Source organism: Lytechinus variegatus, chromosome 11 (genome assembly GCF_018143015.1).
Source record: "Lytechinus variegatus isolate NC3 chromosome 11, Lvar_3.0, whole genome shotgun sequence".
NCBI lineage: Eukaryota > Metazoa > Echinodermata > Echinoidea > Temnopleuroida > Toxopneustidae > Lytechinus > Lytechinus variegatus.
In genome coordinates, this window is record NC_054750.1 from 22,058,916 (window position 1) to 22,131,004 (window position 72,089).

General features: G+C 36.9%; 1 protein-coding gene across 1 annotated transcript; it reads right to left on the reverse strand.

The window, feature by feature from the left end:
* Nucleotides 1-811: 811 nt before the first annotated feature.
* LOC121424303 (beta-3 adrenergic receptor-like) lies at nucleotides 812-27,026 on the reverse strand. Its single transcript, XM_041619933.1, has 6 exons — nucleotides 26,780-27,026; nucleotides 11,577-11,860; nucleotides 10,066-10,368; nucleotides 9,421-9,544; nucleotides 7,712-8,128; nucleotides 812-1,622 (listed from the first exon to the last, which is right to left on the reverse strand). The coding sequence occupies exons 2-6, from the start codon at nucleotides 11,771-11,773 to the stop codon at nucleotides 1,194-1,196; spliced, it is 1,470 nt and encodes a 489-aa protein (XP_041475867.1). The 5' UTR covers nucleotides 11,774-11,860; nucleotides 26,780-27,026; the 3' UTR covers nucleotides 812-1,193.
* Between the last annotated feature and the right edge of the window lie 45,063 nt (nucleotides 27,027-72,089).

A 72,089-nucleotide genomic window follows, 5' to 3' on the forward strand; every position in this document is an offset into this window, starting at 1 on the left:
TTGTTAGAAAATACGTTTTTAGACAGTATCCAATTAATTTATCACGTATATATGCATTTTAGCGCTCACTCTTGTGATTTCTTTTCTCCCATTTCTCATTGTGCATAATACGTTTAGGGCCTTTGGCAGCCATTTTGAATATCAAAATACAACATTCACCACATACATGGCATATTAATAATATATTTCATTAATATTTATGTTTATAGTCAGTATTCCACCTGTTTAATATTCATAATAAGCATTTTAGTGATCACTCTTGTGCATTTTTGGCCCCCATTTCCATTGTACGCAATTCTGTTTGGGCCAATGGCGGCTATTTTAGATATAAAAATACAGCAATGTTCCCATATATGACATTATAAATGATATATCTCGTTAGTTATGATGATTTGCATATATTACTTCGTTCATACATCGCGATTTTTTTGCAGTTTAGTGCTCGTTTTTGTGAAAATTAGTTTTCCCCATTCGTATTGTACATAATAAAGTATACAATGACCTATGGCGGCCATTTTGAATATCAGGAAAATAAATATTTTGTTCGAAATTATTCTTTCAGAGATTATTTTACTCCTGCCATACAATTTCATGCATTTCACAGCCAATGTGCGGACAATTTTATGATTTTCATGGGTAATTTGCATATTTTGGCGGCCATATTGGATTTTGCCAATTTGCGGAAAATGCTCAAGGTTACACGAGTGGCATCATTCAGATTCGTAATCAGCACCCTCGAATTGACAAGAAACCGTAAAAAAATATTGTATATATAAAAAAACAAGGTTATGCCTCTTCTATCCTGGACTATGACGTGAATAATCCAAACATGCCATTTTTCTACCTGAACATGCTGAAAGAGGGGAAAAACACCTTCCCGAATGATTTGGTTTGGTTCTGATAGGTGGCTAACGAATAGAGGTATAGGCCCACATTGAATGAAAAAGTAGGATATTTTATAAATATATTTCGTGAATCTAAAGATGTTAATCCTTAGGCTCATTCAAGAATTAAGCATGTTGGAGTAGACACCTGATAAGAACAACAGAGTTTTATCATTTTTTTACGTGTCTTTGAATTATCTTCAAAATGAAATATTCAAGGTATTGCAAAGATCCGTTTATAGATAAGATGAATACTCAATAAGAGAAGCTATACAGCATGTCCAAATTTGAGTCACATTATTTATGCTTTTATGAGTGCACGTTGTTATTACGGAGGTATATATACCCATGTGGGTTCGCTCCGTTAGATCGTTTCAAAGAGTCCGCGTTATTGATAGAACGCATAGAGAACTGAGTCATTTGCGTTGAAGACAGGCTGGAACCGCGGTCACGCGTCGACGTGAGGCGGTAATTTCGCAGCTGTAGCCGCGGTGACGGCATGCGACTGCAACATAAGGTGCATGCGTTCTTGATGATTTTCCTGAAGCTTCGTGACATGAGAGCGTAGACCAGGGGGTTGAAAGCGCTGTTGGACATGGCGAGGAGATGAAAGGCAATGGAGAGGAGGCTGTTGACCGTGTCGTCGATTTCCACGTGAAGACCGAGTATCAGTAAAACCATCAGAGGTCCCCACAGGACGGCATAGGTTACAACTAAGATGCCCAGAAGAACCATCACCTATTTAAAGATAGGGGGGGGGGAGAGAATAGTAAATCAATCATTAGAAAAAACAAATAATGCAATAATCAACGTAATTCATACCTTTCATATGAATATGTAATATTGAAGGACCAAACACATATCTCCGTGGTTCTTCAAAGTTAAAAAAGACACATGTATCGCTCACAGCAAATCATTACTGATTGGATCTACTGCAACAAGTTTGACGCTGTTTGTGCATAAACAGGGTAAGTGACAGAGATTTACGAGTTGGTTTGTGTAACAAATCAGACGTTTCCCCGAACTGACATTTATTCATGATTTTAATAGGAACTTGAATTTCTTTATGTCAATTATTCTATTAGATATGCGTTAATTGAACTTTAGATGGTCCCGGATTTGATCAGATTTTTGTCAGACTGTATTGTCTTCAATAAATATTTTACATACTGTACATCCACAGTAGATATGAAACAATCCATGATGCAATTTCGCCTTTCAGTCAGCTTCCTCCTTGTGTTTGTTTCCTTTTCTATCCCCTTTCTATAACAGTGACATCCTACTTTGAATAGAGTTGGAGTACCATGGACGCAATAATACCTCTCATGATTATTAATCACAAAATACGGGGCTCAAATCTCAATGCAATACTTATGACCTTAGACAAGATTTAATTCAACCACTGAATCTCCATTTTAATGACTACACGTATATTAATATTTTTTCGTTTGAACCTTGCAGCACGCTGTTTGTTATACGAAATCCCGTAGTTTGTTAAATAGGTTAACTACACGCCTAATTCATTGGAAACTAAATAGTGAAATGAAACTTAATAGTGAAATCAAACGGTAAAATTGATTTTGTAACAGCGTTGTATAAAGTTTCAAACAGCGATTTTACTCAATAGAAGTGTGACATCTGGGGCCTGTCTTAGAAAGAGGTACGATTGATCCAATCAGTTGCAACTGTAGACGGCCAGCTAATTCAACATAATATAAAATGCATGTTTATTAAAAAAAATCTAGATATGAATGTATATCCATAAATTCGTTGATTTCTTGAGATTTTAGTGTGCTCCCCTTTGTTTAGAAAGGACATTTTACAAATTTCCTGTAGAACAAATTATGACACTGATGGAGTTCCATAGAGTTAAGATTGATTGGATCGATCGTAACTCTTTGTAAGACGGAACACTGTAATATATCTATATACAACAAGCATTCATCCTTTCTTGACAGTCTACTCAATATCCCACATCGCCATCCACGAACATCTTAATGAAACACCCTCAGGAAATATTTCGCTGGTTGCACCATTAATGTACCTCAGTGTTGATAAATATATAGTGCCGCGAACACATTTCGGCTTCTTCGTTCTGTCCGACCGCATGAAATTGACTTAGCTACTCTATCCGAATGTTAAGAAATTGAATTACGGGATCTCAACTAGATCAGACGGAAGTTACAAAGAAACTGTGATTTCCTATAATGATTTGAAGGACTAAATCCAACATTATTGTATTAAGGTTAGAATGTGTCCGGCTGTAGGATGGTGAACTATTCGGGTGACAGTACTAAAGGTCATGGAAGGGATGGACAAAAAGGGGCAAGAATGGTAGGCCTAGTGAGAGAAAAAGTGGGGGCAGTTGTGATCAAAACGAAAATACAGACTTTTTTTTAAAGAAAGAAATGCGTCATGAATATAAAGAGGATAAACGTGCGAAAATGATTTTGACGGGAAAGTCCAAAATGTGATGACGTTTGATCTTTTTGTTTTTTGGTTGCTTGTTAGAAATAATTTCGCGAAAAAACGGGCCCCCCTTTGGGCCCCTCCCGCGAGAACTTCTGGATCCGCCATTGATGACATCAATATTATACTATTGCAGTATTTCTCGAGAATACTTTATATCTAAAGTCAGTGACTGAAAAAGGTGAGGTTAACCAATTATCCCACTTAGAATAAGTAGCACTCTTGTTTTCAACAAGACAATTTTATTTTCAATATACGAAGCAATTATTCAAACTTATCATTTTATCTCGTTCTGTTCGGGTCTGTCAGTATTAGTAATTCATGCCCCCCCCCCCCTGATCAAGGCTGCCGCAATCAAAACATAAATATTGAAAGAGTAAATTGCGATCGGGGTGATTTTCTTGGAAGAACGACACCCGAGAATTTATAGAATCTGCCTATACTACCAGACACTAATTGATTAGCTTTATATAACTGGAGAAAGAGGGACATTGTCTTTCAGACTGGCGGAAGCACCTCAACCTTTCAAAACATCAAACAACTTATTTACCTTGGTTTAATGGAAGACATTTTTTTTTAAATAACGCACATGTCCCCGAGCTATGCTAGATACAATAGCCTACATGTTCTGTGTAGGTGTGATTAAAATCCATTATAAAATCCATTATAATAATCAGCAGCATGGTGGGCATTAATTCATTAAGTTAAATGTCAGGAGTCTGGATGGGGCGGGTGACGAAATTATATTCACCATTGTGCGAGCCTGAAGTGTACATAGTGCATAAACCTTTTGACACGTTGATTTTACAAGTATATACGTGCATTACTATTGGCTGAAAAACACTTCTCCTCTCTTAATATAGTTATTCAGAATCAAGAGGACTTATATATACCAAACGTAAAATTTTTACATTTTATGATAATTTCACCATGCGGAAATACAGCTACCACTGGCTGCATGGGCGATAATAATTAAAAAGAAGAAAAACATTGCTCACTACAAAAAATGAAAAGAAAAACGCACACAAACACACACACAAAGGAATTACTTTCAAGACTTTAAATTAACAAGCGAACAATATATCCGAATAACGAAATGTAAGAAATACCACTAGATTTCATCGGAATTAAGATTATTATTATTCAGGGTGATGCCCTTGCTCATGTAATATGCACATTCGGAGAGTGCATGTTCGTTCTTTTTCCTCATAACTTCTTTCACCCCTGACATCTCAAATGGGACCCCCATCAAGCCTGCCTCTCAAAATAAAAGTATACCTCAGTATTGCTCTTGATTCCAAGCATCTTAAGTCATTCTACCCGTCAATCTTGAACCATTTTATTTGAATCTAACCATTCTGTCAATCTCTGATAGTGAAACCCCGACCAAACACGGGAATATTATATCTAAAGCAATGCCCCAGTCACAAGGGCTAAACGGACACCAGACCGATCAAAGCTGGTACATTATTACCAATAGTATACAATCGGTCGGTTTGGAGTCGGTTTCGGTGGTGTGACTGCAGCATAATCCACCTGACTGTCATCTATCCTCGAACCCTTTCTCTCATCCATGCCTCATCTTTCTGCTACTGTATCCGGGCTGAAAGTACACCCCTCGGTGACAAAGGATGTAATTCGCTCCCTTTCACCCCCTTTCATCTCAACGAAAAAGTTCGATAGCCGATGTAGAGTTTTTACCACTGAGGTGATAGAATAATGTTTGTTCGCGTGTTTCCTGCAGTCCCTTTCTGTTGCCTCGAGGTGGAAGGTTTCATGCAGGTTTCCTTCAGAGGTCGATGAAACTGAGTCATTATTTTGTCGAATTAAGAGCAGAAGGGGGTCGGAAGGGGGTAGGTGTGAGTGAGAGTATACACACCCAACCGTCAAGGAGCTGTACAGATGCATGGAAATGCCCTCCAGTTTGAGACGCGTTCACGAAAATAGACCAATGAGATTAGGATTATTAGATCGGAACATTGTAAAAGGTTTCATTCGAATGGTAAACGGATTATGTAGCAACCTGAATGAAGCAGGTCTGCAATCTGTTTTGTATTAAAGACCTTTTACTTTATATTCAGCTATTTCGAATACTAAACCAATTAATTTCCTTTAAAAAGAATTATTTGGAGATCGAGGGAAACAATTTCTCTTTATTAATCTATCCCAAACATGTTCAATACTTCACAGGTTCCCTATTCATTTTCTATAGTTGTAATGGCAATCCTGAATGGACAGTATTTACTGTATTGTGTCCTAGTGCATGCAATTTGATATTGGAATAAGACAACAAGTGTCCTCATTTCGCAAAATCACACAATATCAAGCCTGAAAATCAGCGCCCGTTTACTCGAATTTAATTAGATATCCATTATCGGGCATCAAACCATTTTCACTAGCATTTTTATTGTGATTATAATGGGCATAAGTGAGAGCGCTGCTTCAATTAAGGGCGATATAATCATACCCTTTCGTCCCATTTTTCACAGCGAAGCTATAAAAAGCCTGGCATGGCTGGTGGGTAATTTGGAGTGGTAACCTGTGAATATTGCACCGATGCGTAATTATACCTGCTAAAACCGGGGTATATACCAGTTACCTTGTCAAACGATGTTTGAACGAGCTTAGCATGGGACGGAAGAAGGCGAACGCTGTATTGACTTTATCATTTGGTCGATCCGAAAGTTCGCCATGCAATGATCACTTTATTGTAATACAAGGACCCATCTATTAATAACCGGAAATAGCCCAGTGGAGCTAAAGTGGTAGCTGTCGCTTACATTGGATGCCCTTTGACTAAACAGTTAATGTTGATAACCTTTAATGGTGCTCCAGAGCGCTCTGTATGTTTGAGTTTGAGAAAATTGCATTTGAAGGTCAAAGTCAGGGGAGTGGTATTGGGAAGAAAGAGTATAGGGGTGGAGTTGTACCTTATATCCATCACACTAATATTGGCGGAAGGGGGTCGGTGGGGTCTTATGTTCCAACTAATTTGCCGTCCCTCCCTTACAAATTTTGGCACTGGCCCTGAACAAATCTGTACTCCAGAATGATTACCAAGATGAACGGGCTATTGGCCTATCCCTAATTTTCAGGATCATATCATCAAATAAAATTACATTTATTTTTAAAGCTCTTAACAAAGAATGGTTCAAATACCACAGCCTTTTACAAGGTGTTATACATAGATTATGTAAAAGGATAGAACGGTGCCATGATTTATGTTGAAAATAGACGCGTAGATCATTGAAAAAAATCAACAAAAATTCATGATTTTGTAGAGCGGCTTATCTTGGGAGTCCACGTCACACAGAAGATAGTTTGATACCAGAAATGCAGAGTCGATAATCACATATAGGGACAACTGCGAGGTTAGGCGTATTCCTACATAGGCTAAGCAAACTACCTGGTGGGTGTTTCATAAAGCTGTTCGTAAGTTAAGAGCGACTTTAAGAACGACTGGTGATCCTTTCTTGTGGAAAATGGTATATTTCATTGGCGATGGTCAAGCGCGTAAGAAAGGATCACCAGTCGCTCTTAACTTACGAACAGCTTTATGAAACGTCCCCTGGCATATTTTCAACCAGAGTGGCGCGTGACAGGATTGTAAATGAGTGAGGGTTTTGACGTCACAGCTTTTGCCAACGTATATATGGCTCACAATTTAGTTAGATACGAAGTGCAAATATATGTTGGGATTTGAAATGAACAGTATCTATATTTGGATTGTAGGGAATCTCAGGCTCCATCCGATAGAGCAAGTTATCAACTTATGTTGCAAACCAATCAGTATCAAGTCATTCAGAAGTATGGCCCCGAGGCTGCACTTGTATTAACATTGTGTGAAGCCAGGTCTGCAGATGAGTCACACACCAATCAGATTGTAACGGTTTGCGTAGCGATAGCTTCCAGTCAGTACTAAGAAAAACTACACGAGAATCCCGGGGGGGGGCACTTCCATTCACGAGTGGATACCATGTGCGACCATGGGGTCTCGAAAAGCACCCTAAACACGTAATTTCCATATTCTGAAAATGCACCCCTTAACAAGTATTGGCTTGTGAAATCCTACCCTTAACAAGTATTGGAAACAAAACGGCAAATATTCCCTGAAATGAACCCCTAAACAAGTACGGGAATCCTTTTTACGTGTTTTTTTGGTAGCGCATGGTATCCACTCGTCAATGTAAGTGGCCCCCCCGGGACGAGAATGCTAGATGATGCAGTCTCAGAGGAACCTTAGGACAACGTCAGGCGTAATCTCTGGCCTCAACTTATCTTATAGATAAAGCATGGGGGTAAAGCACGGACTGTGAAAGCAATAACTCAGATGTGGGATCGTGATACAATTTTCTTACCCTCTTTCTCTCTTGCAATGTCGAATGCATCCTACTTTTGCGTTTCCCACCGCCTTTCAGGATGGTTGCTGCATCACCTGTCGCCCCGTTGCTCATACCCCCGTGTGACACCACCGTGCTGATCTCCGATTCCATACCGCAGCTAGGTCTTGCTGCGCTGTAACTGGTCGTGCTGCGGACGCCGTTGTTACTGCAGCTGGACTTGGAAAGGTTTATACTTTGCATGGTTCGTGTGACACGGCTGCTACGATGGAGAGTGATAATAACCCGGATGTTACAGAAGAACATACCGAGGAGGGGGAGGGCATATAGCACACCGACGAAGAAGAATATTTTAACTACCTTTCCAGTATAAGTTGATGTTTGCCGATTGCAGTGATTGAAAGTTTCTCCCTCGTTATCATACTGCACATACGTCTGGAACAAAGAATATGGAACACATTAAAGAACTGCAGTGATAGAAGTCAGGATTGATAGTCACTATTCATTTGTCACGACATTAAAATTTTCGGAGCGTAACTATATAAATTTTACAATAAATATATTCCAAGAACATTCTCTTCTGCTCTTCTTTGCCATAATAATGATTGAAAAGTTTTACACTGAGATAGAGTTTATGATGGATAATGGAGGCTTCCGGACATGCCTGACATCTCGATGGAAAGCAACCGCGTTCCATCTTAACTGTTTTGATGATAATTATTTGCATTCAGGGTTAGGCATATACAGTGATGCTAAAGTTTGTGAATCCAACTAGAAGATGCACCCCTTCATGCTGGATTTTGAATGGAGACAACAGCACTACAATGTTCGGCGAGCCCAGAGAAATAAACTTTATTGAATGCAATATTTTATCACCTGACTTCACAATTAAATATCTAACACATGGCAGAACTTGAACACTATCATATTCATTTTCTGGTGGGTTCACGAACTTTTAAGCATCACTGTAAATCTTTAGTCCAGGGTGGTGGATAGGCCTATATTCCATTGCTTTCAAAGGCACTCCGACCGCTGCCGAAAAGTTTTTTGTTTCCGTCCCGACTCGTAAATTCCCTATAAGTGTAATGCTTCACCGAGTGCAGAGTCCAGTGCCGGCCGCACAGAAACGTTGTTAGCCAAACAGAGCGCCAACAGTAAGCCAGTCACATCATTCGGATTTAGAAATCAATAAATTTTATTTCAATGCGTAAGTAATGCATTATTGTAACATAAGGCATCGCTGTTGTAACATATAAAAAGCCTCTGTTATCGCATTGTTTAGCGCTAATAACGTTTCTGTGCGGTCATGCAGATCGGCCAAAACTATACGATCATGACGATATGGCATAAAACCGGTAGGTTTGGGATTACTTTCAACGGTGGGTCTGTGACATAAAGATTGATAATCAAAAACGAACATCACGGTCCTGAAACATAAAGCTTAGCCATTAAGCAATTAATCGTCAGTATGAATTCTACGACTGATTGCATTGATCAATCGGAATTATCAGCACTACGATTGATTGTTTATACCTTGGTCACATTTGATCTACGGCGGCCGTACGACAAGTCGACAACAGCCGTTTTATTAATTTCAATTCAAATCACCTATATGTAGTTGGTACAAAAAATGTTGAAACGGCTGTTTTCGACTCGCCGTACGGCCGCCGTAGATCAAATGTGACCATGGTATAAGCTTTGTGCTACAGCTGACGAAAAATACTTACTGTGAATGGGATCGAAACTAAGGACAATAGAATCGCTATTAGCCACGTCACATTTACGATTATTAGTCCCATTTTTTTCGTAAGGAAAACTTTAGCCTGTAGCGGGTGGATGATAACGATGTACCTGTAAAATATGCATCAAGAAAATAATTACTGATTTATGTTGCAAGCGTTTGTTGAATTTTGTTTTGCCTATTATAGGATATTAAAGGACATTCTATGTGAACATAGATTTTTACAATGTAAATAAAAAAGTTCCCGAAAATCTATTTATACTCTTTTGTCCAATAAAAATCTGGGTGTAAGTCACTTTTGGTAATCATTAATATTCAAACGTTATCGTGGACAAATAGATAGATTTTGTAACTCTCCTAACAGTAATATCAACATCGAATTCAAGGATCTTTACACTGTAAAAAATATTGGGTAAAATTTTAATCAGCACGAGGGTAATTATGTGTCCAAACAAATTGGGGCAGTATTTTACCCAAATGCGGGAAGCATATTGTCCAGTAAGAGCAAAATTAGAATGGGCAAAATTTTCATCACACTGGATAAATGAATAAAGAAATGCCCAATGTTGGTTGGACACGTAATTACCCTCATGGAGAATTTTTATCCAATATTTTTTAAGAGTGTACTTGCCTTTCAGCGCTGATAACAAGCAGCATCATCGCCGAGGAAGCCGGCCCAAGGAACCAGAGGAATGCAATGAGGTAACAGCCGAAGAAACCAAAACCCCAACTCGAGTGGTAACTGGTATAGAGTTGTATCGGGATGAAGACGGCTGTGAATAGGAGGTCGGCTACAGCCAGACTACACAGCATCATCGAGGTGAAAGAGATTCGACGGTACGTACGAAGAATACTGAAGATGACGATGAGGTTGCCGATCAGACCGATAGTGATGATGAATCCGTAGAAAGTGAAAGATGTAATGTTAACCACTCTGTTTAGCATATAAGAGATTGCAGACAGAAAGAAAACGTGTAATCATATACATCATGAGGGTTAGTCCTACTTGTTCATGGTAAAATGCATTTTCTTAACGAAAGGGAAACAAATACCCCTGACAACGAATTCGGGTATTCTTTGCGGGTATGAAAGCACATGGGCTTTTTATGAGTTTACATCGTACCTTGGCAAATTGTCAAGGGTCGTCCCACCCCTGACCATTCTGCAACAGAAGTCAGGAGAGCATAATATGTATGCATAATATGTATGCTCTACGTAATTCTGTTGCAGTATTTGCGTTCTTAAGGACTTTTCCGTCCTATGTCATTAAACGTAACCTCCTATCTTTCCCAGTCCCTTGAGGTGGATTCGTGATTTGTTGCATGAAGTGTTGACAGAATTCACCCAAGAAAACTAATCTAGGTGTGCATATATAAGCCTTACAAGAATCTATCTTGGAAATAAGGCTCAGTACTCTAAGACGTGTTGAAAATATTTGTTTAATCTGACATCTGAAGTCGCTTATAAGCGCAATATACAATTCTACTCAAATGTTTTTTTTAAGCGAATCAAGTCGTTCCTCGGTGAAGATCTCGAAATTCACAACAAAATGATTAAATACATCTAAAGAATTACAAAACAGACATAATACAGTAATAAACAAGTGTCGTCATTCACAATAAGTGAAAGACTATTAATTTGTATTCTATTGGAAACATCAAATACCATATCATATTCGAGATTTCGAGTTACATTCGATGAATGGATATCTAGGTAAGATGTTGAAATAATAATGGTCCATTGGATGCCTGCATGTATCACATAACTGAACTTCAATTTTACAAAAAGCTTTAGAATTTTTTTTAGATAATTACAAACAAAGTTAAATATGTGTAGGCCGTTTTCACCCCAACAAAATACAACTAAGCAGACATGACCCTTTAGGGGCCGGGGTGCCTTAAGTGCTGCGTGTGTTATTCCCTATTAGAGTAGCTGCTGGTATCTGGTAGGTATAACAGCAGAAATCACATTCCAAATATTAAATTCAGTTTGTAGTGAAATCCTCCTTTTCGCTTGTCAAGTTTAAACCAGCATCATCTGTTTAAAAAGAAATCGTTCCCAGACAGGGTCTTGTTAGCAGGCTTGCATAATTATGACACAACAAACAAGCTGAAAGACACCCCCAAAAAATGCAAAACATACCTTATTAAGTGTTCATCATAAAAATAGTCTGAGCTCGTGTCGTTTGATTCATCAAACTCAATTTCTGACATAGACAACGGCATGCCGCTGGGGGCAGGGCTGGATGAAAGTCTTGCCAGGAGACTATCCGAATCACTGCCTGCCATTTTTTCTCCAGTCGCATCGTTCGGCTGCGGGGCGTAAGCAGGCCCCGTCATGGCGACTCGTCAACTAAACTATGGTTTACCACAGATTGACACCACTTGTTGTCGCCTTGTTAGTCTCGTCAGGGAGAAGGTTTTGATCTGAAAATAGAACGATATCAGTGACGTCATTTTAATATTTAAGTGCTTTGGAGACGATTACTCGACACGACCGAGTGACCGACCACCCTCATTTATACCTCAGTCACATTTGCTCTACGGCCGCCATACGGCGAGTCGAAAACAGCTTTTTTTTAATACAATTTCGGTTATCAGCTACAGAAAGTTGATGTGAATAAAAATGAGCAAACCGGCTGTTTTCGACACGCCGTCTGGCCGCCGTAGAACAAAGGTGACTGAGGTATAACTTGGCCTGAAATTAAGAGCTTCTTTCAATAAACATTTCATTCAAAGTGACCACATAATTATTTAATATGTTCTTGCGCTTGTCCATTGGCAATTTGTTGTAACCAATAGCATTGTGTACATAAACTGAGTTCTAAGTGTTTTTTTTTAATTCTATATCATCTGCGATTAAACAAATTACCCATACGTTTACTGGTGAAAAGACTAATCTCTGATTTTAGAAGAAAATAATAGTCTTCAGTTTCCTCGACAAAATGAATGCAATGACACAACCCTGTATATAACTATTAGGTATCGCATTTACAAAATTGTATGTTTTTAACGTCTTTCGATATGTAAGATCTAAGAGATAATAATTGGACTATTTGTATCATGCACGTCCACCTTGTCAAAGCTTGTAGGTGCTCAAGCAACCCCGGATATAGGAGTCTACCAATTCCAAATCTCACAGCATTTTGAGGATAGCCGGTACCCATTTATAATTTACCTCACCTGGGTTGAGTGCAGAACATACTAATTTGGATCAATTTCTTGCTGAAGGAAATTATTATATCAAAGACTCTTTTGGTAGCTATTCACATTAATGTGCTGTTTATGTTTTTTATTATTCTTTTGCACAAAACTATTCACCAGACAATAATAAAAAACGACTTTAAAAAGGAAAAATATATTTAATAATATTGCTAGTCCTTTCCATTTTTCTTTCAAGTTTGCAAGTCTGCATCTACTGCAAATTCAGTATTTGTATTATGCAAAAAAGAAGAAGTTTTTTAGGTAAATGCTAGGCACAATTTTTTTTATAATGTATTTACTTGATTTCTTTCAAACTCTTATTCTGCGCACATTAACGATATTCATCACCATAGCAACCTGTTAGTATCCATCATGTTCTAGACATGTTAATAATAGGAAGCAATTTATCGATCTGGATAGGGAGTTCCTGCTTCGCTGCAACTTCGAATCCAGATTTTCCTCATTTCCATATCACATACATCAGCATGGGGATTAACGTTGATGTTCCAAACTGTCACGAAAACCCTTTGCCATTCAGGCAACTGACATTAAAATTGGAGAAGGAAATTCAAACCATGTCTATAGGTAATGATGCAATGATGATTGTGTTTTATGAGAGTTGTTGCCAATTTAGAAATATGATTTTGAAATAGACCCGATTATCGTTTTGTTTTTGCTTTAGGTGTCGATGTGATAAGGTTATTTATTCCATATACGTCAACAAAGGACGGGATTTTTATGTTTTCGATGGCTAGTATACATCAGGAGAAGAATACTAAAAAAAAGTATGAACGTAAAGAGCCTCGTCCACCCTGGTGGAATCACTAAGACATAGAGTCATTGTTTCTCATTTATAGTTTCTCTTTATCTTGTTTTGATGATGAATTCATGTTGGCAACCTCATTTTTTATCAAATGGTGAAGCTGGAAATACTCCAAACTCATATAGGGGCATTATCAGTGTTTCTAAAAACTTGAGTTTGTTCTTGCACGTAAGCAAAATTACAATCTTTTCATAACACTAGGTTATTTATAATCCACCATTAAATGAAAATATACACTCGAGCTTCACCCGATTTTCTGACTTTCACAACCGAAGGCTCGAGAAGGCCATTACGCGCTAAAACATTTTCGCTGCTGAGCAACTCTACATGTTCAGTCAGGTGAAGTTAATTCTCTCCTTATTAATAAAAAAGCCTTTGAGACACCGGCAAACTCTAAAATATTTTTAGTCGAACATTATTCCCCGCCATCGTCAAGGTTAATAATCATCAGATGAATATGAAATAAAAGAGTAAAAGCATTTGAGCAAAACCGCAGGACGTTTATTCAATTATGATGCCAATCATCAACATTCGTGCTGATAGTTTCATAACTTGATTTTGAATGACGGTCAATGAAGCTGAAACCGGCTAATAAACTCTTAATTGGGTTCGAGTCCACGTAGTTAAATTGAGTGATGTGATTGCAAAATACAAAATAAAAGCCGATATTTAAAACAGCGAAACGGGGGATCAGAGAGAAAAGGAGACAGGAGGGGGGGGGGCTGAGAAAGAGAGCAAAATATAGTACGTAAAAGACAGAGGGAGGAAGAGAGAGGGGGAGGATAGAGGGGGAAGAGAGAAGGGGAGGGAGAGGGTAGAAAAAACTAAACAAAAACCAGTGGGGATGAAAATGAGCACATTAATTCTAACTTTGAGATTGGTTATAATGTCAAGAAAACGGACAGACCGCAGAATAAAAAAAAAAAAAAAAGAACAATAGTTCGACAGGAGTTTGTGGTGGAACAAACACTGCAAAGTGCGCGCCGAGAAAATTAACAACGGGATGATTATTATTTCACCAACCAAAATTGATGAAAACGATGGGATGCTAATGAGCAAGTTATTAGAATAACAGTTCGGTAAATCAAAGTATTGTTCGAGATGATAAAATAGGCGGAGATAGAAATCCATTATTTAGATAGAAAATGGTGGCCAGTTTACCACAGAAGACAAGTGAAAAGACGAGGGGAGAAATTAAGGGAGTGTTTTTCATCGCGGGAAGCAATATTAAATTGAATTTACATGAGACGTGGGCTGTTAATTTTCCACAATCATAACAATGATTTTGAAATAGCGCATAAAACTAAAGCTGCATAACGATAATAACGATAGAGGGAGGGAGATATAGTTGACAGGTATATAAATGGATACAGGAAGAAAGGAGAGATGACAAAGGTAGATAGAGAGAGATGCGGGATGGCGAGAGAAAATAAATAGATAGAAAGACAGACGCATAGTAGAGAGTAAGATGGAAATATAGAATAAGTTACACGTTTCGATACCAAACAAACCACCGCGAAATTGTGTTGATTTCAAAATCAAGCCCAAATTATTAGGATGCAACGAGGTTCGATCAAGGCTTCGTGAGTCAAATAAATAAAGGTGCATAGAGGGAATGAAAGATAGAAACAATGAGAGAGGGAGAGAGAAGGAGTGGGGAGAGAAAATGGAGAAGAGGGAGCGAAGGAGAGAGAGAAGGAGGATGTTCAGCCATGGGGTTTTGCGGTGATGACTATGCAGCAACTGGCGCGATTTAATTACTCGCCAACCATAACAATAACATGCAAATCAACAAACAAGCAAAATTATTGAAAGCATTAATCAGACCCGGTGCGGCGTGGTGAGGAAAATTAACAACTGAATTAAAATTGCCATGTTGGTAGGAACAGACCCTATACAGTCCAGTGGCGTACCTAGGATTTTTCACAGGGGGGGGGGGCAAATTCGAAATTCGTCCACCCCAAAATTTGACAAGCTAAAAAAAAGGTCTTCAATGAAAAAGGTCTTCAATCGTACCAGAAAAAAAAATTTACAAGCAAAATAAAAGAAAAAAGAAGGTCGTCAGTGGGGAAAAACAGGTATTCAAGCTCGTCGGGTGGGGGGAGGTTTTCAAGCTCGTCAGGGGGCAGGGATACGTCATTTGCATGGGTTGTGACACTCGTCAGGGGGCAGATTGCCCCCCCCCCCGTAGGTACGCTAGTGCTAAAAAGTCTATGGCCCGTATTTTGAAGTCGAGAGCAGCCTCAGACTTTTCTTTGAACAAAAAGCCAGCAAAATATAACACAAGATTGGGGTTGCAAGAAAATGTTTGCAATTAAATTTCAGTTGCAAATTTACAACGATAGATCAATTTTGAATCAAAACGAATGAGTTTATACTTGTCGATGCAAGAAATGTTATCCGATTTTGATGAAATTTCCAGCATTTTACTCTGTGGATTTACTCTTTTTTATTTAGATATAAATATTTTCAGCCCGTATATTACCCCTTTAAACTAAAGGCATTTCTTAAAGATTAAGAAAGTTAAAGATTTATCTAAATGAGTGCTCTTAGTCCGACCTCAGAACTCCATCAGACCCATCAACCGCTTTTCATGCCTACGCTCGCTCTTTCTTGTTTCACATTTTCCCACATTTTTTTTCATTACAGTATTTTAAGTGCACGATCCGCCATGTCTATCAAATCTGTGCAGTAGAACTTCACATGACACGCAATTCTCTCTGATGATTTCTAATACTTGCCATGATTATTCCGCCCACATTGCGAACAAGACAGTGAAAAGTGGTTTCTTTTTACATGATCCAAATTCTAAAGTTAATTGTAAAGCACCGAAATTCAAACCATAAACAAACAATCTGTACATGGGGAGTTTGGAAAAGCATTAGTCAACTTAAGATTCCAGTTGAGAAAGTATTTCGTTTGGATTCTTTTATTTACCCAGATTACATTATGAATTGGCAAAGTTTCTTCGAATAATGAATGTATATTGACTCCCCCCCCCCACAAAAATCCGGAAATGGGACATTCTTTTTTTTAATCGAAACTTGCCTATTTCGTTTAATCGTTCTGTAAAGCTTGAGAGCTTACATTGTTTAAAATGAAACCTGCCATTCAAGTGTTCCACTTTGCATCATTGGGAAGAGTTTAAAAAGAAAAGGGAATTTCCCCGTTCTGAAATCTTAACAATGGCCCTTCTAATTCTTACATCATTATCGTTTACGTTTTCGCAATTATGAGAATATAGCAAATATTGCAAGGAAAAAAAATTCTTGCAGAAGCAACAAATACGTCTAACCGTCTGTAACGTTAAACTCGAATTGGGATAATGCGACTCAAATGAATGTTCAACCAATTCGATATTTCTGTTGGAGAACTTCATGTTGTTCAAGATCAGGCTAGTCTTACTTCGGAATGTAGAATACTCATTAAAATTACATCTTAAACATGTGTAAGCTTGTATATAACATTTTGTTTCAATGCAAGTCTTTTATGTTTGGTTTATGAAAAATTGGGCATTATTAGTCTATTGCATTTTAACACAATCCAATTGCTGCTTTCTTAGACTGACTCAAAGACTACGATGACAGTAGCAATAAAATACCTATGTCACAATTTCAGAACATTCTACCGTGACATGGAAGCGATATATCATACATTCCTCCGAACATAATTCAGTAAGACAAGACAATAAACACTTTAGCAGTGTTTTAGTAGCACACTTTACACTATCACAAACGATTATGTAGACAATAAGCAAAAAAAAACAATAGATAAAATTTTCCTATTTCGGAATTAATTAACTACTATATTCACGCTCATTGCTCTCGAACATTCTACCCTTCCATCACTATGAATCTATCTCTGTGCACGTATTTATCATTTTAGCTATATATTTTTCAATCAAAACATCTCTCTCGTTCCTCCTCCCGTCTTTCTCGCAATTCCATTATACCATGCACATCCAGTTCTTTCTCTACCTTATACTTTCTCAAGATTTTTAAAATTCATTTTTATCCCTTTTTATATTTCCATATAAGGGACTATGATACTGATACTAATGACAATGATGATGATAATAATAATGATAATATTAATAATAATTATAATAATAATACATAAAAATTATATAGTGCAATTTCTATCTTGATTAGATGCTCAAGGACCTTCAGAGCAGAACAACAAAAACAATAACTATGATCTCACTGGCTTTCCGATATTTCCTGATTATGTCCATTTTGAGGCAAAGCTCAGAATCCCAAAATTATTAAGAGATAATAATACAAATACTGTACGAATAAAATCACCGTGAAATTACTTTATATCATTGAAAGTACCATTTTTCAAAAGATTTAGTTTAGATCATCAGTTCTCTAAATTAAAATTTGTGACGATGAATGAACCAATGCTGCGTCCAACCCCAAAATTTCACTTGGCGCCATTTAATGGCTTGGAAATGATAAGTTGCTTCCCCTTCCCTATGTATGAGCATGCATGACCTGTCGGGTTTATCGGGTAGTATAATCTTCAGTCAAGGACATGTTTCTGAATGAGCAACGCTAAATATGAGGCATTTTATACTGTTAAAGTCAATAATCAATTAATTGGTCTGTGCGGTGTCTGATAAAGTGCATTTGAATGATAACCATGCACGACTAATATGAGGTTTTTTTTATTAGTAAACCTGCCTGGTTTTAAAGGGGAATGAACTGTGTGTGGTCTCTCATTGACAGTGTGTAATAAATACATAGTCTTGAAATATATACTTTTTCAGATATCTACTAATACTGCAGAGGATAAATTGACCTGTAATTTTATTTGTAAAGAGAAACTAAAATGTTTTTACAGGTAAAGTATTTGTTTTGCGACCAGAATCATTGTTTTTCTTCTTTTATGCATTTATAATGAATTTGATTGATTTCAACGACGATGACGATATTTTCTTCGTTTAGGGATTCATTATTCTTCTTTTCTTTCTCATTTAAACATTTTTTTTCCAGACACAGTGCATATAAAACAAGTTACATATAAACATGCAGTGAACATTAAATATTTAATCTAAAATGAACGACGACGACGATGATGACGATAATCATAACAACATTTGTATATAGCGCCATTGTACTGTAAGAATAAGTTTAAGGCGCTGGCACCCACAGCAGTGTACATATATGTAACTCAATATCTACACAACTGCTAGAAAACATAGATTCCTCTTACATGTGATCTGAAGTGTTTACATGATTAAGAACGTTCTTATAACAAATTTACTTTTCTCCCGAGTTCTGCAGCTGCTATGTTAGAGTGCATTTACAAATCGAACATTTGGTTCATTAAACTTGACATTGGTCCGTGTCATATATACCAGAATGTTGGAGGCTTGGAGTAGCTGCACCCGTATTATGACTCTCAATGTACATACTGAATAAATGCTCCTTAACAAGGGACGTGTTATACCTGGGGCTATATCGTGTATAAAACAATAGATTTGCATTAATTTATTCAAAGATTAACAAAACACCACAAACACCTGCGTATAGTTGATTTTACTTTGTTTACGCATGACTGCAGGATTTATTCTTAAAAAAGATGCTGTAATAAATGATAAATGATCGTTTCAAATCCATTTTGCTAAATTTTGATCCCACCTGTTGATTATTTTCTTTTGTTAGCAAGTATTTTTTATTGCAAAGTGTGTTATCGATCGAAAATTGATAAATGATAAAATGATAAATCCATAATTTATTGTTCGAAATAGACATGAAATGAAATACTACGAAAATTTGCTTTGCCCAATTGATCGTGGGCCCGGAGCTACTGTGCAGCGCCAGATCGACGAGGCTCTATCCCTTTAATCGTTGAACGCCAAACAGGGTAGCAGCAACTCCCATCTTTTTACGTCATGTCTGACGCGGCCGGGGTTTGAACCCCCGACCTCTCCCGGTTGTGAGACGGACGCTGTACCAATTGAGCCAACACACCGGTATCAGGGTTCGAGTGAATTCCAAATTTGTTTACATCCTCATTGAAACTTTAGCTTCATCGTTTTACTTTCTTCTTTAATCACGAACAGTTTCATGAAACTACCCTGGGTCCCGTAACACAAAGGTTTGTGTGATGAATTACAAATATATGAAAGAATCAAACTGATTGGCTTCCGGTAAGTATTTTTAACAGAGAGTACATGCAACGATGATCTTGATTGGTCGTTGGTATTTAGCGATTGATTGGAAACCTTTGCCGAGGGGGTAGATATTGCATTATCTGAACAGATACAACGGGAAAAAGGCAGGGGAAGACAGTACCGTAGTCAAGTAAGCCAATGATTAAACAATTACCGAAACATGATAATGATCTGAGCCTAATTTTCGAACACAAGTTTCTTTTCTACCCACCTCTTCCACTCAGAGCAAGTTAACAGACACCGGGTTTTAATTAAATTCAAATTAATAGAGGCACGTGAAGGCTATAAACGATACTGATTTGTGAATAACGATGCATACCAGGTATATTTGGGCCTATAAAGTGAAACATTGCCATGAAACTGGAGCTATAATAATAATAATGAAAATAATAAAGCAACACCTACGCAGACCAATTCATTAAGTCAATATACATTATTAAACATGACGGTAACTTTTGGATGTCTAGATAATCCTACTATGTATACAATTAAAAAATAGATACCTGTATGATCATGAATCCTTTGGAACCGATATAAATCTATAAACTTCTTCTCGTGCTTGTTTTAAAATAGACAAAGAATTTTTTGGCATAAGGTTTTTTGGCTATTTCTTGTATTTGGCCGCGACATGCATGATAATGTTGCGAGCTCCAAACATTGACCAGACGTGGCATGTTGTTTTAAATTTCAATTCGCTTAATAATAACGAAAGTCAAGTTCTACAAGACAGGAAGAAGCCTGCAACAGCACCAGATCGTCTAGTAGGAGGGAGGGAGTTCTGGGGCAAGTTAACACTAAACGCAACACTTAACATAAAACGAGGCTGGTAGTAGAATTAGCACAATTGAAAAAAAGTAGGCTTTGGATAACACAGTTCCTATCGATCTTCTGCTTTTGTGGAGCGTTGTGGCCCAGTGGATAAGTCTTCTGACTTTGAAACAGAGGGTCGTGGGTTCAAATCCAGCCATGGCGTAATTTCCTTCAGCAAGAAATTTATCCACATTGTGCTGCACTCGACCAATGTGAGGTGAATGAGTACCAGGCAGGACTAATTCCTTGAATGCATGAGCGCTGAAAGGCAGCTCGAGCTAAAGCCGGGATAATAATAATAATAACAACAACGCGTACGTCTCGGAATGGAATATTTTTAGATATATGGCGCTTTTTATTATTTTCTTTGATAAATTGGAAACTAGCATTAAAAACACTTTTCATTCATTTTTGATAAATGAAACATTCCATGACTGTCAATCATTTAGGTCGATCTGAGCCACCCCCGAGATCAGAGGTCCTCTGTGGCTCAAGGGAGTGTCGCGCACCCGAGTCGGGAAGGGGTAGATAATGAACTTGAAAGATATGTCATTGTCCGCAGGGATAACCACACAACCAAAAGAAAATTGAGCGAAGTTATTTGTATTATTCATTAGTGAGAGAGTATCGAATAAAGCTCTGAGGCAAGAAAGTTGCTATTGTTTTTATTGGCAAAGAACATTTTTTTCTGTCTGATAGTCACTTTTTATCTTTAAAATAAAGAAAATGTCAATTTGCATAATCTTTTAAAATTCATTTCATTCATTCATGCAAGAATTGATCGATTTGTATCCAGAAATAGTTTCAATGCGTATGTAATAAAACCATAGTAATCGCTGAAATGTCTTTGTAGTTTTATTGTCTAAACGAGTAATCTCCTACCATGCTTATATGACCCACACTCAAGGATTATCTAAGATTTTGTTTTATTCTAGACATGGGAGAATATAATACCGAAGTTGTAAAATTCATCTATTTTTTCAACTCAATGAACCCGTGTAATACAATTTATTGTTTAGCAAAATATGGCATATCTATACAATAATACCCAAGATTTATTCTAAGAATTACATAACGCACTGGTAAAATTGAGCACTTGAGTAAAAATCAAAATTCAATAGGAGTTTTAATCTAATCATAGTCGGAAGAACAAATATCTCGTAACATCTTATGCACTCATTGTGAAATGAAAAACAATTTCACTTTCGATGTGCAAATAACCGAAGTTGAAAAATTTTAATAATTTAGACATTAAACTTTTAATGGGTAATAACAAACTTAGCTTAAATGGAGTAATGACCCTTCAAACATCTATTTTAATTTGACAGATTCCAAATTTAGTTTTCCTTCAAGTGCGGTGCTTGAGAAACAGTTATACAAACTTCAAACACAATGAGTTGAGAATCGATACGTTAATTTACTGTGTTTTTTTTATCGGTTTCATAAAATCAGTGGGCATAGCCGGAATTATCGACATTGGGTCTACCATCAAAGAGGATTGGTCAGAGGGTTTCTAGAGTGCACAATAACAAAGGATTCATCGCATTAACCAATCTCTTGGTGAATATGCATATGTATCCGACCACGACCATACGCAGTGGAAGGGGGGGGGGGGGTGGGGGGGGAGGCAATTAACTCTCCCGAAATGTTGAAAACTTACATTATTTACTGAAAATGTCCACAAATTTAACCAAGATGTGCACAGATTCATTCAATTTTCACTTTTTTAAAATGCAAAAGCTTCCCCACGTTAAATCTGTTGGTGTCGTTCCCGCGCTTTCGAATTTCGTCGAAAATTTTAATAAGTCTTGCCACCCCAGAAAAAAAAAATTACAGCCATGTGTCCGACAGATAAAAATTGGTCAATATCACCCAGAATTCTAATAGATTTTTACCAAAAATACACTAATTTTTTTTTTCAAAAGTAAAAGATTATTGCATGTTTCGTTTGGACCCATATTGGGTAAAACGTATAGTGTACAGAGTCATCTCAAGTAGATATGAACGTAGTAAATTGTGTAAAATTCATATAACCGAGGTTTATTATCTAGAAAAAATCATCATGCACGTTTCCTCTAAACCGAGTGAAATGTGATGAGTCAATACAAACAGCATTATAAGAGCAGTTCATGAAACAATTACGACTGTTATAAGCTCCTAAACTGCATCTGATTGGCTCAGTACAAAATAATAAGTCAATGGAATTACTCACTACTTGTTTCATTGAACACTCTCCTGTTACTTCACCATGAAAAAACACCATGTCTTATTTGAGGAAGCACATAATGAGAATCATTTATTTTTTGTTCTTTGAGAAAATGTACCCCCTTTTTTTAATATCCTGGATCCGCCCCTGGTCTAAACTATAATGTTTGACTTCAAAATATTTATTCCATATTCGTGGCAATTATAATCAATTAATTGATGAATCATAATTTATTATATTTATGTATTTTCCTATTATTCTCCTTTTACGACTCAATTATTTTTTTTTGAAAACTTTTTCTTTTTGAAGCAGGATATCATTAAGTTTCAGTTAATGAATGAGTTGACCACTTGCACTCCATTAAAGTTTGGTTTAAGTTAACCCAGGTTTCACTAAACCATGGCAATCAGAATACCACCCATCTCATTAATGCTAAATTCACACCAACAAAACCAATTCCAAAACGACCGACGGTATTCGCTTGGTTATAACGTAATAACTTTTCTTTCGTCGATCAGGGGAGCGTTTCATGAAAGGACTTGTTGGACATTTGTTTTATCCAACAATTACCATAGTAACAATACCTCTCAGCCAATCAGAATCAGGGAAAGTTGTCAGAGTGACAACTTGTCTCATGAAAATGTTGATGAAATGCCCACCTGTGCCCCGGAACACAATGGTTAGCGATTATCGGTTAATGAAATAGCCAATTATTAGAACCATCGTTGCATGTGCATTTTGCTTAGTATTCACTGACTAACGGCCAATCAGATTTGTTCTTTCTTATTAGCGATCAATCAATAACGTTTGTGATACGGGGCCAATTTATGATGACGGTTTGACCAGTGTTGCTGTTTAGCATATACCAATATCAAGACTTTGGTAAAACTTGTGAGAAGTAATTACTTATCTTGCATGTAAACTTGCTAGCAGTAAGATTTTTTGGGGGGGTTTAAGAAATATGAAAAAAAAATCAGTGTTATTGTTTTAAAGATTTATCTTGAGAAAGGAAGAAAATCAATCAATTAATGAACAATATGATCAAGGAACGGGTTAATGCTCATGAATTATACAAACGAAGTGAGGAAAAAATGATATTTTAAGATAGAAAATATCATGATTCGAGGTAGCTTTTGTGAAAAAGAATGTTGAATAAAGAATCTCTGTAAATCCATACGACAATGACACTTCCGTCGTCCTCATCAGACCTGGTCCACATCACTTCGAAAAATATGTCAATTAATCAGATATATTTTAAAATAATACCTCCGGTAGTAAATAAATTAAGACTTGGATATTTGATTCCGATGAAACGTTTATTATGTTTTCTCCAACTCCATTTCCTGTCCGTACTATCTCTTTCTCTTTACTTATCTTATCCTCGATAAAAATAGATGCATCATTAGAGAACAATGGTATTGATTTATAGCATGCCTTCATCAAATATTGAATAGAGCTTCGGGTAACTTTTTTTTTCGATATGTCATCTCAAAACCTAATAAAAGTCAACCCTTTTCTTAACCATTCATGATGGAGTTTTTATATGTTTAGAAATATTTTATTGGATAAAAACATCAAGAGAAGGTTCAACTTTCTCAATTCAGTGTTCTGCATCCATTAAATATACACATTATTTTATTAGACTATAGGTATCATTAAAGAAGACAAGTACTTGAGGAGTAGACATGTGTCATGATATCAGTTAAAGGATGTGGTCCAGCTCGGAACTTCAAATTCAAATTCTAATCAAATATTATTTTCTTACAGTTTACATCGCACACTTAAATATTCTTTTTAGACTTGAGTAAAGGGATGGAAAAGTTTAAGAAAAAAAAATCAGAACTCATTTCAGATTTACCCTGAACATGATCAGTAAAACAAAATCTGCAACCCAATTTATCTTACCCTACGATGATTATATTTAAAAACAGAACTCACAATAGAAATTCTTGCAAAATATATATTGATAGCAGTGAACAAGCAAGCAAAAATATCGATACGTGTTTCTATTCCTTATTTACCTTTAGAATTCAAAAGTTTGATATGAATTAAACGCCCTCGTACTTTACTGAATCATTCACAATCCTGCTTTCATCATGTTCATAATTTAATTAATCTCCTATTTTGTTTACTTGCTTCGTATTTAGGCTTGTCAAAGAACACAAATCATACAACGCCTAAAACTATGCATTAAACATAATTTGAAATCAATCTCACTTGACAATTTCAGTAGTTTATTTTCCGACGATTGCGAGAAAAAAAAACATATCGTAACTGGTCTACGTTATATTTGAATTAATAATTGAGAAGCATTTTAATTCACTTTTCTAATTGCTATTATTGATCAAAATCTAAACTGTATCTATGTTTTTGATTGGCATAATTATGTTGTAGCAAAACCAGCTGTGTCTTGATATTCCGGTGGAGAGAAGGAACTGGACGACATAAAAAAAATTTGAATTGAATATATGAAGTCCATCGGAGGTCATTTCGAGAAAGAACGAAAAAAAAAGAAACTGAATTTTTTAAATTTGGCAATAAAAGTATATTTGGCAAAAAGACATCAGAAAAAAAATCATAAAACAATAATGTGTACATTTGTTCATGTTACTAGGGTGCGGGGTCTTTTGTCTGGTGGACTTGGGGTCGTTTTTAGGATAATATGGACTTAGTAGTAAAAGTATTGAGAAGGGGTGCCATAATATGAATCCAAGCCCAAGTGCTGGACTTTGGCTTTTCTTACACTCATACCGGATTTTCCTCCTTTATTCAAGGCATTTCCGAGATGATTTCAGATTTAACATTTATACACAAGATGAGTCATTGTATAAGGAACAATTTCCCATATATCTAACGCAATTTCGCCAAAAATTGGACTTGGGCCGTTTTTATATTCAGAAACTCAATGAATAATAGGAATATGATACAGTCACACGGTAAATATCCCCTATACCCCCCCCCGAAAATTCACGAGGGAGGTCACTCATTGTGTTCACATAGTTGACTATGATTATGAAGACGTGATTCACGCTTGAAATATCAAAACTTAACAGTGTGAAAGTAATTTCACACTGGGTTCACAGTGATTTCACATAGTGGACTAAGTGAAAATCTGATATACAATGTTAATGTGCAAATTTAACAGTGTGAATGTTATTTCACACTGTGGACAAACTTTACGTGTATGCGGTGTGTTCACACAGTGGACTAAGTAAAAATGAAATATATACACTGTTAATGCGTAAATTTAACTGTGTGAAAATAATTTCACACTGTGGATACCTTAATGGTACATGTATACAGTGTGTTCACATAGTGGACTCAGTGAAAATCAAATATACACTTAATGCGCAAATTGAGTGTGAAGGTGGGTTCACATTGTGGTCCTGAAAAAGTGTGAACACACTCTAAACACAATCTGAAAACACTGTTGACACACTGTGAGACTCTCTGCCAGATTAATTGTGTGGCACTATGTAGTTACCAGTAGAATATAAATTCAAACAAAATGCGTTTGCTATCTTTGGAAGATGTGAAGTCATCAGTGATACTGAGGAAATTAATTCAATATTCTGTGGAGTCTGATAATTTGTTGAAACTTTATAGCAAAAGAATTATATGAATAAAAAAAATCAATTAAAATTTTTAAATAGTTTACAAATTATGAAAAAATAGGCCAATGCAACAATTCAGATTAATCCCGAGAATAAAGATGAATCGCTAAAATATGATAAATTTAGGTTTGCAAGAATATAGGAAATCTTATATCTTATTCATTCTATGATAATTATTGATACATAATCATCTTATCTTGATAATGAAATATTAACAATATTATTGATACATAACATATGAACAACAGAGGAAAGTGTATACAAATACTGTTCATAAGCTTAACATAACCATAATAACCTACTTCCTTAAAAGCGGGAGAGAGAGAGAGAAAAAAAAATCTATAAGACTAAAATTGGCCAAATACAATGAATGTATTTCAGATAATCTATACAAGAAAGAATAATTGGAATTAACTAAGCATGAAATTGTTTTGCCCATACAACATAAAAAAAATCGCAATAACAAAACACATGTTTTAATAACATGAAATAATATAATTTTCCTCACCAAATCCAGTCGAAAGCTACCGAAACACTGGTCCGAAAACCAATCAAGAGAGACAAATAATTCCAACTTGTCACGACCTCGCAATCCCAAACAAGAATTGAAAGTCCTATTCGAATCCAACACAGCTGCCAATACAGCCCCGGATAACGCTCCGAAGACAACAAAGTTTTCCTTTATCTTCCGATCCGGCGATGTTCACTCATCGCTTCTCGCGCTCATTTTGGTGAGTAAGAGAGCGACACTGATAGTTTTATGTCTTGCCATCCATGGTTGGATGAGAAAGGATGAATATCTGGAGCGATGCTGCTATCATCAGCTAGGCTCAATCCCAGCCGTTTCGGTCTAATAATGGATCATGATGAGGGGGAAACAAAATGATAGTCGAATAAAAGTTTATCTAATTTTTGTTGCCGTTCTCATGGGTATAGAATTATAACTTTAACTTAATTACGAACATGCAGACTGCCACCTTGATAACAATTCAAAACGTCTTCAATAGAGTGATAAATACTACGCTAAAATGGAACTGGAAAGAGAAAATCAATCATGGCTCTAGCCTTCAACAAGAAATATGGTTTTACCCTGTGTGAAGTTTGGTTCAGTCTACTTTCTTTCATATTCTATATAGTTTTATCCAATAAACAATATTAGAAAACGGGTTCAAAGACCTCAATGATAAACGATCATATGCCACGGTACATCCAGGTCTTAAATAATGATGCATAAAAACACAAGCCTCTCAGACTAGAAAGGAGTCTATTAAATAGAGGCAGGCATACAATTGGTCGGTGGCTGTTGATAAATGTTGTGACGTATTACCTTCTCATTAAGGATCGCAACCAAAAATTAGCCTCTTCACCCGAGATTGTGTGTGTGTGAGAGTAGGTAGCTAATGGGTCAATATAATGAAGTATCGGTGTGTGTAAGAGAACAGTGTTGAAAAAGACGAAATAAAGAAAACGAGGGGGAGAAAGAAAGTAAGGAAATATAAAACAAGATGGTACAAAATGATTGGTATGGTAGAAAAGAGAGATCAAAGAGATAAAATACATTGGACATGTGGAAAAGGAAATTGGAAAGGCGGTGAAAAATCTTAACGAGACAGAGAGGGAGATAAGAGACAAAAAGCTGGTAGATAATGTGTCAGATGGTTCTATTGATACGGACTAATTAGTTTTAAATCCATCCATCGCCCACACCCTTCCGAGAAAGTGACAGCGATTCGGAATTTCAAGCCTAAGCTTCTGAAATTGCCTGGATATATCACCTCATCATCATAATTCAAATATTAATAACCAATAATGCTTAAGGGTACCGTCAACAAATAATTTCCGATGACAGAGATCATCATTTATGGATGTGATTGGCAAACAACTTCCTTCGTTCGATGGAGTGGTCACTTCCGCTTTTTCAAATTGGGGATTGTGGGATATTAGCTCGCCGGATCAAAGTGGCATACGGATTATTGTTAGAGATCAAAAAGTATCAAACAAATTTGGCGGACAACTGCATTTCACAGCAAGGTGATGAATAATGTAACTCATGATGCTATTGATAACCGCATACATTCGTAATTCAGAAGCTTCGTTATTCCGAAGGTTCGGATATTCCGAAGGTTCGTTATTCCGAAGGTTCGTATATCAAAGGTTCGTAATTCCGAAGGTTCGTTAGTCCGAAAACGAAATGATTAACGAACCTAATTTCGTTTTCGGATTAACGAACCTTCGGAACATCGAACCTTATTTCGTTTTCGGATCATCGAACCTTCGGAATAACGCCACAAATGTTCGGATTAACGAACCCTTTTACGTTTTCGGATTAACGAACATCGAGGTATAGGCAATTTACGTGTTTCGGAATTACGAACCTTCGGAATCAAGAACCTTCGGATTTACGAACCTTCGGAATTACGAAGTGTAACCATTGATAACACCTAGCGTGATGTCGAAGAGTTATTCCAAATGAAAATACATCAGTCCAAAAAATGGCTGGGGTGAGGGGGGGGGGGGCGATCAGTTTCAGTTGAAGTATTAGTTTGATTCGTAAGAGATTGTGACGCTTTTGTATACTGTTGGTCACTGTATCATCAAAATATAATGATGTGGACTTTTTTTTAAAATGTTCTTATAAGAACTTAAGTAACGATTATGAATTTGGCGCTTTGATTGTAATAACTTACCGTAGGGCCTATTGGCGGGTCGGTAGTAAATAATTTATAATGATTAGTGTTCTTTTCCGGAAGAAAGTGAATGCTCTTGTCGACACAGACTCGAGAAGGTTGTTGAGCTTTGTACCACCCTCGACGCAATCACTTGCGGTTTACCGATCTATCAACACACGCTAGGTCTGTGATTGTCTGACAGAAGTATTAGTTTGGCCAAGAAACGGCGCCGTAGTTTGAGATATGCCTTTACGGGCGATGGGAAGGGTGGAATATTATTTTATATTCACTGACAAGGGGATCAAGAGGTATTATATATACAATGGAAACATGACGGTGGGTTTTAATTATTTATAAAACAAAAGGGAAGATTGTTGAGCCTACGTGAGATGACTAGAAGAGGAATAAAGGCACTCCTCGGGAGAAAGGCTGATGCAATATTGACAGAAAGGGGTGAAAGAAGGCAGTGGATGTGAGAGAAATAGGCGGAGCGAGAGAGCGAAAGAATTATGGAAATAGAGAATGATAGAAAGAGAGGGACGGGTAGAGACGGAGTGGTGACAGTGGAGGGAGACAAAGAGTGGTCATACGTACAGTCCTTCACTTCTGAATTACCTGAAAAATCATTAATGAGACGACAGAAACCTTGTCAGAATCAAATCCAAGCAACCAAGTAATCTCAGTTTATCAGACAATGATTCCTAATATGACAGAAAAGTACCAAGCACAACATTATCTGTTTAATTTTTTTTTAAATAGCCCCCACAAGCTTGAAGGATAATTGAGACTAGCTTTTGAAAAGTCAAAGTACAATTACTGCACATTAATGATACACAAACTCTGGCGCTTATCCACAATAGTCAATCAATATTTACAATTTGTCATTTTGATAACAGACAGAAAGTTATAGCAAAATCGGAGCTTCTTCAAAGTTCTTGTTTAAAAAAATGTGATTTATGGGTTCGTTTAAAGTGTCCATCTGATGCCGAATAAAAGTCGTGATGATGAAGATAGATACGAGCGGGCTTCGACTGTGTTATTTTTGATCAGGATATGTTAAACACTTCATCGAGCTCGGTTGGGACCTGTAAACTATATTATGTTACAGGTCAGGAGATACTGTAGATGGGTTAAAAATGTAAAATTGAAAGTGAGAACTTGAACGAAGATAGATTTCATGAAAAGGAATGCCAATATTCAATTTGATTAGATAATAAATACATTTTCTTTGTATAAGAACAAAATGACTGCCTAAGTCACATTTTCACAAAATGTGTATCTTTAAAAAAATAACAAATCAAATGCTTCATGATGCAAGGACGGCAGATACGCATCACTTAAGTAGGAATGAAATCATTATTTGAGTTTAATGTAAGTGCTTCTATTCATGTTTCGCCACAAAGTCAATAAAAGTACGTGAACCAATTCCAAGAAAGAAATAAAAAGTTGATTGTCGGGGGAAAAAGTAAAAATTAGTTATAGAAAGGGGAGGGAAGTGTGGTTGAAATAGAGAGAGATAGAGAGAGAGGGGGGGGGGGGATTGTAGACATTTAAAGCAAAAACAAAGCTTTGACAACAAAATGGAGATGATATTGGTCCGGAGAAATTTGAAAGAAAAAAGTTTCACTACCAAATGAAGGTCATTTTAGTTACACTTTTACATATCTTCCAGAATACCTGGGGGTACTGTCAATGGGGAATAATAAACGCAGCACCCTCAGCACCACCGCTTCCCAGGTCCATTGTAGAAATACATTTAAAGGACAAGACTTGCTACAGTGCAAGGACGAATTACTTTCCTTGATTTAAAAAAAAACGTAATCAAGAGCATTAACTGTCTTTGACATTCATCGTCTCCTTCTTGGAAACCAATGATCGGTACAATTCTGTCCCTTGTTATCAATAAAATGTGCTTTACTGCAAACATAAACGTTGCGATGAGACGGAAAGAACGGTGGTAATAAAAGCGAAATGTATGAGCAGAGAGAGAGAAGGAGGCGGAGAGAGGAGGGAGGAGGGTGGAATGTGTGTAAAGAGAGAGAGGGAGAAGGGGGGGGGGGGAGAAATGTAGACATGGACACAGCTATCATTTAAGCTATATACTAGCATGGAGATAAAACTCCTTAATACTATTATCATTTCTCTGTAGACTCTCGTTACTTCTTACGGGAGTGGGAGAGAGATTTAGAAAGAAAGACATGACTTGACAACTATAGGGTTAGAATAAATAGACTCTATGTTGACATACAAGATGAATGAGTATACCACCTACGGTCGACTGTTTGTTGAAATCATTTCTTTGATGTGAAATATCCAATTGGCCAAACAGTCTGTACGGACATGTTCACACAAATTTAATATATTTTCTAATGAGTTATCATATACATGAATTGTAGATAATATTCATATTAATTTGCATTGCTTCAAATCATTTTTCGTTTAATTATGCCTCGCTCCATCTATCTCAGAGTCTCTGATGTTGGAATGTAGAAACAAAATTAAACCATCTGCCATTGTTTCGAGGAGATCTATTAAATCATTCATATTCTTCGAAATGTTTGTTCACTAATTATTCGCATTGTTTGCAATAATTGTGCGTAAATGTTTTATTTCTATTTTACTTATCTATTCTAAGTTTGATTCTCCTACCGTGCCTTTGTTACAGTCTATGATGTCATGTGCATTTCTTGACGTTAAAGATTCATTCCTGTAAAATAGGCCGTCAAACGAATATGGAATTATCATTCAGGTTTCATGCAATACCCAAACAATTGACTCTCCAAAAATTTAACTTACCTTTCATGGAAAATGTTATTTGCTCAGAATGATAAGAATAGACTCATGTTAAAAATAAAATTATGCCAACAAATTAGTTCTTTGTCATCGTTGACCAACGGGTAGGATCAATTCTCGTTACATCCCGCTTTTGGGGGCGAGTCTTTTCTTCCCCCGTTTATTTATTCGGTTTAAAACATAGATACAATGATGCAAAGGAAAAATGCGAGTCCAAAATCCACGCTTTCGATTGATGAAAAGTAAAATTGTATTTGATTTTTCTTATTTTTGATCTTTCACCATAGCGCCTTGCGACGTAAGGAAGTGGGGGAAAATCTTACACCATCTGCCATTATTTTGAACAGAGTATATATTAATTCATATTCCCCGAAATGTTTGTTAGCATTCGTTCATTTATTGTCGATGCGTATATTATTGAGTCTTGATCTCAACCGTCATAACAGTGTATACGTTACTACTTGAGATCAGATTATGCTAGCTTGTTTTAAATGTATTCATATAAACTCGATTGTTACATGAATCTAGACTTCTCATTTGAGTTTAATGCAATACCTGAATTATGTACTATGCACTCTCCACAGATTGAACTAGTATTTCGTGGAAAATTTTTCCCAGACTGATTCGAATAGGTGGGTTTGTGTAATCATGAACCTTCTATCGGGACCCTGGTAATAATGCTTGTAAATCCCATTCTGATTTGGTGTACTGCGCAGACTGCACTAAAATTAACAACACAAACCCCAAAGTACATGCTTTTGATTGGTGAAAAGTAGAATTTTATTTGATTTTTATGGAGATGCATTCATAATACAACCCTTTGTGTGACGGTCGCCAGGGATAGCACGAAATCTGTATAATGCTTTATATTTTCTTGAACCTTTATCATCAACTTATTTCAAGGAAAGGCCTTGTGTTCCTCGAAACCGCGGAGCACCCGATTACTACTACTCTTATTGCCTTTTAATACGAACTCGATGTTAGTAATATTGCCGTATAACTCCTCAAACGAAACGTCTTTACTTCGTTGTTTGTAGCTTACTCACCATGAAATCATGAAAAGATATTTGTCAGCTAATGTTCCATTTGTGATAACCAAAAGCCCCCAAATAAGCGCATTCTGAGAACGATTGCAAGATTCTAGGAAAGTGGTTCAATAATGAAACATTTTATGATAAAATCGACAACATAATTATTTAGAAATTCAATTACCGTTTAAAACCGCCCATTTGCGGCTTAAGTATGCCATCTACATGATTTATAATCTGTAACATCCCAACATAAGTCATTTTCGTCACCATTGTGAGGCAATGTGGAGCGTCGTGGCCCAGTGGATTAGTCTCCGGACTTTGAAAGAGAGGGTTGTGGGTTCAAATCCCAGCCATAGCGTAATATCCTTCAGCAAGGAATTCATCCACAGTGTGCTGCTCTCAACCCAGGAGAGGTAAATGGGTACCGGCAGGAAGTAATTCCTCAAAAAGCTGTGTGCACCTGAATAGGTAGCATAGCTTAGCCGGGTATTAATAGCAGGGCCCGCTGGGAGAACAGTTGTCGGAATTGAAGTGGCGAACCTGGGTAAATATACCATTATTATTATTATTATTATTATGTCTGTAGACATGTACTGCAAAAACATCTTCCCTTTAATGCCAATACATTTATCAGAACTGGAAAAAAAATATTCAAAATTCCATCAGTTCAACTCCTCATCGCCACTTCATGTTTAATCCATTACCGTTGTTATGGAAACGTTCAATGTTTGAAAGCGTTTTTACGAATTGAAATTTGAAAGTCCATTAAACAAAGGATCGAACCCGTAATTTAGATGTTGGTATATACACTCATAATGTTTAATGCAAGAGACATCTATTCATCCAAGGTCAATATAAATAGAAACAGTGCCGAGTCAAGAAATACATGCCCTTTTAATGTGATTGAGACAAAATTTGATAGATATTTACACAACTTTCCGAGGGCACAAAACGACAGTGATTACTTGGATTATGTCCAACGTAGTCAAAATGACCAGAGGTTATAGTCTTTCTAATTGTAGTCATTCGAACAGATATTCTTTTATTTTGGTTTAATGTAACCTGGTAGGTATACCACTCTTAATTATGTGCGAATCAATTTCTTTAATTTTAACTACAGTACATATAATTTATTTCAAGAATATAGCACCAAGCATGCCAAGAGCATGCATGAAGCCACGTTAGAAAACGCATGAAATTAGTAAGGTGATGACATGCATCCTTGACTAACTTGGAAGCTCTCCCCAAAACTGTGAAAATTGTTAAAAGAATATCGTATTTCAGCATCCACTTCGCTTTCTGCAATGTTCAGAACTCTATTCTGGAGCGTCGTGGCCCAGTGGATTAGTCTCCGGACTTTGAAACAGAGGGTCGTGGGTTCAAATCCCAGCCATGGCGCAATTTCCTTCAGCAATGAATTCATTCACAGTGTGCTGCACTCGAACCAGGTGAGGTATATGGGTACCGGCAGGAAGTAATTCCTCAAAAAGCTGTTTGCACCTGAATAGGTAGCCTATAGCTTAGCCGGATAATAATAATAGCAGGGTCCGCTGGGAGAACAGTTTCCGAAACTGAAGTGGCTACCCAGGGTTAATATACCGTTATTATTGTTATTATTATTATTATTATTAAAAATTTCCGTCAAATAAAAATAGGCAGGTTAGAGGTCATTGGCGAAAGTTGATGGATCGGGACTGCACATTGTCTTAGGATTCGGACCGGACGAAAAATAGCAAATATGTCGTTTGGCCATGACGACGCTGATGTTTTGATTAACTGATTTTCGACAAAAGCTCTTTTATTATGAAGGGCTTTTGACAAAAGATAGTCAGCGTTATAGGGAGCTTCTGTGAGGTGATTGCTAAAATACCTTATTAAAGCAATCGAGATCACTCCCGGTATATAAATGGCATGGGATATTGCCTAAATGCACTGAATATGCATTATAAATACTTCAAAATCACTCAAGTTAAATTAACAACATGTTCTTATTATTATTAAAAAATTTCCTTCAAATAAAAATAGGCAGGTTAGAGGTCATTGTCACACGCAATGCCATCATGATAATTGGGTTAAAAGGCTTCATATGAAACTTGGATTACGAGATTATCCAGGACATGACGAGCGAACGGAAAACAAGAATGAATGAATCCAGCTCAACTCTAATTTTGCGACATACTCATCTTGTACGAGATAGTAAACCTCGTCGGGGTTCAAGCTGAGAAGGGGATCGATCCATTATAGGTTTTATTGCATTTACTTTTTTATTATCAGCATTTGCATGAGTATAATGCAATCTGCTACACTCTTTCAAACAATCAATAAAAAAAAAAGACTGTACAAGTTCAAAGGGTCAGCTTGGTGAAACTGTTATTCTAGTAATACTCGATTATTTTCTAGTCGTATTTTACTAGAACATAATTATTTCTGACTAGAATTTAATTCAGAAGTGTGTTGCACCCAGCTGACTACAGGTCTAGTCAATTTGACTGAGGTGTTTTATGAGTGAAGTCCATTTCAAAAAATCAAATGCAATAATCAATCATAGTATGGCTTAATGCAGCGAGAGGATAAATCTGTCGTTGGATCTTGGATCCGAATGTTTTACCTTGAGCATGTTGAGGGCAGTTTAATATCAAACACATTCATGACATTCGCCAGTAAAGATAACCACAAACGATTAACTCGATCTGCATAAATGTGCTTCAGTTTTGATTTATTTATCAACATAAGTACTTGGACATGAATCCAAATCGATATCTATTAATATAAGTTTTTTCTCCTATGTATTTCATTGATAAAACCATAGCTAGCTTTAGCTTTTAAAATTTAATTTTTCATTAGGAATCAAATATTGATGGTATTTCAATGTAAATCTACCACCTCACGCTCGCCTACTTTCCCTTTCTCTCACTCTCTTTATATCTGGCCCCTTTCTTTCGTTTTCCTTTTTTATCGTTCTCTCTCACATTTAAAAGACACATTCTCTCTCTCTCAACAATTTCTGCCCCCGGGTTCTACCCCCACCCTCTTGTCTCTCTCTTCCTCTCTCTATCTCTCTACCTCTCTTTCTACATGGTGCTTTGTTCCCTTTCTCACTCTGCATGATCTGTGTCACTGCTCCCGCCATCTCTTTCACACACACAAACACACCCTCACACACACACACACACACTCTCTCTTTCTCTCTCATTCTCTTATACCCTCTCCCTTCCTCCCCATCACATTTCCATCCTCAATTACACACCTGAGTGATCATCATGTCGTCCTAAGTGTGACAGCCTTAGCTTCATTTCAAACAAAACAATACACAAGTGGCGACACAGACCAATACAGGATCAAATTGGCCATTCATACTATTCGCCATAGTTCATCTCACTTCTCCACGGTAAAGTCGAAATGTACTCATCAATTACTCAGCGGGTTAATTTGCTCTGTTGGAGATTTCACCCTTGTTTCTAGGGCATCCCACCTACTCCAACGATTTCCCCGCTTTTCATGGAATTGTTCGTTAAGGATCGGGTTTTGTTGGCAGGGGTAGGTCTACTAGCCGTGCCACACTATTAGAATGCCCAATGTATGCTTTGATTGTTGTCAACATTTATATTACGTACCTTTAACACTCAATTTTGAATGGCACTCATTACATTTACTCTATTTGTGTGAAAATAATCTTCATCCTTTCATCTAATAATTGCATTGCAATGTCACCGCCATCATTTCAGGCAATCTAGATTTATAAAATACAAACGTGCAATGAATGAGGATTTTTTTTATGCCAAAAAAATTGGACTTGTCGTAAAACACAGTCAAGGCAATATCCCCAGGTTATATATCTGATTGTATTTTCCAAAGGTATTTAATTATTTTTTAAATTTAAACACGATTAAACAATAATTAGGTGGATGATCTTTATTCAACACTTCAACACACAAATTAAGGTGTACCATTCATGTAAGTGACTCCCTGGCGAAGATGGGAATGTCTCAAACTGTTTTTCTTGAAATTAAGCAAAAATTTCTCCTCATCATGACCATCATGAACTTGGTAGTGACGTCACTAATTGGAGCAGACACACAGGCATGGTATAAACCGCACAATTACGTTGAGCGATACACAACATATACAAAAGATAACTTGTGGTTTGGGAGGGGGATCATCAGATTTATGTGGTGCTGTGATGGACTGATGAAATGAAAATATCAGTTTGTCCGTCCAGATAATTTTTCTGAGAAATCAATTACTTCCCTAAATTCTGGACTTGTTTGTTAACAAGAAAGTGATTCTCGAATGGGTCGGATCATCTGAAGATTTTGATAGGCAGGTCAGGTATGCCGTTCATCCTCAACTACCTCAAGAAGCCGATGGACAGTTCTTCTGTGAGTGAGGTCAACAGAAAGAGTGGAAGGGGAGATAAAAAAAGAAAAAAGGGCATAAGAGATAGAGAGAGCACGCGAGAGAGGGGGAGATAGAGATATAAGGAAAGTGAGAGATGGTGAAATAGAACTGTTGTGCAGGGGCAATATTTTGAAAAAAGGTACAACCAATCCCTTCTGTACGTTCATTCATTAAAACGAGTAGAAATAACATTATATTGCTGCACTTCAGGAAGGCATCATCAAAGATTGTAACTCATATTCAATGGAAAGGTAAAAGTTCAGGAATTGGTGTAATTCTTTGATCGCGAACATTGAGACTCTTAAACCTGTATTATGCAGGGTGCACTATTATCATTATTGGTGACATTCTCCCAGTTTTTGTCGAGATGCCACCATCTCGAAGATTGATTTTCTGCTAGACGCTAGTTCCACCTACCCATAATCTGTTGATGCAATCAAGAGATCATGCACGCGGGTCCTGAGTAACCATTAACATTTAGCTAATCACATGAATTACTATAGGGACATAATTTGAAGACGTTTAGCTAATTACATTAGGCCTATCTAATCAGTGCATCTCACCCCTTTGTATCGACGTGATGTATTTATCAAAGACACTGTGATCATTTTAACTATTGTATTATAACTTGGATCAGTCAGTCGGTTTGAGGGCAGAAAAAGGCATTAGCCTATGTCATCTCGGGTACCATGAACATAAAGGCACTTCCAGACCTCTCTTCCCAGCATGCACTGCAAAATCTCTGGTGTTGATTTAACACCAGCCCGGAATCTTTATGTCCACACCAGAGAAGTGTTGAACAACACCAGTTCCGTTTTGGGCTAACGCCAGATATGTGGTTATACAACACCAATTAGTATTGAAACAGCATCGGTTTCATTCCAAACTGGTGTTGTTTCAATACTCATCTGGTGTGGACATATATAGATTCCGGGCTGGTGTTAAATCAACACCGGAGTTTTTGCAGTGTGGTTGTCATCAGTTCATTAATGCTTACATGGCCCGGGTCTTTATTTTATGAATAGCATTCCAAAAATGATGTTTCTCGTAGAAGTGGAGGATGATTGGATTTTAAACCACACTGCAAAAACGTCGGTGTTGATTTAACACCAGCCCAGAATATATATCTGTCTACGCCAGAGAAGTATTGAAATAACACCAGTTTGGAATAAAACCGATGCTGTGTCAATAGTAATTGGTGTTGTATAAACACATACCTGGTGTTAGACCAAAACCAAACTGGTGTTGTTTAACACTTCTCTGATGTGGACAGATATAGATTCCGGGCTGCAGGGTGTTAAATCAACACCGGAGTTTTTGCAGTGTATGCATCGATAGGGTAGCGATTTTTTGTATGCTTCAATGGGGAAAAAACTGAACGTAGGTTATTCCCAGACATGATTAAATTATTTGAGTGCTTTCCATGTTAGTTACACTAATGGTAAATCTTTTTGAAACGATCCCAGATCATAAGTTAACCAAAAGCTCACAACATGAACCTAACTGGATTTGTTTTTTGTTATCACGTTTACGACAATGTTTTTATGAATGTCATCTGGTAATGTGGAAAGGGAGGCCAAAATGAGCAAAACTACGGTTTGGTTCTATTTGAATACTAAATGAAGAGATTTTGAGGAACGTGTCGATTATATCATGACTGTGAACATAAATGGGTTCCTGTACCGTTTGTCTTTATCCAGTAGATGCTGAATCAGCAATGTTCACAGCTGTGGAAAGAGCAGAACAGTAGAAGTACGTTTTAGAATCCTCTAAATACCTGAAAACCACCATAACTACTTTTGACATAAACGCTTAATAGTTTTAATGTAATCATCAACATTTTTTTCTACGGAACGTTTCATCAAAATAAAGTTTTCTAATAGGTCTATTAAAAGCTTCTAACACATTCCTTTACACGGTAAAAATCACCAGTCGAGTGATCAGCATAGCATTCAAATCACGTCTTCCAATCTTATCCTGTTGACTGTGATGTCTGTATTGCAATGGCAGACCTTACGACCAATGAGGGAACGTACATGAATTGATGAAGATAAAATCACATTCCCAGTGTTGGAGTGATAATTGATGGCAATATGGTTCACTGGCATTTTACTCCTGAGGGTACGATTTGAATGGAATCAATAATGACATACACAATTGAACTGACTTAAAATAAAATCCCGACTCTTGTGACGATCACAAAGTGAATTCGAACAGAATCAAGCCACAATCAGCCATCAGTAGTATGCTATACACCTTCATGTACATTTTTTTCATTTTCACTCAAGTTAGTTGTAGTAGTAGTAGTATTTATTTTTCCGATCCAGAATACATGAAAAAAAGACAAATACATATATAAGAGTGAGAGAAACAACAAAATGGAATCGGCTGGATAACCCATATTCAGCTGTGACAGGCATGACACTGCTAGTCTTCCATGAGGTCCAGAAAAGAAGCTATTAGAACTGTTATATTTACAAGCAAACAAAAAATAAATAGAAAGATATGAGTGAATCAGATAATAATAAGATTTACACAATTCGCCATACACGCCACGAACCGTCCTTTCTGGAATAGATACAATGCGCTATCGCGCCTCGCGATTTCACCACGAACCATCCGCTCTGTTACGATGCCCACTGTAGCGTAAATAATTCACTTCAAGAAAAGATAAAGATACGGAATGGAACTTTGGGACCTGAACTATCAAACGAAGACACCGGTAAATAATTTGCTCTCCTTGTAGGTGCACTTATTGCTGGTTTTAAAAAAGCTTTTCTTTAAATGCGTTTTCTGCAAAACTAACTTTCGCATTGCATTGAAGTGCGCAGAGAGGACGGTTCGTGATGCGTGCGACGAATTAATGTGTGCCATCACCAGAATAAATCTTAACGTTTCACGTTGCAGGAAACATCTTTAGTCGACTAAAGCGTTTAGCATGAACTGTTACCATTTTTTTTTTCAAAACATAATTTTACAGAGAATAAACGGTGGCAAACAACACAGAAATAAAATGTTGTTAGATATTCTGGTAAAGCATCTCTATGTACATGATGTACCTTATTGACATAATTGTCTGCAGTGCAGTCTTGCTTTACATTTTCACAAATTTACGGCAGTGACAGACTCTGTCAGATACAGACATGGCAATGTCAGGCAAGCCACAGAGAGCCAAACGCAGATCATTCCACAGTCACTTTACTCTCTTCAGTACTTGAATCCTACGTCAGAGACGCAATCTTGCGTCAATCTGAAGGCCCAAATTATGATTATTATAGCCATAATATAATTATGTACATAGTTACAGTGACCTATAAAGTCACTGGTTCGTCGATCCTGAGCCAACGAGAAAGGAAGTATCTTTAGAAACACACTGCTGCTTGCACAAAGATACAAAGATTGGTCAATGGGGGGGGGGGGGGGCGTCACACAACTGTTTCATTCACTTCCGGTAATACTACCTAATCGCCCTTTTCATCTGCTGAGATTTGACCAATGCTCAATCTTTTGAGTTTTTAATAATGTTAACAAAACACACAACCCATCGATCTGAAGCTTCGATTAACCGTAATGCGTATATTGACCTGGAATCGGTACCTGCGGCTAGTCGGTAAAGGAGACGGGCAGAGCACCAGAAACAATATCACGAAGTTCATGTAGCCTGTTTACATGGAAATGAGGTATCGAATTCTATAGAAAGGTGTTATTGACGATGTCACGTTACGGAAGAGAGCTTCTAATATGACATTTCCAATACCACCTCTTCTGAAAACAAAAGGTGTTTTCTATTCGAAGGCATCCTCTTCGCTGCACCCAGGGAGTTCGGAGTCTCTGCTGCACCTATCATCCAACCACCTTCTACTGACAGCCGAAGTTGAGTTACTCCGGAGTCCAGGGGAGTGTTTCATGAGAGGACTTGATCCGACAAGTCCTGTTTTATCCGACAGTTATAGCATAGAGACAGCGCTTCTAAGCCAATCAGAATTAAGGAAAGTTGTCAGATCTGACAACCTGTCTGATCAAAATGCTGATGAAACACTCCCCAGAAGGAGTTACTCCACTTTGGAGGGTAGTATAAAAATTCTAGGATTATTTCGATCCGGATTCAACATGACAAGTGGAGTACTCAACCAACTTCGAGAAGAGGGTTACAAACGGAGTTAGTCCGCACCGGAAGTGCGGTATCGCCTCTCTCGCGCGTACCTTCAATCATTTCCGCATGGGGAGATTCCGCGCGCCATACTGAAACAGCGCTAACTCGGTTGGAAACAACGGAAGCGACTGCGGATACACCGCTGCCTGCGGAGCTTGCCAGTTTGAAAGGGGTGTTGGGTCGGTCCGCAGTACAAGTGTATCAACTCAATTCGGAGTTACTCCAGAGTAACTCCACTTCGCCTTCAGTATCACAACGGTCCTAGACACATCCTTTTATTTATCCCCTTCTATTTTTCTTGTTTCCGTGACCTATCTTATTTTCTAATTGATGTCCTCCAAACATAATATACTTTTCACATAAGAAAATACAATCTGATCCCCCCCCTGTCAACCCATTCAAAATCGTTCCGCGGTCCGTATAGTATCAACTCTTGACTTTATCTAAAGTCTACGCGAAAATAGAATTCAGACTTTTGTAAAGGCATATTTGGGAGGGAGAAGACCTTTTCTTCGAAATTCTGTTCGCTGCGTGTCCTCTAAATCTCCAAACACGTAAATATGTTAATAATTTGGGTTAATGGTGAGTAATCACCTCTTTATCGTATACATTCCCCAACAATCATGTGAATCGTTCAAATACCCCTGTAGCCCAATCATTCACTTTTTGGATAAAAACTTATTACTTTCATAAATCAACAAGATAAGTCTAATCTACCGGATTTGCTGCCCCCGCGTATTAGCTTGATTTGAGATATTGGTAAAGACATGGGGATTTCGATCGATATGTAATTCATTCAGGATTTAAATGCCAATTCTCTGGGTAAATTGAAAGTCACAGATAAACATTCTAGAAGGAGGGAAGAAGTCAATAGCCTCAAAACTTTACTTGAAACAATACTCGCGGATGCAACCATATGCCAGCAGAAATTTGACTCTGGTTAATTTGTGATAAAGCAGAGATGAAAGGAAAGTTTGTAGAGGTTACAGGTGCACCAACGAAACCGACCCAAAACCAACCGAGAGTCTGTCATTGGTAATATAGCATTTGTCTGGCTTCGGATCAGCCTGTGTATAATGGATGCATTGGAGTTGAGAGATCGATGCATATATATATATATATATATATATATATATATATATATATATATATATATATATATGTGTGTGTGTGGGGGGGGGGGGTGAAATTATACATGTACAAAAGCTTTGGCAACTCTTTTTAAAAATATTTTGTGAAAGAAATGGATGAAGAGAACAATGGTAGGCGTAGCTTAAATCAAGGTTCCCCAGAGCTATCTACCCTTTGGAAAAATTGGTGATGCCGAAAATGTCTCTTCCGGGAATCGAACCCGGGCCCCCAGCTTTGAACGCCGGTGCCTTAACCACTAGACCACAGAGACGGGTTAGTGGCTTGGGCGACCCCGATCCGATTGACCGTCAGATAGAGAGATTTTCGACACTATACCAATAAATTCCTTTGTCGGGTGTAGATGGGTTTTGAACAATGACAAGCCGCCAAGCCGGCGTTCAAAGCTAGGGGCCCGAGTTCGATTCCCGGCAGAGACATTGTTATACATCGGATTATGTGCTTACCAAAAGTGTCCAGAATCTCCCGGCCTTTGATAAGATATATTGAACGTTATGCCATGTAAATTTTGGAAGAATATTTCGTAACCCTCAATCGTCCTCGGAACACGCACAAAAAACCCGGAAATTAAATATCCATTCATTCAAAGTAGGACTTTGGATTTAACTTTATTTTGATTAAAAAATCCCTGTAATCAAGGGGTATGCAAAGTAAAAAAGAAATAAAATCACAATTAATAGGCCTACCCACCATCAAATGATGTCTTTAGTTTCTTATCAGGATATAAAATAATATTCATTAATGATGAAGTGGTGTATACTATACAATTAATGCACATTTATGAGTGTGTTATGACGATGCAGCACACTCGAGGGTATTTACAATTATGCGAAAGCAAGAGGCGCCGAGTGCTTTTGCATAATATTGTGAATGCCCGAGAGTTGCTCGCATCGTCACTAACATCACGAATCTTAAAATGTGCATTAATTGTTTTATAAAACGGGTCGGCAAAAAGAATTTTTCATGGAAATCTTGTTCAAATCCCTCCAACTTGTTTACGATCGCACAGACGAAGAGATCACAAGACTGTCAATTATGACATCACAGGCGTATCTACTATGCGCGCCTAAGTAAGCGCATCAAAATCCTAGCCAGCCTCTTTTACTTGAACGCATATCAGTTTTTACGTGCTATTGGAACTAATGCTGCACAAAAATTGCACATTGCTGCACAAAAAATGCACAGTGCTGCACGAAAAATGCACGACTGGAAGGTTGCGCATAATTAAAGCATGAACACGTGACTTGAATACGCACTCACCATTGGCTACATCCTTGAACCCGTTTTATAATATAGAATATTCAAATCATATTTCAGTTTTACAGATATATCGAAATTCTTGCAGATCAGGAGGCGAAATCATATATATATATATAAAAAGATCTTTTCTCAAGATTGCTGGAAGAGACGTATATTTGTCCGTTTTCCTGCAACTTTGATTTCCATTTGTTTCTTCCCTTTTGAATGTAATTTTGCAAAGAGAGAACATTGACACGAACCTCGACAGTAGTAAACATTTTGGGGCCAATAAATGAAGTCAGTCCGATGGATTGTCCATATTATGTAAACAAAAGACATCGACCATGATGTTGAAGAAAAAAGTACATTTGATTGAGAATTCGCAAAGATGGTTTTGAAATAAAGCTTGACCTTCTATGACATTCTCTGATACCTTTTATTGGGCGTTTTCCCTTTCCATATCACCTCGTAAACTGATATTGTTTGAAATAGGTCCGGTTTCGAGGCCGTGATTTTGAGTATGGGAGAATATAGTAGATATTATATTTGAATTTAGTAGTTACTTTAAAGATTATATTATTTTGGGGTTTTATTTCATATTATCGTTTATTCTGAGAAAAGGAACATGCACAAGTTTATACATTTTGTTTGTCATGTTTGTAAAAGGGGGAAAAATGCATATTACAGATGATATTAAATCTCGACTGGTCTTTATAAAAAAGAAAAAAGGCAAGGATGTGATTAATTATACTGAATGTAAATGTAAAAATTGTATTTTTTGTAACTCACTGCATTTAGAAAATGTTTTTTTAACTTAAAGCTAGGACTATACCGGAACCGAATCAGCTGCAATTCCATCAGGATACACGTATTCGGGTGATTTCGGGAGTATTCTATTCTCTCTCCGCAAATGCGAGAATATTCGGGAGGGATTTTGAAACATTTGCGTAAGAATTCGGCTCGTTTTGAAATGTTCAAAACCAGCCGAATATACGCTCCAAAATACTCCCGAACGTGACCACAACGAATTTTATTCGGGCCACATGTTTATGCTTTGGATGATATCGATTAGGTGAAGCATTCGGATTGATCTTGGCAGATTTGGACCTATTCGTATTACTTTAGGCGTGACTTTCCGAGCTTGCCGCATCTAGCTATACTCGTTCCTATTCGGGTCGTCATTCGGCTGTAATCGGAGCAATCAGGCACATTCGGCTCAATTCTGGGCACCTTAAGATCGATTATTGCTACGATTCTAGTAGCATTCGGCTTTATTCGGGATGGCCAAATTGATTCGGGTCATTTTTTTGCGATTCTGCGCTGAATCGGGACTTATTCGGGACCCATTCGTCCCTATTCGGGGAGCTCCCCGATTCAGAGACGAATAACTTCCGAATCCACCGAAACCAGCCGAACCAGGCCATATTCGGGCAGAATCGGTCTGATTTTATTCGGGAGAATTTAGTTTTGGTCTAACCCTATAGCTTTAGCTGGATACCGTTACCATCCGAATTCATACTCTACGAATATTATTTAGAAAAAAAGGCGGATTTTATTTCAATACTGGGACAGCATGGTATTGTACACAACTTATATATCAAACAATACACCGTGGGCAAGATCAAACTAAACAAAACTGTACATTAAAAAAGAAATATGAAGGTGGATCTTGGGCAAGGTGGCTTGTAAAAGTGCTTTCTTGTATAGTTCGATGGGACGACAGATAGTATGAACTTCTTCCTGACCGGGAAGGTGTACTATTTCCTCTTATGCATAATTAAGTAGAGAATTGACTCAATTTGCAAACGAAAGGGTATTTCCTAGGTAAACTTCGGAGGACGGAATTCTCTTCCATGGGGTCGCGAAGAAATCAAACTCCCGCCTCGTGTCAGTCCACTCACAACAAAACGTGTTATTGCTTTACCGCCACTATAAATTGTCTGCAATGCCAGGCAATACTTATATCTGTATCGAATTGACTTTTGGAAGCGAGCGTTATTAGGGCATGTCTTGGATCTCATAAAAAGCAATTGGACCCAAGACGCTCGCTCACTGTTTCACATGACAGCGTTATCGCTCTACATCGCTGTGAGAACGATCCCTTTGGAAAATCGCTACATACCGCGCTTTGTAATGAAAACGTACATTTTTTAAGACGCCGAAAGGTCGAAACTCTTTCTTTCAAAATGAGAATATATGAGACAAGAAACAACCCAGTCAGTTATGGTTTTGTCTCATCATATCCCTGTCTTATTTCGTCTTCCACACATTCTTCTCCTCCCATTTTCATCCTCTTTTCAAACATTTTTTTTATTATATCTTCTTCATTTATTATGAATCAATGACATGCGTTTTTAAATGGATTGTTTTTCATTTTTAAACTTTCATTTTCTTCTCTCAAAATAATTTCGTATTCCTAGCAACTACGACGATTACAGCTACGAGAACTAGGTAACATTAAACTACAACCACGCGTTTGGAAATATAAAATAGATTAAGCATCGATCCGAAAGAAGTGTATGAATAGAGCAATATTATGTAGATCGCTAATATCAACTTCATCAGGACTTTATCTTACAGAACATTGATTTATTGCTATCATCTTATTATAAACGACAAACAAAATGGATAAAGATTTGTTTTTTAAATCTCATTAGCTTCCCATGTCTACGGGGTTTTCCCTCGGACTGTCCCCTATCAAAGGCAAAATGTTAATTCATTCAGTAATTGATACTATATTCTGAAATATCAAGAAATAACCGATTTACCTAGGACCTAAGAGGAAATTCGCATTGTCTTACTTAATCTTGTTATTGCATATCACGCGATTCATGCAGTTTTAGAAGTCCAAATAATATAACAAGATTAAGAAGCGACGGGGAAAAATAATAACAGTATCACATTCAACCATGACAAGGTCTATCAACTATAACCTTATCAATAGAATAAGGACAGTGCTATTGCTTAATTATGGTGTCTTTATAATATTGCCTCTTTAGTCAGTTAGCACGCAGTGCGTCTGGTATAATTACAGATAACAACCTCGACTTAAAACAAATGTTGAGAGTATAGTTTAATATTGTCACGGTGAAACAAAAACTAGGTAAAGCACAATTAAATAAGCTGTATTGGGCTTTTGTAAATGCCTCACATAATGTATTGCTGTACCGTCTGGTCGGGAAGATTTGAAATTAATCACAGTAAAGAAGGCAGCATACGTGGTGTCTAATGTCTCTTGGGAAACTCCATCTGAACACATTTTAAAAATATTATCCTGGCCAAAAATACGCAATATCTTTTTTTAGAGCATCTTGCTTAATGGTTCATAAATGTTTCCAAGAAGCTGCTCCTCAGGTGTTTTGTGATAAGTTTATTTATATAGAAGAAGTATCCTCTCGAACCATAAGGGTGCCGGATGCTCGTACAACATTCTACCAGAAATCATTTTTGTCACAGAGTATGATTGCATTGGAATGAATTACCCGAACGCCTCCGATTAATAGAAGACATTATAACAATTTAAAACAGGAAATGGCAAAATGGGATTTTTTTTAAATATGTAACTGGGACAAATGGTGAAATCAGCTCTTTTTTTAGATTTGAATATGTCACCATGTTTGATATTTGTATTTGTTTACGAAAGGGACCCAACGAAAACCATCTTGTTGCTGATTGGGCTACCCTTCCTTTAAATATATGAAATAAAATAGATAAATACATATAATACCAAAATACTAGTAGATTGACTCGCATTTATCAACACATTTTCCTAATTGCATTGATTTTAGACGGACACGGCAAGTTTTATTACAAATCTATCACATTTTAATTTTTGTCTTTTGACCATGGATAAAATGCGAGTTTGGCCAAAACAAACGTCTGTACTTCTTAGATTGTTATGCCATCAAGAAACATTTAGACGTATTATTAGATATGCACTTATGTCAATGAAGTTGTCACCTGGTCGTTGAACATTGTACAATCCGTAAGCAAAACTGTAATGCACTTGACGATAAAGGTGGTTTCAATTTTGAAAGATTTTATTAGCTCTTTTCTCTCATCATTATCATACAAATCATTTACAACTTCGGACGAATTCTTCATGACAAGACTCATGCAGATTATGATTGATTATAAACAAGGACAACTCTTCCCAGTCCAAACTTTTGAAGATCCACCATTCTTCTCATTTTTATGACGTATTCTTTGACCATGCATATTGTATTTCAAGCAAATTATATTTATATTATTCATGTTTTGACAGGTGGAATATCAGGTCCAATCAATCAGTTTGTTTCTGGTGGGGAAACTGAATTATAAAACTAGAGGAAAATTCTCTTTTACAGTGGAATAATCTTTGAATAATTGATATGCATAAATATTACGCTTGAAGATATTAAAGTTTTATCATTTATCCATAGTTTGCTTGGTTATCGAATATGAAAAGGACAGCTAACGTTCACCATAGTGTATTTACAGTTTTCCCTTTGAAACACTGTCATTTCTATTGTTTTTTAAATACTGGAATGACGTTGTGTTTGCTCGATTTCATCGATAGGTGTGTGCGCATTCGTGGGAGGGGGCGAGCTGCGAGAAGGGTGTGTGTGGGCGAGTGGGTGGATGGGCGTGGTGCGCACGCCGCGCTAACTGAGCTGGTATGTGTATGCGGCAGTGAGCGTATAGTCTGCTGTGCAAACATACAGTTAGGGGTCTGAATGTGTAGCCTGTTATGCCTTGTGTATCGAAGGCCCTCTCGCTCAGCAAGTTTTGTATGTGCTATTCTTTGCATGGAGACCCACTTGTTGATCAAAATAAGGGTATGTGTATACAGACTAGTGTGCGTATGCGAGATAGCACTTTTTTCTTTGTGCGGCGATTTTGTGAGATTTTTTTTTTTTTGGGGGGGGGGGGAAGAAACGACCATCATTCTTCGGGTGTTGTATGAAATTCGGGGTGGGAGGTGGGCATTATTTGCGGGATAGTGGGAGGACGTCTTCCCTCCCCTTCCCCCATCACCGCTAATGTTGGCTGCATAAATTGTATGGAGAAATGTTCAGTATGACCTTGTATTATATTCTGGCGTTAAAGGGATTCCCCGGGCTAAATATTTATAGCTGAATAGAATAGAGTAAAATGCTGAAAATTTCATCAAAATCGGATAACAAATAACGAAGTTATTGAATTTTAAAGATTTACATTATTCTGGTGAAACAGTTCTAGGCATGTCTTCATGAATATTCATTAGGTGGGCTGATGATGTCACACCCCACTTTCCTTTTTCTTATGTTATTACATGAAATCATAATTGTTTCATTTTTCATGAATGTGTAATTGATGTGTCTCCATTATCATGAAATAAGTTGCAGCAAGAAATAACTATGCTTTTAATAAGTTCTCAGTCCAATCGTTTTATTTCGTGGTAGGAAAATTTGTAATAAACTTCATTTTATGTCATACAAAACAAAAGAACAAGTGGGGATATGACATCACCAGCCCATCTAATGAATATTCATGAAGACATGCCTAGAACTGTTTCACCGGAATACTACAAATCTTTGAAATTCAATAAATTCGTTGCTTTGATCCGATTCTGATCAAATTTTCAGCATTTGCTTTGTGAATTTTACTCTATTTATTTAGCTATAAATATCTTCATCCCGTAGCATCCCTTTAATGTTATCGATTAAAAAGCAATGTATTTATAAAGGTATATATACATATACACACATATATATATATACATATATACATACATATAATGGGAGACGCTTTCAGCTATTCCTTATATGTCTTAGATACTACTCAAACGTATTGTTTTGTAGGGGTGATAGAAAGTCACGTGCCCATAAAGGATAAAATGGTTTGTTTGTTTTCTTTGACTTTGTTGACCAAAATAGGAATTTGACCCTTGGTCGTTTGTTGGTGAACTCTAGCTGATCAGGGCAGTGTCTGTTGTAACAGCTGCATGTAATAGGCGTATTACCATGAATTTGGTTTCCTTGCCTTCAGCAGAGCAAAGTAAGGCGAGTGAATGTAATTAAACAAAGCAATGTAAGCAAAGCTCTTGAATTTGATAGCTTTACTTATTCCAATCAATAACATCAAAACTGATAACAACACCATAACAGATAATGTTCATGTTGAATCGAAACACAATTATCATATTTGTGTTAAAGCCACGTCCAAGTCTAGAATATGTCAGTCATACAGCAAAGCCGAATTAAACCAACACTGAACAAAAGCAATTAATAAAAAAAATATATATTTTCCTTTTTCAATTTTAATTTCAATCTTAAGGTAAGTTTACACTCTTTGTCCTAAAAAAGACCTACGAAAATAGTGATTTAATACAGTGCGAGATTATCAGTTTTGAAATGTTAATTGTCATGCAAATATTATTAAATTATTATTATTTCATATGAGAATCGTCCGGATATGCTAGAATAACCCATTAAAAATCATTAGATATAACGTTGGCATTACAACACTAATGGGATTTAATTCTGGAAGTTGGAAACCTTAAAATTTGTTTTAATCTTTTTCGAATAAATAAAAAAGAATTTTGTGCAAAGTTCGAAAGTAAATTGCAAAGATATTTCAACAAGAAATATAAAAGATCTCCTTCCACACATTGAAAAGATAAGGTACAAATTGAGAAGGCTAAATTCAACATCTGCTCCTGTTTGGCTAAATATTGATCGAGCTGTATTCTGATGATGTTTTGTGATGCAAAAAATATTGCAATTGATATAAATAAAGGTTATTAGCGTTTATATTACCACTGGCTATTTTACCTTGTAATCACTTTCTGTAGGCTTGTGTAGTTTCTCAGGGTGTTTGTATGGGTTGATAGCACGCACTTCTAAAACTATATAGCCGAGGTTCGTAATCTGAAGTTAGTTATAGTGTAGCTTTAGTTTTAAGTTTAATTGGTGAATACGGTTACTACATTGAATTTTCAAAGATCATTCCCTTCTGATTATTTTCATAAAAAAATACTTGTAAAAAGAATACCTGAAATAATCGATTATACAGGAATTCGGTTGGCAGACTGCAAGATAACAAAGAATATGTGTCTTCTAAGCTTGAAACAGCCTAGTTTCCGCTCTAGGAGTAGAAAGTATATACTGGTTCACCAGATAGCACTTCCCTGGGTTCACCACTGCTCAGATACTTTCCTACCAGAGCAGTTATTGCAAGTCGACAAAACGTCGACAGGCTATTAACTGCTTTCTTTCTAAAAAAGTTAATGACCTCAACTTTCCCTATGATCCACCTGTCAGACAGGTAGTTGACTGCGTCACCGAAATCATAGGCTGTTGTTGCGCATGCGCCGTAGGTAGTCTTGTCCAATAACTTCTTACACCCTAAACGACAATCGATAAGTATCAAATGTGTGAAAAGCTCACGGAATATAAATAACAAAACAAAATCATAATGTTAGTAGAAGTTCATAATTTAAAGATCCCCGCTTCGTTGTTGAAAAGCTCGCATTTATGGCAGCTTTTTAAACCCAACTACACCTGAAACCTTATAATATTGATCGGAAGAGCATTTTCCATGGAAAGTTTTGATATAAAGTTATTGTAAGTGGTAATTTTTATGAAACATAAATCATCAACCATTTCATAACTGCTAATGGGCTCGAAATACAGGGTTCCATTGATGCAGGAATAAATGAACTTTGTTGATTAAATAATTCACAAGGAAATACAACTATCTGCGTGCTGTATCTATCAAATCTAGAAACCAACTTCAAATCAAAACATCACCCAAAGGTGATCTATGTAAAGATCCTCCACAGCTGATGTTTTAAGTAGTACCAGCGGCGACGCCGCTGCGGCTGCGCACGTGTCGTACGCGTAATGTAACACCCCAAGGTCAACCAACGTCACTCAAGTTTGAATTATTGATATCGAATAGAATAAACGGAGGGAATTACTCCTCACGTTACTTTGATCGCCTTACTTACATCCTGATGAGGTAACTATCCCCTTAGCTATATTTTCTGGTATACCATATTTTCCAAGCCTTTTTGTGGATAGTTTTAGATCCTTGATATGTTTTGTTTTTTTGCTTTATGTAAAATATTTTTTTGGGCGTTACCCAAACATCTGTGGCTCTTAGGCACTAACCAAATAAACCGGACCGTAACATGAACAATGATATTTATTATCTGTAAAGTTATTTTGACCATCATAGGGTTTTTATATTCACGATATTGTACAAAATTTGATATATATATTTGAATAAAATAATGTTTCCGCTTGGCACTTTTTTGTTTTGATATATGGTTATTTCAAAAACAAGAAAACGTGCCATGATCTTAAGAAAAAACAAAATACGATTGATGAATCTGGTCTTTTCTCCAAGAATCGTATCTCCAATCAATCCTAGAATCAGTAGTTTTTGGTTTGTATGGTCTTTATTAAGTGCCTCCCTCATTTCCATTTCCATTTATGCTCAATATTATACTGTTTTTTGTTAAGAATGCTTGTCTGTAAAATTGTATTTGATTTGTATTACTAATTTATATTACTTTGTATTATGCTTTGAATGGAAATGGAATAAGAATAGAATGCTTGAATGAAAAGTACCTTGGGGACGTCGTGGTCTAGTGGTTATGACTCTCGTCTTTCATTCGGAGGGACGTGGGTTCGATTCCCAGCCATGGTGTGTTTTCCTTGTGCAAGAAGTTTACCCACATTGTGGTGCTCTCAACCCAGGTGATGTGAATGGGTACCGGCAGAAAGAAATTCATTGAATGCCAGAGCACCTGTGGGCAGTACGGTTATATATAGCCGGGGTAATAATAATAATATTATAATGCGCAGTTGAGTATAAAGAAATTCCGCAATATAAATTTATAATTATTATCATTATTATTATCATTATTATTATTGTTATTATTATTATTATTATCATCATTATCACTTTGTAAAAACTGTGGTGTGAAAACTGACACCAATTGGTGTTAATAGAGGACCACACCCTGAGGTGTTAAAATTACACCCCAGAGATTGAACATAACACCAAAGAGTGTAAATGTAACAACCAAAGGTGTTGTCATAACACCTATAGGTGTAAAACTAACACCACCAATTTAACACCGGTGTAAAATAACTGGTGTGGTCCTCTATGTACATTGGTTAACACCACAGTTTTTTCTGTGCATTATTATTATATACCAAGAAATGTCCAATGAACCCATGCTCCTTGCGCAAGCTGGAGAACCTTTTGAAAGACAGCTTCATCATTCGAAAAGTCAGTGGCAAACGAAAACTGTCCCACTTTTGATGGGGGAAGAATCGATGAACTCCTCTTCAACGAATGGTTGCCAGTAAATGGGGCATGGAGGTAAATGAGGGACTGTTAGTTACGCATCTATGCACAATCAACAGCGAGAGATGAGTGGGAGTTGGCTCCAATCTGACAAACAGTATCATCGTCTTTCCAGAGAAGGCATCTATTTTTTAAGCCAGGCCATAACCCACCTTGACAATGACACTTGATGTCCGTTTCCCACTTAACTGACAAGGCAAAGGAAGTTCGAAATGTACAGATATTTTAAGTCCTATTGGCGCAGATCCCTTACCGAAATTCTTTAAGACATAATAACAACCTCTTTCTTCGATAAACTTTAAAATAAACCACAGAACAATTTATTTCTCTTTGCCTTGTACGAATACAAGATGACAATTGTCATTCTGATGGCCAGTTTTCCTAAGTATTTTAGGCATTTTTGCACAATACCATGGCGCTGTTCTGCTAATTCTTCAATTATATTGGCATTTCGATATTTTATTCCGTCTCTACAAACTAGCTATTCTCTCGTCACGAATATGTATCTTATTAAACATTCAAAACCTAATAAACACGATATATCTAATCACATCTGTTCAGCGTTGTTTTGTCATGCTTTGGTCTGGCCCAATTATTTAATTTCTCCATTATTTTTTTATTTCACTTTTTGTCGTATACTGTTTTCATTCTCTTTGTTTTTCAATATTTTATTGTTGTCGCATATTCATTTACATTATAACCTAAATATGAATCCACACGCAAACACTGCGGCGTGATGTATTAAAACATTAATATAGAGTGATTCCCAAACTTCACTGAATGTTAAGTGGACGCCAGGGAAATTAGAATAAATTGCCATCTATTGACATATTCGAATGAATGTGGCATTTGTCGGCAATTTGCAATTCATGGTTCATTACTGATAACTTCATAGCTATAGAAGATTTTTTTCAAATATTGAGGAAGCTATGATGTTGACTTATGCGATGCAACCCCATGAAGCCTACAGCTGTTCAGTAGGATTCAATTAGAAATGAATAGTGAGAATTATGATACAAGGATAGTTTTACAATGTTAAATGTACCATACTTACCTAATAATAAAAGAACGAACGAAAATCTCACACATCTACGCATGGTAAATTTTCGTTTAGTATACATCCGTTTCATCCAATTTCCGTTTGGAATCTTTCCACATGGTCTAGACCTAATTCGTCTACAAGCACTTCGTATACTAACTATTTAGTCTAATTATCATTTACCCCGCTTACCTATTTATCTTTATTAGGCTATATCTACATACTTACACATCATGCACATATCTTTTCAAAGCAACGCAACTGGAAGGCAACTCAGATACATTAAATCTCAAGTATTTCAGTCGTTAATCTAGAAAACACGAGCCAATTAAACGTCTCACCATGTTTTTTCGGTCTAAATGTTCAGTCAGGTCATGATGATTTGAATACTAAATATCTTTACACCTCGAAGCCGATTGAGTGATTCTCTAGAAAAAAACCAATATCAATTTGCATTTCGATACGATGTGAGACAGGTGATTATGCTTTATATCCATGGTACAATTTAAGTCTAAGAACTCATGACAATATACGGATGTAGGAATAAAGAGCATAGTGTATGCATTGAGTAAGGGAATAGGCGCCGTAACCGGAGATCGAACCCAGGACTTACATATTTCTAGTTCTGCCCATTAGGCCAATCGGCATCGGCCTTTACATAAGCACCCACACCATGCACACGCACTCATGACTAATCATGTTGGTCCCAAGATCTCGGGTACAGTTCATGACAGGAGTCTCTGATGAATGATTCTGATGAATGGTTAAAGCATGGACCTATCACAAATGGTTAAAGCAATCTCACTCAGATCATGGACCTATCACAGATACAGAGCAACATCTTCAGCATGTTCCGATGAAATAGGACCAGGAAACGTCAGAATGACTTATACAAACAACCCTCGATGCCTCTACTCCAGCGGGAGACTATCCGGAGCGAAGTCAATGAACCAATGACCTCTAGAGTGGGTAAGGGAGAAGGTCAAGATCGGAAAAGGGGGGGAAACATTTCTCGCCGTCTAAATGATTGCAAATGACCGCGAGGAAACAGAAGGGAATAAAGAAGTATAAGCACAAAAAACGAGAAATGCAAACACTTGCAGCAGAGCTAATCAATTTATTGATTTATTTTCCTCGACAGGGGCGATGTGAAGGGAGGGTATACGGAGGTACACGTTGATGATGGTCCAGATGCTTTATGCCTGCGCGCGGGCACGCTTCCAGGCAAGCGCATGTGCATACAGCATTCTACATTGGCAACAACAAAATAGTGTGGGCGGATTTCAAATGAAATTTCGATTCGAATATAAAGCTGCAAAGGTCGCCAAACTTGAAAATCAATGAAAAATCGACGATGATTGTTAAAAAATGGTCTGTCGAGTGACTCAAGTTATATCTTTTAATTCGTCTTTTTCAAAAAAGAATGAAATGATTACGTGTTTTCTTTTAGAATAACAAACTTACTAACTTTAATACAAAAAAAAAAACATCACCCTGGCTACGTTAAGCTCTACTTCCGTGAAATGACAGAATCATGGAAGTGAAAAGGTCTTGATATTCCTAGTTACAATCTGAAGAAAAGAATAAGGAAAGCTTGAAAAAGCTGTCTATCGATCGATTCCAACATGTACCATTGAAACGGGATATTTTGGAACCAAAAATCATTATAGTTTGTGTAAGCTAAGGAGCAAACACACACACACACCCTCAAACACATACAAACACACCCTCACACACACCCACACACACATACATACACGCAAATCAAATGTCACCATTCCTTTCCCCAGATGGAGGAGCAGTCTTCAAGATATAATAACCCAGACGTGGTAGCTAGGGAATCGTAAATGAGTGTTTGTCAGTCTACAGACCTCATATTTCAAAAGTACACATCTTAACGAATCGTCGTATCAAATACTAGACGATCAAAATGACGCATAGTGTCTCTTCCTCTCGCGGCGAGTCAACACCATGAAATATCGAAGAGATTGATTTCCCCCAGACTCTGGGAATTTGAAAACATTCATAATGATATTAAATAAGGATTTTTTGTTGTGGTTGTTTTGGCGTTGATTTCATGTGAGTTCTAAAAGATAAGAAAAAAAAATCATACGTATTCTACCCACAATCCCCTCGAGTATTTTTAAATAGGCGAAACGTGCTTAACATTAATGTCTGACGTCATGTCGATTGAGCTAGATAGCATTGGCCCGAAAAGGTGATAATGATTCCTCGATGTGGGTGATATAGACCTAATGTTTATCATTTGCTCTGTATCGTCAGGTATTATTACCATCTATCAAAAATATACAAAGAAAAGACCTCGGGCTTTTGATTTAACGGAAACCTCATCTACCAACATCTCCTGGCTGTATTCTACTAAGCCTACCCATTTCAAAACTAATGACCAATTGACGCAAAGGAAAGGTGACGAACGTCTCATCTAGGAAAGAAATTGGGACGCCAGATAAATTACTACCCACCTTTATATGAAGACCCACTCCAGATCATCTAAACTGTTTTGAAGTATCATTTTAAAAGTGTTAATCGTATACTACGACCTTTAGAAAAGGGACCATTATTTTCAAGATGTTAAAGGACAAGTCCACCCCAACAAAAACTTGATTTGAATAAAAAGAGAAAAATTCAACAAGCAAAACTATGAAAATTTCATCAAAATCGGATGTAAAATAAGAAAGTTATGACATTTTAAAGTTTCGCTTCATTTCACAAAACAGTTATATGCACATCTCGGTCAGTATGCAAATGAGGGAACTGATGACATCACTCACTCACTATTTCTTTTGTATTTTATTATATGAAATATGAAATATTTTTATTTTCTCGTCATTGTCATGTGAAATGAAGTTTCATTCCTCCCTGAACACATGGAATTCCATTATTTTAACATTTTGTGCTTCAGGCAAGGAGGTCCTAATCATCGAATTCATAAAAATTGAAATATTGTATAATTCAAACAATAAAAAACAAAAGAAATAGTGAGTGAGTGACATCATCGACTCTCTCATTTGGATGTAACTGGCTCGTTCATATAACTATTTTGTTAAAAATAAGCGAAACTTTGAAATGTCATAACTTTCTTGTTTTACATCCGATTTTGATGAAATTTTCAGCATTGTTTTTGTTGAATATTTCTCCTTTTATTCAAATCAACATTTTTCTGAGGTGGACTTGACCTTTAATAATGGGCGAGTGGACTTAATAAGTGATGAATTTCTTTTTCATATAATAAGTTTGAAACTCTTTGCCTCTTATTGCTATCTAGCACGTTTGAACTGAAATAAATTATTGAATATCAAACATCACTTACAATCTTTGTTTACGCATGTCTTCAGAAAGAGTAGAGATAATAAACATTCTTATTCAAGTACTTCCTGCAGTCGTCACCGAGGGCAATCCTGCTGCGTCTGAGATGGCAACAGACATAACTAGAGTCAAATCTTCGATCGTCTAAGGATCAATTTTGTTTTGCAGTGGTTTTGCATGGTGGTTATCTTACTTCTCACATATCAAACTTATTGAATTATCATCCGTTTAAGCGTGGGATAATCTAACCAGAACTTTGTTTTGTCTTGACGGTTAGACATGTGGCCTTGATTACATCGACACTAATTTTTTTTCCGAATTTCGTTTTCAATAATTTAAACTATTGATCGCTGGAAATGTCATTGAATCTTATAGATGATAGTTGTAGGTATGTTCATAGAAATATGATCTTTCCGAAGAAAGCTTTGGGTGAGCAGTTACATTCCAAATTAGCGCCCCCCTCCTTCAACTGCCCCTGTCAACTGCTCCCTGAAGAACTATTCCATGAACTACTTTCCCCATTGTCCCATTCACCGAAGTGTAATGTTGCACCATATATCACGCCAGGTATCCAAATCTTCACCATGTCCTAAATATCGCTTTTTTGTGTTCAATCTAGTTCACGGCAGTCGCAGGAGAGTCCGGCCAAAGCAGCTGGGTAAATGTCTATTAGAAGGACCTTCCTCGTCATCAAACACAAATTCGAAGCCAATTACACAATGAAAACGGTAAGATCCTCCTCCAGGCAGCCATCACTTCAATCTTAAGGTTCGTGATAAATCGAACCGACTAACAATTGCCCGTGATTGAGGAAAGGTCAGTGAAAGCTCCTCAGTCAGACCAGCCTTACAGAACGTGCAAATGATATCGTACCTATTGGGGTTAATGTGATTACCGGTTAAATTCTACTATCGATCTAGTTTCGGCAGCAGGGTTGTGACATGTGTCGTAGTTCATACGTGGTCTCCGGAGAGCATTACATGTAAATGATTGAGGAAGTAGACACCAATGAAAGAAACTTTACGTTGATGCCCTGAAATTTAATAACTATTAAAGACTGATTTTAAGGAACCTTGTCGTTTTGACCCGTGTAATGAACTTTCAAGTTGATAACTTTGTTCTTCTACTGACAAGCTGGCAATCCGACAGAGGGCGTCGAGGGGAACGGTTTGCATCTTTTGTGTTTTTTATTCATTACTTACTTCCTTATTACAAAAATCGTGCAATATTTTAGCCCAAACAATAAAAGGGAAATTGATGTGGAAACCTTAAGGTACATCAAACATGCATTCACTGATGTATAAATGTTTTCACATATGTAAACTGACTAAAAAAAACACGTCCGCGACTCTAGGATTTACCAGGGATGGGAAGGGGTACTGGCACCACTTACGAGAAATATTTCCTCCCTACGAAATAATGATCAAAGAGGAAAATATAAGAAAGTCTTTACCATCCATTATCTGATCCTACAATTTTGACCTACACCCGCTGTATTATGACCAGACACAATGTTTGAAACACGTTTCCAGGAAAAAAATAATCCATTTTAGAATTCGCCATTACAAAAAATATATGAATGAAAGTTACAATACCAAATGTCTAATGAGAGAGCAGCTCAAGTGGGTTGTCAGACAATCAAAGTTTTAAGAGTTCATTACTTGGAGAATTGAAAACAATGAATCGGGATGCTTGCTGGCTATGTTTAACAAGGTTATCATTTGAACATTATTATCATGATTCTGCAGGCAGTACAAACTGAATTTGTCATGATTGATTGTATTGACACCTGCCAACACAGTAAATTTATCGAAAGTGATCGCGAACAGTATTCAGTATCGTCATAAGTTTCGGAGCTGACAAAAATGCAAATATGTTGTTTGTCGAGAATCCAGGACGAAACTGCTGTTTTAACTCCCCAATTTTCGACAAAGGCATATCGGTTACGATGTACTCCGCCAGCCAAAAGCTCTTTCATAGAAACCTGTGGTAAAGGTATTGGAAAAATGTTCCCCTTTGTAAGAATTCTCTTTCATATTGAGAATCTGAGTTGATCCCCTCAATATATCTGCAACGTCTAAAATCAGGAATTGGAAATCAGAACTGATGAAAATATCGACTATGCCTGCTCCATAATACAAACCTGATAAAATGTGCTAATCATACATCTATTGACCGACTTCTCACTCGTAATATTTCATCTATGTGTCAACGCCAGTCCATGATCTAGTTAAACTGATTCATAATGTAACTGTGGCATTCATACTTTTTTTCATCTTTGATACAGAATACATGCACCCGAAGCGCGCATGCATGCATATATCTTTAAACCCCGAGCTCTCCTGAGCCTGAAGCCGAGAGCTTAACCGAGTTCAGACATCGAATGTTGTAATGGAGACACTTTCTATGCCGCAACAATTAATTGACCTTCATTCCTAGTCGCAAAAACGATTTAATGTAGCCGAACTATTCGATTAGCTCTCTGATGTGACAAATGTAGACCAAGAAAAAAAAGACATGAACGACAGTTGTTACGCCCCTCACATCTTACCCCGAAGTGCAACGGTAACATTTTAGGTTTCAGCACCGAGCCGTGGATCGATTCGTTTCGATTTACACCGAGTGGAGCTCACAGGCAAATATTAACGCGGGAACTGACATGGGCATTTTGCGCTTCTCTTTATTTTCTTTCGCGCATTCGATCGATACCGATAGTGGTTATAGGGTTCAATCGTCTGCCTCTGAGGTTACGGGTGCACATAATATATAAGGGAAATAAAGGAAGGTGGTGACCTCTTTTCATGTCTCGGATGTAATCAAATGTAGGGGAAAATCGCCCCACAAAATAGAAGTATATCGAGGATGTGATGAAATATGAGACATTATCTGTTTCAAATTTGTTAAAAACTGGATCATACACGATCATTCAGAGTCAGAGTCCAAGTTATAAGCTGTGCCGGTAGCGTGACAAGAAGAAAACTTATCTTTAGTGTCAAAGAAAACGTATTATAATGAGAAAACAAGAAAGAGAGGAGGGGCGTGAGTTTCTCCAAAATAATATAAAAATATCTCTGTCATGTGTATGGGCATGAAATATATTTCTTCTTTTTGATGAAAATTTGACAAATATATAAATCTGCTATAATAGCCATCCTTTTCGTATTTAATTATCTTTGCCCTGATATCAAAATGGTGTTTTGACCAGAAAGTATACACTTTTAAGACTGCACTATTCCTCTATAAAATGTATCACTAGACCTATGCTGGCGAGCTAATCATGAGTTGTCATTATGACCATTAAAGGCAACTTTTGGATGTCTAAAAAACAATAACAACTGATGATAATTCGTTGGGGATGTAATTTTTTTGGGGAGGTTTTTTTCATGTATCATACATTAAGAGTTCACTCGCGCCAATTTGGTGATCAATAGAAGCTAGGGCAGTAATCATTTTCGGTTAAAAATAATAAAAGTTGACCAGATTGGAAATCCACTCATTAAGCCAAGCTTAAAGCATATTTCACTTTATCTTATACTACCTTCGCTTTTTATATGATACACACCTTTATTACCTTTATAACGACAGAATGGTACTTTAGTTAAAGCAGCACTCTATGGCAGGCATAGATAAGTAAATAATATGTCTTTGTTTTAAGGACACGAGATGGTTTGATTTGGAGCGCGTTTCATCAACGACGAGAAACTCCAGAATACCTTTAGATAAACCAAGCCTGTTGCAATGATAGCATGTGGACTGTCTACTGTTTGTTATTTCCTACTTCGAATGTTGGCGAGTGTGAACAATCCAAGTGATGATACCTTTTGTGCTTGTAAACTGATAATGGTAATTTGTCACGATTTTTTTCTTAATACAAAAAAGTGTCCAACCTTTCCGTTGGAGGGGAATTATTCCTCTGAGCATATAGGCTCGCAGTGAATGCGACGTTTTAGAGAAATTCAACCAGTTGTGTATTGCTGAGTCTAGTCTGAAGGCAAATCAAGACGATTGGAATTTCGTTCTATAATGTATGTCAGGTATTTGTCAGAATGCGTGGTAAATCAGTTTACAGGTGTCGCAAGCGAGGGGCTATTCACCGAGGCGAGGGGAACACCTGTAGATAACAGGAGCGAAGGTGAAAAAAGGAATGAAGGATCATCTTCAAGGAGGGTGGGGGTGGGTGGAGGTTTGCCATCTTGATATAGAGAATTCATTTTCCAAAGAGGCAAACCAGAAACAGAATGAGTCAGATAGGGGAGGGGCATCCAGACGGGGTGGAAAGATATTCAGGAGAGTAAGAAATAGAAAAAGCATGTTGCATTAGAGAAAATAAGAGAATGGGCCATTGGGGTGTGTGAGAGAGAAAGAGAGGGGTAAAAGGAAGAGAGGATGATCAGGATTTATAAATGAGTAAAAAAAACAATTCTATATACTTTGTGAGTAACCCAAAAAAAAATGATAATAATAATTATCAGTCAATTAACAGTCAATTTCAGCAATCCATGAGTTGAAAAGCGTTCATTAAAACAGCTTGATGATCTCGATGAGAACTGAGAATTCCTCTCTCAAAGTAACCAAAGTAACTGTAAACCGTTCATTGATGGCTGGTAAATAATTCCACAGAAGATAAATATTCCAGGTGGAAATAAAGTCTGCTCTGACATAAAGTCTGGCGTGAAACTCTAAGCTCTGATCTGATATATGGTGTATTCTGATCTGATATAATGTGATCTTATATACAAATTATTCACTATTCTAGAGGCTTGTAGTATTGTCTACATTAAGAACATTCTCCTTCTTTCTGGAGCATTCAAAATTCTAAAACATTCTTGAATGATCTCAGTGAAATCAACATGTTAACAACATAGCTAATCCGGTTGTTCATTTCCACCACTGGAATCTTATTGTTCTTTTCCACTGCCTGAGGAATCTATTGCTTAGCAATCTATTGTTTGGCAATCTGTTCAGAAATAAAAAAATAAAATCCGTGGCCTTTAAACAAACACTCTGGAATGTTCTTTAACATTCTATACTATGAATATCCTTAAAGAGAAAATAACTAAATAAATGAATGTAATTGCTCTTACAATTCTACTTATATATAACATCAGGTATTTTTCGAAGCAATATTAACACTTTCCCACATATGCTATTTTGTGTATGTGATCATCAGAATTATAGATTTTGAACTAAGATTTCATGATTTCCAAAAGATAAGTTTACTCTAATGTACCAGATCTAGATGTATCATAATATTTTGACAATTAGACTTTCTCATGAAATGATTCATTGCTACAACTATTGCTTCAGTTACCTTTAAACTGAAGATTTGTGAGGTGTCTAGTTTTTTACTCAGATGGTATATTTTGCAATAAATGACGGATAGCCAAGCATCATAGCATACACAAAAGAGAACAAGAGAGAGATTAAAAGAGACCGATCAGTTGGTCTATAGGCCTAATAAGACGCTTTCTTTCATTAGGTAGAAAAGGAAAGAACAGATGCAAATCAGGAGCATGGCTGATTTGAAAGTGTGGAATTGCAATCGATGGATTTGTATTTCACTTTGAGCGCTTTGAGATGAATGAAGAAGAAATGAGAATACCCCCGTACCAGTAACACAATCCCCCTGGAATCTATTCCCTTCATATTAATAATGACACAAATAGGTGCCCGTAGTAACATCCAATGACGCCTCCCCCCCATGGGGGTACATACGATCCCTTTTAAAAGTCCCTTTGCTTTGCATTTACCCTTTCCTAATCTCAACCCCCAAACAAGCTAAGACTTTATAAGGCAGATTCTTCACTGCTGTCAAGAGTGCCCTCGGTCTCACTTGATCCACCATAGGCTATATGGAATATGATACAAAAACCCCAAACGTTCTAAGAAGTATGGTGATCGGATTTATAAGCCTGTGTCGTAAACATTCCGTAATGTAGAACATAAGAGGGGGAAAGGGGGCATTTAAATGAATAAGCATCAGATGTAAGAAACATTAATTTTTTAGGTTTTCATTCAGAAAAAACACCAAGACACGAAAATCGCATACTCCTCAAGCAAGTCAAGACATTTTCCATGTCAATACTGTAAAGTTACACCAATTGTCAATGTTTTTGATCGCTTGGTGTTATTCTTACTACGTTCGAAAAAGTTCGGAACCCGGCACCAAATAATTTTTTTTTTGGTTCTTTTGTTAAGTCTAGGGAAAAGGAAACACATTGAGGCAACCTGGAAACTTAGAGGCTTGAATGAAGATCATTTGGTTCTATGACGCTATGCTGAGTATATACCCTATCAAACTTTTGATTTTACGATATTGGAGAATCAATCTCATGATATTGTATTCCAAATTATTATGAACAAACATTAATTTATTGCAATAGGGAACCAGATTCACAGGCTAGCTTCCACATTATTTGCTGCATAATGCAGCATTTATGTTACATGATTATTGACACGTTTTTGACTCTTTATTCACGAGTGGATTAATGGCGATCGACCGTTTATGTCATTTTCATATGAATTCAACATGTGGAATATTATACAGATTTATACTAAAACAAATTTTTCCGTCACTTCCCATGCTTTTGTGAGGAAGTTTTGATGGAAAATAACACGTGTATTACAAAACTAAATAAAATCCAACCATTCTTATCATTATGATCTTGTTCATTTTCCATCGTTTAAACATGCAGCGAAAATTGTAAAAAAACTACCACATTATCCTCTCACTTTCTGAGTCATTTGTGTGCATATCATAATGTAGAATGATGCAAAATTGATCATTTCGTTTGCTGTAGATAATCTGTATTGATTTTATACAGTGTATTTAACCAACTTCCTTTTGACATGGATCTCCTGAAAAAGCCATGATTTGACTAATTCCCAGTATCATTCAAAGCGTGAAATATGCTAATGAATGCTATTTGCATTTCATTCTAACAAAATGTCACAGGTTCTAACAGGTTTATTTAACTTGGAAAAAATGCGATAGTAATTTTCTTGATAACGCTATATGACTGACTGATTTCATTGTTCTGGTCCTTCGACTTCGTGATTCTTTCTTGCAGAGCTGCATGTAAATGCATATTCCCGTTACTACCGTTGTGAAGAACAATCATCTGTCCATTATACATGTACATGTATATACGTCATGTACATGATAAAATGTTGAGAAGAGGTGTCTTTCCATCTTAGGATATACAAACCAACAATCTATTATTTCTAACATTCTGAATCAAATCTTTGCTTTGTCATAGACCAACAGTAACTCTTACTTGAATAATCGATTGTGCAATTTATGTGATTTTGCCTAGTACTATAACCGGAGGGGGGGGGGGTGAATATGTCAAACTGTTTGTTAATCATTTACGTGATAAATGATTGTTTTTCGTTGGGTTCTTACCGATTAACCTAGTTTATGACATATTTTTCTGATAAATATTTGCATAAAGGTTATTGATCGGCATAGACAACAGGAAATCTGACATCTTTTTTATGAAAATAATTTTTTTTCTTGACAATTGTCGTCACACAGTCATACTGTCTTCCATTTCTATGAAATAGGGACGCAGTAACGAAAATTATATTTTCATAAATTCCAGCTAATTCTTTTTAATGCAAATTTAAGTACTGAAAAAATTGAATCTATTCAAAAGCAGTAGAAGAAGTAGCAGCAGCAGCAGTAGTAGTAGTTATAGTAGTAGTATAGGTAGTAGTAGTAGTAGTAGTAGTAGTAGTAGTAGTAATAGTAGTAGTAATAGTAGTAGTAATAGTGGTAGTAGCAGTAGTAGTAGTAGTAGTCATAGACGTAGTAGTAATAGTAGCAGCAGAAGTAGTAGTAGTAGTACTATACTATACTACTATAGTAGTAGTACATGTATATTATACTTCTACTATTGCTGCTGCTGCTATTACTACCACCCTTATAACTACTAATACCACCACTACAACAACAACAACAACTACTACTACTACTACAACAACAACCACTACTACTACTACAACAACAACCACTACTACTACTACTACTACTACTGCTATTACTACTACTTCTATTATTACTACTACTACTACTGCTATCACTTCTACTCCTACTATACTACTTCTACTACTATATACTGCTGCTACTACTAATGGTGGTACCTGTACTTTAATACTAATACCATACGAGTAAATATCGTGTACTTCAGCAATTACAAAATCTATATAAAAAATATAGTCATAAAAGATAAATCTTATCCTGCTTATATTTACCTTGTCTTAATGTACTTCTCTGTCCAAAGCCACTGGCGATTCGTTCCTATTCCATGTGGAACCATAAAATCTGTCCTATGCATAAAAGAATTGCGGTTCACTTTACATCAGATTCTTTTAGATCGAACTGCACAGAGCCGTTTATTAATCAATAAACATGATAAAGGGCACAATATGATTTTAAAGAAGTATTCGTATCGGTCGCGCTCTGCCACTGATCCACATAGTAGAGCAAGTTGCTAGCAGTCACACACGTGTCGAGATATCACATATTATTTACTATCAATTACTTTTCGTTCTCCTGTTGATAGTTTATAAAATAACTCTTGGTAAATAGAAAATAACCGAAGTCCAGTAGTAGGCACGTTAAGGTATTGATTGAAACTTTCAACAAATCGAATCAACAGGCTTAATATGTCAACGTTACCGATATCATTATACAACAGCTGCATCCGTGCACATGCAATCATTTCAAACTCGACTAGTCACTCAATAATGGCATGTTTCACATAGCGAGTCGATCTAACCAGGTCGAAAGTACTTAATGACGATTAATGTACTATATTTACTGTCATGAAACTGAATAAAAGGCATTATCGAGTAACTGTTGACATACCTACCACAGTTCGAGGCACCTATTGCAATTATACAGACCGTGACAATCATATTTGATTGTCTAGTAAACTCCAGAGCTACTTCTTTCACACAATTCATGCAGTTGTTTAACAGTTTACAACTCATAAATGCCTTTCAATATTGTACTCGGAGGAAACATGATTGACTGAATATTATTTGAGGTTTCGAGTTTCCTAATTTTCCAAATTAACACCCTGTTGTGCATTACAAAAAATCGTGATGATAATGCCAGAAAAAAAATTAATGTTTGCAGTAAAAATATTTGATAGGGATAATAAGCAAAAAGCAAAAATTTTATTACAATTTTTGAGAAAAAAATGATGGGTTTTGTTTATATGGCAAGGAATTGATAAACATGCTTTTTGTAGACATGATTACGTTAGTCTGCTTATGTTGACGTATCCTACATTCTTTTTAAGCCAGCCCTACTAAACGCCTCTTGTGCAGTTTCGAAAAAAAATGCTAGTCGAATACCAGGTCTGTAATGACAGCAATATGAGTGTGTTAGTGTACAGATTATTTGTTTCAGTTTTGAATTAATCTAGCTGGATGCAGTTATTCTTCATATTCATCACGCATTAGTGCACACAGAAGTACTCGCATCGAAACAAACATTTTGAATTACCATTCATTCTGACCTTGCAGGGGCAACGTGGGAGAGAAGAGCAATACAACCATATGACCCCTTCAAAATATGAGTTAATATAGACATGATATCACTAGATAATAAAACATGAGTACGACAATGCAAAGTTGGCAGGAATAACATACCGCTTTCGTGGTTTAGTTCCGTTTCTATCCTTTATCGTGGTCTTTTACCTCCTATCTTCTCCTATGCTTGAACATGTTGAAAGAACCATAGCCAATGTTTGTAATCGGAAATGTGGCTGAAAAGAAAACGATTTTCCCCCAAAGTCATTTACGTCGATTTTCACGCAACGCAGTTTGACGCATGCTTAGCGTCATGGAGAGCGTCATTCATCAACATAACAGTCCCAGTCAACGAAAGCACTGGCCATTCATGCAATAATTTTTTTTTAAATGGTAGTTTTATCGATTATCAGGTGGCAAATGAGAAAAGGGTGTATGGCTGTTTTGTTGGTATTTGATACCCTTCTCCCCTAAACCATTCTCATCCACCAATCTTTTTGGAAAGCTCCAGATGCAATTTTTAATATTTCGACCATCATGGATTTTAATTTGCTGAGTTCTAATGCCTTGTTTTTACGGACTTGTTTCTTCTTGTTCCCCCAAATACACTATTGAATCTCTTTTTTCAGAAACATATTGAAGAATAATTATGACCCTACTCAAATTATCATGACTGTTTGGAAAAGAAATGCACCAAATCGTCTGCTTTAACAACTTATTCCATTGCATTTTTTTTTTATTAAAACACAGACGTTGGAGTATAAAAAAGAAACAATGCAATCGTTGCGTAGACTGCTCTCTGTTCCCATTCTCGCCATGAAATTAAATATGGGATGCGTTTAATTCTTCTGGAGCGGAATAAAGAGAAAGAATGCTATCCCTTAATGGGGCTAAAAAGAGCCGTTGGAGCAATCACGTTACATGCATGCCAGTGGACAAAAGAGGGAAATATGAGTAGTATTGCATCTAGGCTTTCCTTTATAATGAAGTACACTGCCCCTGTCCACACATATCAATTTGCATTAACAAGGGATGAATATAGGTGCGGGGAGGGAGGGGGTCGAGTACCTCTATTAAACGCCATTTCATGACAGCGTCTATCCATTGTATTAAATCATGTTCTTTTTACACCTGCTCCTCTTCGATATTTCTTTTCAAGAGGAACCCGACGCGAGTAATGAAAATGTACTCCGTAGTACATGCAGTTGTAGGGCGCGAGGGGGGGGGGGGGGGTTCCGTACCACACACACACACACACCCACACAGACACACACACAAACTGTTTGAGACGTAACAATTTTCTTATTACACTAAGCCCGTAATTCGGGTTTGAAAGGCGACACAGCATCAAATTCGCTTCAAAAATACTTTTCTTATTCCGTCAAATTCTGCAAAACAGCTATCGACGTTTTGGGGATTTCCCCAGTTGTTATATCGATCGGGTTCCAAGGTCCCTATCCTGGAAAGACGTATGGAAAATGGAAACAGGCGCACTTAAATTCTTGCTACGAGCAACCTACGACGTTCTACCTTCTCCTCACAACCTGAAGAAGTGGACCAAGACCGAGAAAGGGAATTGCCATAGATGTGGAAAGAAGGGTTCACTCAGACATATCAAATTGTCAGGTGTCTCTGGTAGAAGGCCTGTATACAGTAATGGAGGCACAATGAGATCTTGAAAGAACTGAGCAATGCCCTTAAGATCACTATTCAGAAAACAAACCAGACAAAACCACTAAATGCTCCAGCCATGATCTCATTTGTGAAGGCTGAAACAAGTACTGGAGCCAACGGGTAAGCTAGACTACACACAAGTAGGTTCCTTTGTATAGCAAGGGGCTGGCAGTTGGTCTCAGACTTTGATGAGCAGATGACCTTTCCCAGTAAGATTGCGACTACCAACATGCGACCAGGACCAGATCTGGTAGTCTGGTCGAAGCAGTGCAAGTTGGTCATCCTGACTCTGAACTGACTGTGCCATGGGAGGAGAACATTGAGAAAGCCCAGTGGAGGTGATCAGATCGACTGCAGAGGATATGGGAATAACCAACAATAGGAAGCTGGCTTTGGACTTAATGGAGATTGCTACAAGGTCTTCAGTCAGGATTTGGAACGGATATAAATTCAACTTACCACTGGAGGTGGCATCTTGTCTTGATGCTGCTGGCCAGCTTCCTGCCACCTAGCCACATCGAGGATAATAGGCCGAAATGGCTGCTGGTAGGAGGACCTCGACTGAGGATCCAGCTGTTCCGGATGACATTTCTTTGCACAAGGTGTGTTTTGATTATCTCTGGAATTAATATCCAGTGAATAGGACTAATATCATGGCAATTAATGGTATACAAATCTTGAAGGCATACTTTTGCACCCCTTGGGCCCTACCTGATTTTGGCGCCACTGTGTCCTTTTCGAAAAATGGCGCCCCCCCATGGATATCAATGAACAGGATCGGTATCACTTTTAAGCATATATTCTTAGATATTACTTTGATTTTTATCTCATTCCAAATAGATTATAGATTTACATGTATTTATGTTTTTAATGTCAGGACCATGATGTAAAACAGCTTTTTAACTGATCTTGTCATACTGATTGAATATATATATATTTGAATGAATAAGTAAATAAATAAAATTTGTGTATTTTCCAAAGTAGAAACTGCCATTTTGTTACTGTTCTATATAGGTTTTGATGTTTCTTGTTTTATCTGTTCAGTTTTCTTGTTATCTTTTTCCTTTTCCTTTCTTCTCTTCTTTCTTCCTTTTTTTTCTTTCCTTTCTTTCTTTCTTTCTTTCTTTCTTTCTTTCTCTTTCTTTGTTTGTTTCTTTCTTTCTTTCATCCTTCCTTCCTTCCTCCCTTTCTTTCTTTCTTTCTTTCTTTCTTTCTCTTTTTCTTTGTTGGGGGGGGGAGTGTCCCCTCCTACAATTTAGGGGGAGACTTGTCCGCCTGTCCACTCCGCTTCCGTCGCCTATGGGAGTTTGTACTAAAAAAATTCATATACATAATTAATATTCCTTAAGCCACTTTATTGCTTTTATAAAGGAAAACGAATTTTTCACGAGAACTAATGAAAAATAATGAAATAGAAATATGACTTTTATAACAAATTTATACTGAATTTGTGTTCAAAGATATATCAACGACTCAATCGTCTAATCCCTTTAGTGGAGACGAAGGCATAACGCCATGCCACACAGGGCCAAAGATTGTTCAGGATGCTGTAAATAATCAACTTTGCGGGGCAAATAAGCATGTTGATGCAAATGGACCAGAGATGAAAAACATCGCGGTGGATAGAGGTAGCCCCTTGAGACCCCATCTGTTATGAGATCGGAAGGAGGGGGCGACACCCACTCACCACAGGATCAATGTATCTACAGTGTATAAAATAGTGGCCTTTTGATGTCCGTGATCCTTCGCGAAAAAATGTATTGAGAAACGTGGAAGTGGCAGGAGAAATACGGATCTGCCGGACTATTGCCTGGAAGTAAAGAGATATCTGTGGATTATCCTTTTCCGGAAAAATAAAAAAAAAGTTGAGGAAAGTTATCGTTGTCATTCAGTTATATTTTTGTCTTATCAAAGTGAATGTTTCATGTCCAGCTACCATATATTCTTTCTTTTGATATGTTTTGTCGATGTCATTTGATCAATTTGATTCTTTTATTTTGAGCGACATATTTACCCAAATATAAAAAATATTTTTTCTATTCTTATCATGTTATGAATGAGAATATTATTCATGATGTGAAAATGTAACTATACAAATAGTAAAATAGATCAGAGTGATGTTAAAAGAAGAAAAAGAAGAAAATCATGAAAAAACCTACAAAGCAAGAAAGATTTGCAGTAACATGATAAAAGAATACATCACTTATGGCTTTGAGACCCCGGCAAAGCAGTGAACCTTGGAAATAAATCATTAAGAAGTTGTCACCGAATAAATATATGAATACATGTAAGATAAGTCATTGCAAAAGGAGTAATCATGGTAATAAAATAAAATTATGACAGTGACTATGAAAGCAAGAAAAACAGTATTGGTAATTATATTGACAACTATTGCAACGATCATAACAAAACATAGAGGATTCATATAACTACTAACATAAATAGTAATAACAACACTGCTAATGGTAATTATAATGATGATAATCATAATTATAATGAGGGTGATTGTGAATAATAAGAAATAAAATTTAGATGGTGGGTAGAAGGGGGAAGGTGGCGAAAGGAAAACAATACTTTTATATACTGGATGGACATTATATGGAAACTCCAAATGTTCCTCAGTACTTAACAGTCAGTTTGTAATGTTTGTATATCAAACTGAATGAAGTGATTTATTATCAAACAAAACATTGACCATCAAACAGCTAAAGTAAAAAGGGCCTGCCTGATTTAACATGAAAATTATACCTTACAAGATTTGTATCTGTACAAATATCGTAATAAGGTGGTAACCGCATCCCGTGCATGGCCACACACAGTCATACACATGGTGGAGAAAGTTTTCTTTTAATGTTTATGTCCTCTGCAGTTGATCCGCGTTTTGTAATTTTTATCAGATTTCAAAATTCACGTCTTCTCGCTTGGGTTGATATGATTTAATATTTTCCTTCATTGTACATGTTATTTCAACTCAAATTGTGTTTTCCTTCATGTAGACCCACATTACTAAGACAAGCGTAAGATATCAAAAGAAAGTGCTTTATTTTGACACATTTTTAAACTGCACAAAAAGCATCATTTATGATCATAATAACGGATTAATTTCTCTCCGGCCCCTCCTTGTCCTTCTTGTTTTCTATTTACCCTAATACTTGCTTAATGTCACCTAGTTCGTTGTTCTATTTTTTCAATATACGATATGTATGTTTTGTATTACTTTGTATTTTTGTTTTGAACAGAATACAGATGTCAATGATGTTCCAATAAATTCAATTCAATTCACCCTAGTATATTGAATAATGATATTTGTACACTTCTCGCCTGATTGAAACGATGATTACAAAGTGATTGCAAACCAGTGATTGCGCTCTCTTCTCAGTCCAATAAATTCAACTAATTATTATTTGATAGATGACACTTGGGGAGCGTTTCATCAACATTTTTGTCCGACAAGTTGTCAG

Coding starts and splice junctions, on each gene's coding strand:
- LOC121424303 (XM_041619933.1), bottom strand. CDS start 11,773: ATGACGGGGCCTGCTTACGCCCCGCAGCCGAACGATGCGACTGGAGAA. Junction 8,129..9,420: donor TAGTTTCGATCCCATTCACA/GTAAGTATTTTT, acceptor TCTTTGTTCCAG/ACGTATGTGCAGTATGATAA. Junction 1,623..7,711: donor CATTGCAAGAGAGAAAGAGG/GTAAGAAAATTG, acceptor ATCTTTAAATAG/GTGATGGTTCTTCTGGGCAT.